Here is a 72,089-nt window from a genome sequence, read left to right on the forward strand (position 1 = left end):
TGCATGTGGGAGGGGTTGCCGAGTGAGTGACGTCTCTCCAGAAGTGAAGAGGTGCCCGGTGCGTGTCCAGCTCTGAATGTGCGCTTCTGTGCAGTTTGGCTGTGACAAAGTCATAAACCAAGTCACGCTCTGTCCCAGACTCGCCTCATCGCTGTCCCAGCTCCAGCCCACAACAGGACATCAAACCCTGGAGTGAGCACTCCAGCACCTCCCTGTGACACTCTACCACGGTCCAGTGCGGAGACAGGAAAGGTTTTACACCTCAATATGAAGAAAAAACAGTCAGTAAATGTAACGGGACACGTCCGCATACAGAGGCTGCGTTATACACAATAACAAAGCCCGTCGCGGGTCAGCTGATCGCCCCGCACACGTGTTTTTTCCGGCTTTTTTCGGGGGCGTTCGAGTTCTGGATTTTCGAAATCCGAAGCAAAACAATCTCGAAATTTTCATTCGAATTCCGATTTGTTAGAATTCCAGGACATTCGAAAACTTGGGTAACACTGTATTTGACTTCAAACATTTTTTTTTCTTTCTCTAAATCAGTCAAATATAGTTCAACACATTTTTACAGAAATGTTTGTGAAGTGTAATTTTAAATGCTATAAATGTGGACCATGCTAGCAGTAGCTATCAAAAGCCTTGTCGATGCCTGTGACACTTTTTATGGGGCGTCTTCCTTTGGTAACTGGAACGGGCTGAACTCAGCTCTGATGTCATTCCCAGCTCTGAGGTAACTGGAACGAATTGTTCAACAGAATCCAAAGTAAATGACTCTTCTACAGTTGTATGGTTTCAATTAAGTCATAGTGAATCAGATTAGTCTTAAGTCTTTTCACTTAAGTTGAAGATTTGTTTATATTTTCTCAGCATTTCTTTACTCAGGCATTATTTGAAGGGCGTTAATATTTCATACAAATAATTCTGTCTTACAATTGCATCGTGAAAAAATGCCTGTCCTGAAGACGTTTTTTTCTTCATTTGAATCACCGTGCTCCGACTTGTTTCACATAGTAGTTCACTTTTCATTTTCAATTTTCTATCTGGCTATGAATATACTGTGGGATTGCTGTCCATCTCCTTCTCCACCAGCCTGTTATCAGTGGACTTTCTCTGTGATAACCAGGTTTCTGCTGCAGCTGATAGCCTGCTGCACCTTCATCAGGCCAGACAGAGAGTTGGAGGCGGGGGACGGGCGGCGGCGGTGATTAACAATCTTCTCTGCGGCTGAAATGGGGGAGACATCTCCCAATCACGGCCGCTGTTTCAGCCCGAGAATCAGAGCGAGGGTGTCTTAGAATCCAGCGAAAGTGGTCGGTTCTTGAGATTAGCATGTTTGTGCTTGTATTTAGAGCTGTGTGTCGGCGAGCAGGTCAAAGATCAGCTATCAGGTGGAGGCAGCAGCGCGGCCGGAGGACCCGGATAAGAAGCAATTGAGTGGTCAAGTAGGTGCAGTCCCTCTGTCTTCATTTGGGAACAGGCCACCCGCCGGCGACCTTTGGCCCGGAGGTGAGATTAGTCTGGTGGGGCTGATAAAGCTGCACGTTCTCCCAACAATCACAAGGATTACCCTCCTGGAGAGAACGGCTTCCACTCAAAGCAGGTGGAGCGGTGTTCAAAGTACTGGTGTTGGCCTGGAGCTAAAGAAAGAAAGAAAGAAATCTGACAAACAATTTTAGGATTTTGGAGAAACAGCTGCCTTGCCACTCTTCACTCACCACCTCCCCACCCTCGCAGATGTTCCACCTTGTGACATCTCTGATCGTGTTTTATGAGGTGCCGAATGGAGAGTTCGTAAACACAGAGAATGTCTGCCTCTTCACCCAGATCTCACCCTGTAACCTTTGGTCTTGGTTCATCAACCTGCTCCTCACCAACACTTTTTAATAAGGACTTCATCTTCGGCCCTGTCAGAGCTGGCTTTTATGGTCAAGATCCCTGACTGCAGAATAAAAGTATCACATGTTAAAAGCCAACATGGCCCTCTAAGCCTTAGAGCTACATCATGGCTTCAGAGTAACACAAAGCAAATACAGCTTATATAACAACCTGACGCCAGGCTCGATCCCATTGCTCCTCCTGCAATGATGCCACTCCTCTTCAATGATGTCACTTCCTCTTCCTCTCCAGGGCGACCTTTAAATCTCAAGCAACACTCTTAACTACACAGCCAACTACACAAATTGTAGCTTCGACTTCTCAACATTCCAATGAGCAGTTTCACTTTTGTGTTTTACAACTGTGGCCTTGGTTTAGGGGATAGTTTCTTTGCACACATCACAAATCTCACATCATTCCAGACTGGTTTCCTGAAGTTAGTTGGGTCTATTCTTGTTACACTGTATTGGTTTTCAGCCCTGCTACCTTTACTCAGGACTATAGTGTTTTTATAATCCGTTTGTTAAGAATGAATGACTGGCGTTAGAGTCTGATGTCACATGACTTCCGGACAGTAGCTCTTGACTTGTTCTTCATAAATGTCTTCTATCATTTTGTTCCCCTTTCTACCACTGTGGGAGATCCACATTTCTTTCTCACTGTCTTCCAGCTTTATACAGTACATTCACCTGCAACACTTGTGTCAATCAGAATCCTTAAGGAGGTTGTAAAGCAATACAAATAGAAGATGTCAAACTTCAACTTAGCATTTCTGGTTCATTGTTGACATCTAAAAAGATCAGTGAAGAATTGACCTCATTTTCAAAGTGTGTTTTTTACACGGAGAAGGCATGTTTTTGTCTGTCAAAATCATCAACACGATGGCGGACTAATCACCCGCCACAGCAACAAAGAGAAACCCTTGACTCGACATGGCTGCAGGCAGTTGGGGATTAGCCACGAATGTTGGGATTTTGGATGATATTATTGTATGGTCTAAGGACGGCACTTAGACATGAGAGCACAAAGGAAAGAGCAATCGTGGTGTCAGTGTGAAGGGTGGCACCCCATTGTGGTTGGCTTACAGCAGGGACAAGAAGTGAGTTTATCTCCGAATCAGGAAATTGAATTATGAAGCCAAGTGGCCCAATGAAAGGGCTGCAGTGACAGTTTGAAGCTGCTGGGATTCAGCCAGCACTTCACCTAAAGGGTTTTTAATGAGATTGGCCAACAGGAGCGGTGAGGCGTTCTTTGTGTGTCTGCTTCTGTGTGTGCGTGTGTGTTAAGAGAGACAATCTTGAGTGACAGGCTGGGCTCACGATGCTGTTCTATGTGTTGTGCAAATTCAACTAAAGGTGGATTGTGCTCTTTCTTGTCTGGATGATGAACCCAGGGTTGGTCAAACCGTGTTATGCACGGCTTCAACTTCAGCCTCTATGAGAGCAAACACATGCGGGCCATCTAGGAGAGTGGAGAAATCACGCCTGTTTGTCATGTCATACCTGAACTAACAACGAGGAGAAGCAGCATCGTAAATAAAATGACTTCAGTATCAGCACCAAACTGTCACAGAGGTGCTGACGCACATTTCTCTACACCTCCAGGGGGCGAAACCTTATGCTGCACGCAATGGTCCTGGATTCACCGCATTCTCTTTACTTGCAAATTACGCCATACACCATGATCAGCGCCACATTTGTTGGGATACAGAAGATGCTTTCACAGTCTTCAATTGTGATAATCAAAACCTGACCTCCTCACACATAATGTACAGCATCAAAAAGAAAACTGCAGCTCTGTCATGTCCTGCTTTTTATTTTGGTTGTGTACTGTGACGTCTCTTCTTCATTCCAGAGAGTTTCACTCATGACACACACCTGGAGCTCATCAGCAGATCAACACACCAGCACTGTGAGTTCCTGTGCCAGGTCACCTTTGCTCCCTTGCTGCTCAACTGGCTTCCCTTCTGAACTCTGGGTTTCCTTGTGATTCGTATTCTGGTGCCTGACTTTCGTATCAGAGTGTCCGTGAGCTGGTTCTGACGGCTTCCTTTGTTCACTCTGTTCAGCCGTGGGTGTGTAGGTTTTATCTAGAATGAGTGTGTGTATTGTGTGCTTGTTTAGGACGAACATGACTGACCACAAAAACTAATATTTTTAATACAGTCCAAGAGCAATACATTTTCCATGAAATAGGCAATTTTATTTCCACTATATATTTTTATTTATTGCTAGTATTGTATTTACTGTTATATATTTACTATATAGATATATACAGTATATATATATATATATATATATATATATATATATATATATATATATATATATATAGCGTGCGATTAGAAAAGCACTGTGGCAGCGCATACCTCCACCAAAAAGCTCAGGACGCAAGACTTGTGTAAAATGGGCCAGGCTTTACGAGACGCTGTCAAAACTGTATCGATATCATTCAGCAACTTCAGCGTCTTTTTTGCTAGTCCTAAATGGAACCTGCACCATCAGTCAGAAGCCATACAATCCAAGCTCCAGATGGAGCCCCAAAACACCTCCAAAATATCATGATCTGTTCACTGTCCCGTTAGCAACATTTCCTGCAAATTTCATTTGAATGCATTCAGAACTTGTGGAGTTACTTCGTTTGTATCAGTTCATACAACAGTGTGGATATTAGCCGCACCTTGTGATCCTCATATTTACGAGGGTTATAAGGGTTACACTTCCCTTTCATCGCTGATAAACATCTCCACAAATTGCAGCGCTTTTATGTCCGCCTGCCTTGTGCTGGCAATTTCTCAGGAAATGTGTAAATCACCATTTGGCTTGAGGTCCGCTTTCAAAATTGTCCTTTCACCCTCAACCCCTCCCTCCCCTCTCTCACTCACCCCTCTCTTTCCCTCATTCGCCAGGGCTCTTATCAAAGACTCCGGACAATCAGCGCTTTATCGCTGCTGGATACGAGTGCGGGAAGCAGATGTTATTCTGATTAAACACACACACTTTGCCAAGTAAGAGGTGCTTGCTGCTGCCCCGAGGCCCGGGAGAAGTTAAGGGGCCAAGTCTCAAGTCCAGAGTCATGATATCTACTAAACATGTGCAGCCGAAGCGATGTGTTGCCAAGTGAGTTGCCTTGCTTTATAACACTCAGGGCACTTGTTTAACTTACACTGAGCATAGTAGACTTCAACATATTTGAACACTTTGTTCAACACTTTTTTCTCTGGTCACAATGCACCGCCATTTTACTTAGGAAAGAGAAATCGTTTTGATCACATGGCCTCTGTTCTCAAGCCTCTCTGTCCCAGATAACAGTTATGACTCACGAGAGAATGGACTCCTCTTGGCCTTTGAAGGTGCCCAGTCTCTAAAGGTGTTAGCAGCAGATCCTTTAAGACTTGTTTGATCGGTGGCTGAGTAAGGGGACAGTATGGTTAGTAGAAGGGACGACCTTTAAGTGTGGGCTATAAAGCCTACTGTCTTATTTAACCCACACATACTCTCATGGTGTCATATACTGACATTGGGAAAGTGGAATTTTGTGTACTAGGCTGATGCCGAAGGCAGCCTTCAGCGTGCCGAACAGAAGGATGGAGGTTGGCTTTAGGTAAGGCATGTGATGGGATGGATTGCTATTTAAAGCCCCTCTAATGGCCATATGTTTTATCAGTAAGGAGGAGAGCCACATAAGGCATTACAAATAGACCATTGTATCCAGTGTAATTCAGTGAAGAGAGCTCCGAACGTACAGGTGTTTCACAATAAACCCCACACACACATGGTTCGTAGATAGTTATCTTTCAACGTCCACAACATGGCAACAAAAACCTTTCTAATAAATAGTAAGAATATAGTGTTTGTGTGTTGAACAACTGGATTTAAAGGACAAATAATCTTTGGAATACAAACAAATTACACAGTTGAAGTAGCTGAGATTTAAGGAGAATCATTAATGTCGTATTATTTTTAAATTTGAGGTGAGAAAAAAATGGGGCATGATGAACAAATTAAAATAAAACAGACCTGAAACACTATGAATTCACTGTGCTCTTCTTCAGGAGCTCTAGGTGCACCCAAATTTGGGGGACCAAAAGTCTCAATAAATTCTACTCAGGCATTCATTTATTGCTCCAGGGAGTCTCTAGTGAAAGACTAGATTCCCATCCTGACTGATAGCCTGGATCCATTTTGGCTAACAAAGTTGAGGGCAATTTTCGGTTAGTGCTCAACATTTTAACACTGAGTGTTGAGCCTCTAAGGGTCTTACTTATTCAGTCATCGTGTGCTGGTTGACAGCCGGCGTAAGATATTCTTGACAAGCTTTTTCAAGCTACTACAACCAACTGAGCTACGATTTGGTTCCATCATCCAAATCACTTTGACATTCCCTATGACGTTTTTGCCTGTAGCTTGAAGGCTGAGTTTGAGAATCAAAACATCTTAATAACTTGGTCTTTATAACTGGGTTTAAGGTTCAGAGTCCTGGTTAAGGTTAGCCATTTGCTTTGGATGGTTCTGTGAGAGGGGAAAGCATTATGGCAACGAGAGGTCCTCACAAAGACAGTGTAATAAACCTGCGTATGAAGTGAACGGAGGCGACACATGGTTTCTACTTTAATAGGAATGCCTTCAGCACCCCTTTTATTTTCTTCACTTTAGGCTATTATTTTACAAACTAGATATAAAAGGACATAAATAAATGACATAAGTTACATGTACCTATAGCTCCTTGACAAAAACACAAATCATGAACAATTGAAAACAAACTTCAGAGAATGTTAGATCTACATGACTAGATCGTATGGCATCAGAAGGCATACAATGACAAACATTGCCTTTTGTTAAACTCTTTTTTTTCCCCCCCTTCAGTTTCCATTTTCATCCAACATTTAAGCAAAGAAGAAGTATTTTACAGTACATTCTGGTTTCCTTCCACACAACATCTTGCATATTTCCAAACAGGTCCTTTTTCATATTTCATCTCTTCTGGAAAAACTTGATAAAAACCCAAAAGGTGATTTCAAAGGAGTTGAGCTGTGATATTAAGGACGGAGGTGTATTTGATTTGTCTGGAGTTGAAGACATTCGCATGTTGAGTTCTTGCAGAGATACATTAAAAAAACAAATAGTCCATATAGGGAGGATGACGTTGCTCTGGAATGAAAAACAATTTAAAAAATGATTCCCTTTCCATGATCTTCCTTTTCCTCATTTCGGTTCTTTAGAATGTCCAGATGTTTTGTTGTTCACCTCCTTCTGTATACAAACCAAAATGCTTATGGAGCCCAAACCATCCAAACAACAGAAGCAAAGTCGGCTTTTTTGTTTGTTTTATCACCATAAAAGCAAAAACACAACTCTCCTCCACAGTGGCGTGTGGATGGGCACAGCTACTGATAATACTTCATTCATCTTCACACGCACTCGCTCAATTGATTGCATGCAAACGTAACTCTTTTTCAAAAACAAACAAAAACATTGGTGGAAGTAAGAATTCTGGATTATGTTACATTCGTCTTAATGTTTCAGCGCAACTCCAAAGGAGCACGTGGCGGCTAGGTTTGTCAAGCCGACGTGTGGTGACGGGGGGCGACGTCTCGGACGCTCAGGGACGGATTCGTCATCTCCGAGGAAATCAGGAGGAGGAAGACACGGATGAGGAAATTGTTGTGGAGCCGAGCGAGGTCAGGACATTGTTTGTTATGGGCGGCAGCAGCTGCGGAGAATAAAGAGGGAAACAAGAGACGCTGCATCAGTCACGGTGGTTTTGAATCTGTACAGTCGCTGCTCGGTATCCAGTCGGGCCCAACAATGGAGATTCATGGAACATTCAACTCATCTGCTTAAACAAAGTGCAGAGCATCCAGGGAAGCGTGAGCGGTTACCCCCCCCCACCAGAGGAGAAAATGTGGATTCTGTTGCAGTGAGGTATTAACTTGTGTTGACCACATGCTGTTGTGAATGTAATGTCAGAAATGTGGCGAGACTAGACGCTGGCACCGGTCAGGAAAACAGCAGTAGACGATACAAAGACGTGTGAGGACACACATATTGATCGCATTTCTGCATTTGTTAATCTCCAATTTTAAACTTGACGTCTCGAGATTAATGCATTCCAGACAGCGGGCGACCAAACACTTCGCTTGGAGACCACAAACAACTATTATTCAAACTTTTTATTTTTTTATTGAATCATAAAATTGCTATTGTTCATTGTCTTTGTTTATGGATGTGTTTGGTAAATGTTTAATCATTCTCAGTCCGCTCTTATGACAGAGAGTGCCTGATGTAAATGAGCTGGAACATCAACATCACATACACATATACAAGTATCACTCTTAAAATATATACCTGTATCTTGCCTCCAGTGATCTGAACTAAAGTAATTCAAGATCAAAATGGCAGTTAACCCACCAGGGTTATGGTTGCATTTAATAGACACTGACCAGCACTGAACAAGATCACCACTTGTTTTGTCAGAATTAAATTAAATGTATATTAAAATGTCTTTTTATTGTTTTCAGATGAAGTCTCAATTGACTGAACTTGTACAGAATTTTCATAAGTCATTCACACGTAGATATGTTGCGATTAAGACTTGCACATTTCACTGACTTCCAATCCTAAACATGCTGGTAAACAGGTCGCCACTCTCCATCAGGCTTTGAATTAAATTTACAGTGACGCAAAGTGTTGTTTCCTTCAGGCTATTCTTAGCAGACTAAGGTCCCTCTTGCTGGAGTCACCCTTTTATTTGGACCTAATTTACTGGGCTCCACTTCCACTTGTATTCTCAAACAGTCCTTGTCTTTTACAGGACACCAAAGACGAGTAAAACTTTGTTAGAGTTCTTGTCCTTGTGAATTTAACTTCCCACTAATGCATTTCACAGTCTCCCTGCAAGCTATTAAATGGTTTAAACAGACCCCAGTCAATGTATGTCCACTAATAGGATCAGCAGCATTGAGCCATGTTGGTTTGAATTTATCGTCCTGCGTTCAGATAGACTTAACCAGACTCTAGAGTCCAGGGTGGAGACAGATTCCTCCGCAGATGATTGTGGATTTGTTCTGAACATAGGTTACTTTTTTAAATCGCCAATATCACAAGTAAATGCACTGATCATACCTGTGACACATATATGTATAATCTACTGTAATATCCACTTTTTTTAATGCTGACTTAATGACAACTGTACTTCTATTTTTCCTGTCGGCTTCTCCCTTCAGGAGTTGCCACAGCGGATCATCCTCCTCCATCTCACCCTGTCCTCTGCTTCCTCTTCTCTCAAACCTACAAACCTCATGTCCTCCTTCACCACCTCCATCAATCTCCTCTTTGGCCTTCCTCTCCACCTTCTGCCTGGCAGTTCCAACCTCAACATCTTCCTACCAATGTACTGGCTCTCTCTCCTCTGCACATGTCCAGACCATCTCCATCTCGCCTCTCTGACTTTGTCTATGACAACTGTACTTAGGGTGACTATATTTAATTTCCATTGCCGCTGGGAGATTAAATAAGCAGCTGATTTTATACCACTCCATGTGTCAAACTCAACCCTGCCAAGTCACTTGAGCCAGTCCACAAGAGCTTCAAAAAGACAGAAAATTCAAAGCTCACCAATAAGGAACACTGTTGGCATAGCAACATATTAAGGTGTGTTTGACAGGTGCTTTTCTCACAACCTTAAACTGATCTGAAAATCTATTTTTGAAAAAAAGACGCACCTGGAAGAGTATTGGATGAAAATTGGAAGTATGATCCAGCAGTGGTGAAGGAGGACAACTCGTGTATTTTGACATGGAAAACACTGTTATCCTAAAATGAGCCTCCAAATGACTGATATCGTGTTCAGTTCCGACTTGAGGAGAGCCAATAAACACAGCTTCTTGTGTAGCCCATGATTTGGACTTCAGGATTTTGGCTCCCCGGGTGAGTGAGTGTGACCCCCTTGCTCTAGACCTAATAGCCTGTACTTTATGTGATCGCATATTACAAGAAGCAAATAAGATCGGCCTTCTGATGAGTTCGGATAGACTTCCCCAGACAGGATAGAAACTGAAGGGTAAAAATTCAGTGGCCATTTTCCACTAACAGCATGCAGCTCTCTTTGCAGAGTTACAGCAGGCTGGAGGCTGTTCAGAGGTCTGCGGCTGATTAATTCCTCTCAGGCTCGCAGACTGATCAGAGACCAGCGGCTATTGATCGGCTCTGGCTGCCTGAGACGGCGCGACCTGCTTGTTAATTAACACTGCTTCTGGTGCCGAGGGGCCCCCAGATAAGAGCGCGTGCGAGGCGGCGCTAGACGCAACACTGCAATTATCATCAAATCCTTTCACTTGTTTTGTTGGGATTCACTGCGCATGATGCATCATTCCGATTCTCACCTTGATTTCAGTCTCCCCGCATCGATCATTCATCCATCCGGCGTTTCTTTTCCGTGCAATCCCACCAGTACATTCTTTCATCTGTGTGTCCGTCAGACTGGTCCAAACTGTTGTTGTCTTTCTCGAAAAGGAAATGTGTAGAAGAGGTCGGAGGTCCGAGGGCCAGGAGATGACAGCAAGATAATGGGGAAGATCCAAATGTTTATGGAAGGTGTGTGGGAAGACGGGGGAGTGAAACAGATCCTCTGGAAGATCAAAAACATTCTGAGCCATGTCCTGAGGGCAAAAAAAAAAATACAGCATTCTGGGAGGAAAACAAGGCCAGAACAAAGCTCCTCAAAATAAGCTCTCCCTGCTCCGGTGTCTCCCAGCAGAATCCAACCATCGACATCTCAATGTTTATGTCATGGCGATCAGGAATCCTCCATTTTGTCTGTGAGATATCAAACAAGATCCAGCCGCGGGAGCGAGAGAGCGATGGCGGCCAAGGCCGGCGTGCGAGTCCAACAGAAAAAAAGTCATGTACAATAAAGTCAGTCACAGGAAATCAAAAAAGGATTCTGCTCTGCGGATTATTCCAGATAGAAAGTTGTCCAGAAACAACACTCTGCCCGAGAGGAAGAAGAAGAAGAAGAAGAAAGTTTCCCGCTCCGTTTCCTTCCAAACCGTAAAAGGCACTCCAGATTGGTCTCTCGGAAGCACTTTTCCAGTCGTTCCCGCGTCTGTCTAAAAATGCTGCAGACAGTAGAGTCCGAATCTCCAAAATAACGGAAAAGTTCGAGATAAAGTTCTAGATTCTTTTTTTCCTTTTTTTTTTCGAAAAAGTGCCATTTTCACCACTTTTTTTTGTTTTCTTCTTCATTTTTACATCCAATTTAAAGTGCACGGATGAGGTAAACTATCAGTCAGTTTGTCTCTTCTTTTATAGTGAATCTTTTTTTTGTTACGGATTGAATTATTTGTAAGAAACGTCTGCTCTCCATTGCGGTTGAAATCTCTCAGACGGGAACCATTCTTCCTTGCATCTGTTGCATTTGGGTGAGCATTCCCTGGACGCTGGTCAGGATCTTGTTCTGGTGTGTTGCCGAGGAGATGCCGATGCGGGCCATGTCCCTGGCAAGACAGAGGAGGAGAAGCAGACATTTAGGAACAAGGACAATAATAACAAACATCCCAGCCACATGATGAGTTTAACAACTGTTAAACTGGCAGTTTTACTGCCCTACGAGGACGTCGCCTGCCAAGAGCGTGTCATTTTAGCAAGTAAAACATGAGAAAGAATTGCTTTTTTTCGGAAACTTTGACATTGAGGTGAACTATTTAGTTTGACTTCCTTTTTTACATGCTCAAAATATCTAAAAAAAAAGATAGTAATGTGCTGAAGAATCAGCTGTAAAAGTGATCTGAGAGGCATTTTTAAAGGCTCATGTTTCTCAAGAAAGAATCTGAAATTCATGAACCAAACTAACCACAGACCAAAATAATATTTGTTTCACCTTGGTAATGCCATCAAAGAAAGGGTTTAGTTGATTGATCCATATATTTTCGGACTCACTCTTGTGTCATGTGGACGACTGCCTCTGGTGTGGTGTAGCCCGCCGCAGTGAAGTTATCACAGTATCTCTCCATGCCGATGGCCTGCAGCCAGTCCTCCACCGTGCCCACAGATGTGGTCGCCTCTGGGCTCCCTGGTTCCAGCAGGGTGGTGTTGGGTCTGCTGGGTGTGAGACAGAGAGGAAGGGTGAATAAATGCAAAGCTGCCTGCGCAAATAGAAAATAAAACTTTAACAGTGCGATAAAGTGCTCTCAACTCTAAAGGCAATGATGTGTGTTATTACGCCGATGAGTGCGCCGCTGATTCATGGCGGCTGTAATGTACGCTGTGGGAATTAGCAGCGGCGACAGTATGAAAATACGCAAGGACACAAAACCACCTGCAAGAGACACCAGGAAACACCAAGTCTGCCTGCTCAGAAGTTCAGACCCCCAGAAGTCAAACAAAGTTTCATTATGGCTGGTGAACATCCTGTGGCATTCATCTGACAGTTGCTTCTCTGCTGAGACTCTGTCAGCCATGAAACATTTACACGAGGTCTGAGTTCTTGTCCTCCTCCGCCACAGCGCTCGCTCGCAAGCGCTCCATCTTTTGAATAAAGATGTCGAGTCCAAGTGTGAGAACAAGACTCTTTAATCATCCATCCCGCTCGTACCTTCAAAGCCACATTTACAGGACTCAGTAATTACACGAAAAAAGCCTCCCTTTAGCGCTCACCCTGTCCCATTAGGTAGGTGTGAAAGCGCACATGTCGCGGGACGTGCGCTCTCACACTTGTTAAAAACTCAAACAGACTCCCAGCGGCCTGCGTCGAGTCTGTAAACACATGTAGGTCATTCTTAACACGTTTAGCTGCGCAAGAGTAATGGTGTCACGGCTGTGGAGTCATGTTTGTTTTTTAACTCAGCATTACATCGTAACTCTCACAGCGCGGCCCCGGCGCCCCTCGCTTAACTTTATGTGCATTAGAAGTGCCTCGTGTTTAAATAGAATTCAGGTCATTGTAAACAAGGGGCTTAAAGAGAATGCCCCCCATCGTCTTTATGGATTGGCTATTAACAGTCTGAACTCACACCAGTGATGTTGCTATTTTTATTATGCCTCATTATTATTTATATATCTTTATTATTTCTTAAGAGCTGGAATGAAAGACGCAGCCAGGCTGCATCATCTTCACATTAAAGGGCCTTTTCCGCCAACGACAACAAACCCTCATTAGTCACTGCTTATCATTTGAAAGTGTTTTCAACGGAAAAGAACCAATGGTTGTTAACTGGATGACGCAGAATAAGTGGGTGCCTTTATTTTTTTTTTTTCCAACAGAAAATTTTAGTCAGTTCCCCGCCAAAATATTGTCCGATCCTCAAAAAAAAGGTTGTGTTTAGCTCAAACCCGATGACGGTGAGACTGTGATATGAGATTTTTGTCAATAAAAGATAACACCAAAAGTGCTAATACTAGAATTACTAGCATACGACAAATCTCTCTTGACCATTTCCACGATGTTTATGGACGTTTTAAGATCATCATGATATTGAAATTAAAATATTTATAATCCAGTATGCTGCGACCGCCCAAATGTCTCACCTGATAGTGGTCTCGCCTCCTGTCCTCTTTAGAGTGTTGGGGTTACGAATCAGCTTGTCCAACATGTTGACTATCTGCCCGAACTTTGGTCGGTCGGCCCTCTCCCTCTGCCAGCAGTCCAGCATGAGCTGGTGGAGGGCCACGGGGCAGTCCATGGGCGGCGGCAGCCGATAGCCCTCATCGATGGCTTTGATGACCTGTGAAGACCAGAAAGAGATGAGCTCCTGCTCTGCTCTTATGGACTTCTTCCATTGCATTTTTGTCCTCATTTATATTGATTTATGTCACTTCCAGCCCACAACTAAACTCATCAATTGAGTTTTTTATCATCTTCAGTGGCCCTTGAAATGTGTCTAATGAGAGCTACACAGCTGATATTCATCAACTTGAAGGATTGCAAATGGAACATGATATACGCTCGGTCCAAACTCCCTGACACCTCACTGACAAATTTGGATCATCATTGGAGCCGCTAATTTGATTTCCTGACACTTACGTCTTGGTTACTCATGTCCCAGTAGGGGCGCTCGCCGTACGACATCACCTCCCACATCACGATTCCGTAGCTCCACACGTCACTGGCGGAGGTGAATTTTCTGTAAGCGATGGCCTCGGGGGCCGTCCAGCGGATGGGAATCTTCCCCCCCTGTATTTGAAACATTGTCTGGTTAATGAGATCTGACAGTGACGACAAGAAAGGTGATGCATCGGACGCCAGCACTCACCCTGGTGGTGTACGCGGCTTCGGGGTCGTCCTCCAGCACGCGGGACATGCCAAAGTCAGACACCTTGCACACCAGGTTGCTGTTGACCAGGATGTTGCGGGCCGCCAGGTCACGGTGGACGTAGCTCATGTCGGAGAGATATTTCATTCCGGACGCAATTCCTCGCAAGATCCCGACCAGCTGGATGACTGTGAAGCGACCGTCGTTCTTCTGCAGGGGACAACCACGGTATTGTCAGGTCATCGCCGAAAAAACTTGTCACAAGAAATATATGCGATTTATATTTATATACCCGAAAATACATGTATAACATCGCTCCATTTCCCCTCTCACGGGGTCAAAGAAGAGGATGGCGATAAGAGGAAATGTTTGCAGGGAAACACTTGTAGTTTTGAGTAGTGACACGAACGCGATAAGATAGAATCAGCCTCCTGAAGTCGTATCACGCACACACAACATGCACACCGACGAACGCATGACTGACCCTCAGGAATGCATCCAGCGATCCGTTCTCCATGTACTCGGTGATAATCATCACTGGCTTACCTAGAAAGAAAGAGAGGGAGAGTGAATGAGAGGCACATGATTATGGCGGTAAATGATGCACATCACAGCCTCGCACAGCAGGAGGGATGTTCTCCAGGGAGTGTGTGTGTGCATGTGTGTGAGTCCATCCATCTCTGTCCCGCGGTGATTTAATTAGCACAGTGTAACGGTTGCCCTGACATCGCCTTCTTTCGCTGCTCGTGCAAAGGCATCTCCAGCGAAACAAAACATCACACGCCATCGTGCATTTATGCAAATATGAAGCGACGTTGGACACGTTATCCAAAGTCTCATCACAGCCCAGTGGATTCCCTCTGACTCACTATTTATGTCAGTCACAGCCTCTTCGCCCTCTTTAGTCCTTCGCCAACTTGTGTCACATCCGCCACTCGCCTGCTCGCTCCTCTCTCTGCTTTGTTTCATCCTCTCCCGCTCACTCTATCCCTCCTTGATCCCTGACATCCCTCCGTGGCCTCTTTCACCCCTTTCCTTCTGTCTCTCCTAGGGGAAGCGTCTGTGTCTTTATCTGGTTTTGGACAGGCGGTGGGATGGGTGGACGTCCCCTGGTGGGCTTGTCTGTCTTTGCTTCCCCCCGAGGATGAGGGAAGAAAAGCATGAAGCGAGAAGAAGACCAAAATAGAAGATAGAATCGAGGGTGGCTTGTTTTTATCCCTAAACTCCGGCAAGCTGGTGTCTAACCAGCCGTGGCAGCGACATATGCCGAGAAGCGCTGCCACCAATCCTCAGAGTGCACTGCCTTTTTATTTCACATGGTACTTCAAGGTGGAATTTGAAGCTCACAGCTTGAAAGAAGAATTGTTGGTTTGAGATTCCTTTGCAAGACACCTAATAAACAGTGCTTTTTAGACCCATTTTAAAACCCATTTTCAGTAGTAGTGTGAGAGCGTGAGGCTCTCAAGGACGTGCAGCTTGTTGGGCGCTAGCCTCACAATCCCGCTTCCAGTGTCGCCTGCTTCCAACAAAGCAATACCAAAATAAGTCCAGATGGTTATCAGGCAGGATGTTTCTCTATTGTACATTCCATTTAGAATTTGTCCGTAGGGTGTTTTCTATTTCCACGCAATTTTCTGAGCAAAAATATTTTCTCGTCTTTCAAGGATCCATAAATCATACCATGGGAAACATGTACAAGGCCCAGCATGTCTGTGGCCTTGACGACAATCTTGCTGCTGAGGGTCTGAAGCGGTTGGCAGCTGAGGTCTTGAAGGTGAAGTTCCTCCACTCCACAGCAGGCTGCTGGCTCGGCCAAGAGGCCGTCAGTCAGAGCCTCGCCCGCCGTTTGATTGGCACGCCATTAATCACGGGGCACTCCAGCGACGGCCCAAAAGGAGGAAGTGGGCTTAAAGTTGGGGGAGCGCGGGGGGCCCTCTTTGTCCGCCATCTTTGTTCTCTTTGTTGTGCATGTCTGCCCTCAGGCCAGCTATTGATTGACAGCTCCCCAATCAAGCCGGAGGAGCGCCTGACCTGCGACCTTAAACTCTCGCCTCCCCAGTCCCGCCCTCTTCCTCCCTGCTTATTTGCATGCTAATTCCTTGTTTACTGAATGCATCCCGCCGCCTTTGGCAATGAACTCTGGGCATTGGCCCCGCCAGTGGGCCGATTATCACCTGCCAACTGAACAAGGACCCAGCAGGAGGACAATATTGGAGACGGTTGGCCAAACGCTCTTCAGGGGCCCCTTCTCAAGCTCTTCATATCAGATCTATTGCGCAGTAGCACCTTTCCCTCCATGTCCGGCAAAAGCATACCTTCCAAAAGTTGGACTTCATTCACACGTGACATCAGCGGAGACTTCCACTTGGCAGGAATTAGACAGCATTTCACATCATGATGCCAGTTTGGCTTGAATTCATAATTAATAAGGTTTAATTGGCTCTGCTGGACATGCCAGCAAGCTGGAGCCAGATTTCACGTGATTGTTCAGATGATGGATTTTTAATAGACTCCACTGACAGGTGTGAAGGACTTGTTCGCCCGGACCTTGCGTCAGCCTCTCCAAAGAGGAAGAAGTTATCAGATGCCCTTCTCGCTTTGGCTCACAGTCCTTCCACGTCGAGTCCTGTCAGCGCGGCGACGCTCTTCTGCTTCACCTTCATCTCGCTGTTTTCCAGCTTCCTGTTCAGGAGCTCTGCCACCCATCGCTGTCGCTCCCACTGCTGCTCTGCGTCTTTCCTCTAATCCATCAGCCCTAACCGCCTCCCTGTCTGTCCTTTGGCGTCTCTATTTTCGCCTTCCTTGGATGCCGCTTGTCTCACATTTCTCCGACCCTTCCTCCTGTCCATCTGTCTGCCTGCTCCCTGTCTTTCTATCAGTGCAAGGTCCGCCATTCTCTGTGATGAAGGGTGTTTTGGAACCGTCCTGCATTTCTCGGCTTGTCTCTTGAACTGACATGACTTTTGTCATCACTCCTAACAATACTTCATATCACAGGGTGCTTTCATTCTCAGGGAAAAAAAACAAAAAACTTGCGGCATTGCTGTCACACACATGCTTACGATAAGGATTGCAAACACACACAGGCACATGTGTTGACAACACACACTCGGGCCACCGTCCTGTCAAACGTTATCAGAAGGTGTAAAAGGTAGAAAAGGAACACAGCAGAGGTTGCCAAGGGCGTCGGGAAGCAGATTCGGCTGGCGTTTTGTGTCAATGCAGCAGCAGATAGAGGAGGGATAGGGTATCACTCCCTAACCCCAAACACATTTAGAGCTGACACCATGATTAATGAGTCTGGTGCTGTGCTACAGGGCCTGTTCCTGGACCCATTAGAGCCCCCCCCACCCGACCCTTTACTGCCCACCTTGCTCTCAACCGACTACTTCATCCCACAGATGCGGGACCCCCTTCCATCTGGACAGAATCCCACATGGGGACAGCGTGACTGCGACAACCAGACAAACCTTATATGTGAGGACAGGACGTGAGGGGTGGGGTTAACTTCAGATTTTAAGACCAATGTTTATGGAAGTATCACCGATTAAAATCTCCAACCTACAGTAAAAAATCTAATAATGAAGCCTCTAATATGCCTTTTTAAATCAAGTCAGTGGCAAGGTATTTCATGTATGTCTGGAAGGAGGCCCGGCTCTATTATGTCTCTCAGTTGGCATGGAAACACCTCTGTATCCCCTGAAAAAAAAAAGTTTCAGGAGGGAGGGAAGCGGGGGCCTATTTGCTCTGGGTGCTGCCTCCACAACCTCACACTGAATGATAAATAATCTGACCTTAAACTCTTATTTCCTCTTTCTGTTTCCTCTGTTTCCCACTGAACACTTTCAATTTAACCAAGGGACTGAGAAACACTGACTTTATTTCAGGACGGTTAATGTCCACTTACATTTCGTAACCACGCCTTCCAGATGAATGATATTTGGGTGGTCAAACTGGCCCATGATGCTGGCCTCAGATAGGAAGTCCCGCCTCTGCTTGTCAGTGTAGCCGGCTTTCAGGGTCTTGATGGCCACACAGATCTCCCTCTTGCCCGGCATTTTCAGTCGACCGCTGCAGACCTCGCCAAACTCCCCTGAAACACACGGCTCCAGTTAAAAATGTGTTATGATACACGAGCACTGCAGCGCTACAGGGCTATAAATCGGATCAAGATGGGAGTTTCCACGCATGTGTAGATTAGGAGGGGTCCACTTTAAACATTGATCAGGGTCTCTAATCCCTCACACTCCCCTCCCGCTTGTCTGCTGAAGCAGAGAGAGACGGGAAATGGATATTGATTCTTTCTCTTTATTATTTTGTCATTGGATGACTTTTCTTGGCCACAGCCAAGCTCAGACAACATATTTAGCCCGTTAAAGTCGCTTTTTTTTCTTGCCGTTGACCTTTTGGACAGGAAGAAGTGGATGATTTAAACGTCCTAATGGCATCACGTCGACTATAAAAAAATTGCTGCTGGATTTCACTCCCTGCTCTGGAGGATAGGCTACAAAAACTCTGTTAAAGTTGCTTACCAATCCCAATCACTTTCTCGATCTTGATGCAGGAAGCGTCGATCTCTTTGGCAAACTCACGGACGGCTTGGTTGGGGTCCTCATAGGTGAAGGGGTCCACGTAGATGCGAACGCCTGCGGAACCAAAGTTCAGACATGAAGTCAGGAAGTAACAAAGGACGAGTGAGGAGAGTGAAAAATGAAGGTTAATTCATTTTGGCAAGTTTTCTACATCTGGTCTTTATTTCTATCATGCTGCTGGCCACAGCGCGCCCCCTCCTCAGCATCCCTGTCGCCCATTACTCTGTTCGCACTCTGTCTCCACCGTGTTTCATGTGACTCAGATGAAGGTGGAGCTCATTAAGGTGAATTTCTTGTGGGAGCTAATACCAATTCTCATGTCTTGATAATGAGGCACAGCCGTTCAGGACTGAAATGCTCTGGCATTTTCATTACTTTTTCTTAACTTTCCTTTGCAGCTCACCCACAGCAATAGAACTATCACTTTATTTCTGCATGAGTCCGCATGTGTGTTACCTTGATGCAGGTGCTTTTCTTCATCCGAGTCCTGCTTGGCTTTGCTGTATTTACTCCTTCTAGGGACAAAGACAGGGAAATGGTCAGCAGGTGCCAAGAAGAAATGTCTTCTTAAGACAAAGGCAGCGCATCGTTTTTTGGAATTACAAGCACGACCTGGCCACAACTTCACAAGTACAGCCTGAGGACTGCAAATCAGACACCATGGTACTGGCACCTGTTCTTATATTGATGTCTGAGGTCACCCGTGGAAATGACCACATCTGCCAGACATTGTCTTTCTCTACAGCGCTGTAACGACGGCAAACAGCTACGTGATGACCATTCCTCCCCTCAATCAGAGGACAGGCACAGCAGCACAATGACATCGAACGTCACATGAATATGAAAAAAAGGCCCAACACCGCCACCTGCTTTGCATCAACACTGGCCACCATCTAAACATCAACTTACACACTAAAGAATGAATAGATTCCACGTGAAAAGAAGCACACAGAAGAGGCAGATGCTGTGATAAACACTAACAACTTCCTCCCCTCCCCCATCTTCACCAATACTTTTTCTTCACAAGCAGGCGGCGTGGTTAGCACCCTGAGGTGATGCAGACCCATCTGCATGTAATCCCATCTGTGTGGCGGCGCTTTGTCGCGAAGGCTGGTTAACACCCCGAGATTGGGTCACCGCAAATCCACCTGATGCCTCTCTGTCTCGCTTCGCCCCTGAATTCTATCACCTGCTTCTGGTTGCTCACTTATCTCATTGTCCACCTCCCCATCCGCTCCCCCTGCAACCTTTCCTCTCTTTCTTCCATTGTCTTCGCCATGGGAGGAAATATTTGGCCGGAGAGATTGTTGGTATCTGGGATAAATGTTGGAGGGATATAGAGGACAGGGTCCGAAAGGGGTCGCAGATTGCATCTCTTCCGCTGTCTGAGCTGTCGATCACGGCGCGGGGGGTGGCAAGTCATCACTCATCCGAGGCTGTTGGTGTGTGTCTGGATGTGTTTGTGAGTGACGTCCAATCTTCCAACAGCCACTTTTCCCGCCACTGAGAAAGACGTCTCACATCTTGGCGGAAAGGAGAAGTGACAGAAAGCAGACACCAAGGAGAGATGAAGCGCTCACCTTCGGCTGATGACGAAGGCGCTGATGAGGATGAGGAGGAGGACGACGCTGCCCACCACGGAGACCAGCAGCACAGTGGAGTTGGCCCCATCACCGATAATGGGCGCTGGCACTGCGAAGACGGCGGGAAAAGGGAGCCGAGTAAACACCATTGCAAATGGAAACGCAAGCGTACACTGTGTGTTTGTCATTCATTGACCTCCGCTGCACTTTCTTCAGCGCTCAAACACACTCAGTGTTTGCTCTCGCTTCTTTCCTTGCAGTTTACGATTCCTGCTGTAAAATCGACTGTTGCCTGGCTCATTGAAACACAATGACAGCCCATTAGGTTGTCCGCTTGACCGTGTCATTATCATGCGAAACTGTCCATCTGCATTACAAAGAGACACCTGGTCTTCAAGTGTGCTTGTGTAACCTTCAATTTTGCTCACAAAACATGGTCCATTTTAATCCAAGTGTATACACTCATAATTAAAAATATTTTTATTAGCAATTTTCTGTTACTTGTTTTTGTTTTTAAAAAAAGTTTAAAGAAAATCAAATAGGATGTGAGAGGACAGAGAGGAAGAGACTAATCCGCCACCAAAAAATGAGGACATCAACAAATTAAGAGCATAAGTAAAAATATTTTTCAATTCATTGTTCAATAGTAGCTGTCTAATGATTCTGTCATGGAAAAAATTGTTCTTTAAACTAAGTTGTATATCATTCATCACTCCACAAACTCCGATCCACTGACATCAGCACTTCAACAGTTTTTCATCCCAGCTCTGAGATTTTTCAGGTCAGTTGGAAGACTCCGTTTTTGGCGGCAGAATAATCGCATGAAAGTCAGATCACGGAAACACAGCAATCAGCATCTTCTAACTGTGAATAAAAATGACATCATTCTTCAAAAAGCCATAAAATATGACTCCAAAGCCAGCACATCCGCTGAGACCCATTCCAACTTGAATAATGGAGGTTCCTTAAATTGCCATTCAGGTACCGCAGCACCATTATCATTTATCGTTTACGGACGACAGCTATTTTGATGAATGTCTCCACAATCGGGAGGACCAACTGGGAAGACGGAATTTTCATCGCTGGATTTGTGAGAAATGGAGCAGAGCTGCAGTGGGAAATGTCGTCAGGCGGGCAGACGTGATGGGGCTTCACTCACCGGAGTTGGTCATGAACTCGAACTGGCCGCTGAACTCCCCGTAGCCAGCTGCCGTCCGAGCTCGCACGTGAAACACGTACGATGTCAGAGGAGTGAGGCCCTTGATGTCGGCGTTCCTGGACGAGGTCTTGATGATTCTGTAGCTCCTTTCATTTTGGTCCTGAATGACAAAAACACAGATTTATAAAGGGTGTTTAAACAGCCTCACTTAAAAGGGATGCGTTTATGTTGCAGTAGAGGCACTTGCCTTTTCATAGTACTTGACCTCATACTCCAAAATGACCCCATTGGCTCGATCTGGAGGCTGCCAGGCGAGGGAGATGGTGTGTCTTGTTATATCCTTGGCTTGGATGGATGTCACAGGAGACGGAGCTGCGTAGAGGAGGGTAACAACTTAAGGGATGATGGACTTAGCACATATTGATAATAAACCTTATATTATAATGTAATTATCACATGACACACGATTGTGATGGACACGTCAAGGTAGTCTTTCCTACGCAAGAACAAGCCGATAAAAGTTTTTTATTTTAAAAACATTCTCTGCCATGCATTTGTACAGTCGTTTCAATGTTGGCTTCAGGTGAATGAGTTAGCCAGTGAGCCCACAGCTGAATTAGCTCAAGTATATTCAGCAAAAACAACAATAGCCCAGAATAATAGTCGGCAGCCGTTATGCTGATTGCGCTGCCTTACAAGTAACACGTTCCCAGCGAGCGCTACAATCCTATCAAACTACATTTTCAGCAGATTTCCAGGTCACCCTGGGAAACGCGACACTTCAAACATGTCTGCGTCTGAAATCACAAAATGAGCCCAACGCAGCAGCTTTTTTTTTTTTGTCTTCAGAGCGCAAATCAATTGGTTTTCATTAAAGCCCCAGTGAGCGATCTTATCGCAAGCCCTCGCTGCTACTGCTGATAATGAGGCCATATTTCAAGCAGCCTCACTATCTGCGTCGCGCCGCCTTTAACATGTGAAGGTTAAAGTACAGATAATGGCTTACACCCGTCTCCTCCCACGAGGGTGTCGCCGTGGCACAAATCAAACTTCTATCTTCGGGGAGAGTGCCACCGCACAAATTGGGTCATACACACTCTTGACAGCAGAGAAAACACTCACCAAGGACGCGGTGTTGAAGGAAATGAAATACAAGTCGAGTAAAAAAGTGAAATTCGTGTGTTCAACTTCCCACAGCCGTCAAACAAAAACATTCTGCACGAACCAACAGGCAAAACTGCTTCCCTGCCTACATATGATTAAGTTGTCGACTCTCACGCAAAGTATGCGACCTCCGCTCCTCAGCGATACAGTAAACCTCTTGGTTTCAGACCATCTGCCCTTTAAAAAAACTACAGTGGGATGATGAATGAGGGCTGCTGGCTCACCAATTACTATTAGATTATCTCGGACATTACGGACATCTCTACTCGGGCTCCAGGGAGACTAGCGCTCTTGCTAGCACTAACAAAACCCAGCTTTTAGCCGAGGATTGAGTTCAAACAGGCCGGCAATCTGAAGCACCCTGCTCTGGGTTGGGTTTCAGCGGGGTGACGGGACAGCAGGCGGGGTGGGCAACTGGTCATGGTCGAGCTGGCGATGAAGAGGGATGGGATTGCAGTCATCTCTTGGTAAATGGATTAACCCGAGCTTGGGTCGTCCTGTTGGCCTAATGTGTTGCATCTCTGTTAAACAATTAGACGGCGGCCATTTGTACGGCTCGATCAATCTTACCCAGCAGTGAGAGCCAATTTGAAGGCCCCCCTGGGACAAACTGAGGATGTTCCATATGAAAACCCATAAGGGTCACAGGCTTTCACTCCCTCTAGGAAATCCAGCCATCCATCACTCCTCCAAAGATGACAGATATGGCAATTTAATCGGGTTCTGCTTCTCTTGTTGCGTTTTTATGTCTCCCGTTGCTAATGCGGGGATAAAGATGAGTGATTCTTTGAGTAGTGTCTTCTAAAGTTCCGCTGGAATCATTAGAGACGGCAAACAAGTGATCCATCAAGGACCGGGATCCACTATGTGTTAAAGATGAATTAGACAAATGAATGCCTAGAACTGACTGGTGTGGAATATTGGTAACGCAGCGGAGGTTGATGTAAGACTAAACCAGGCGTCTATTGTGAATGGAGGAAATCTTCACCTGAGGCAGCGGTTTGTGTCGGCCATGCGAGACTCGCTGGCACCTATGTGAATGAATGCGATGTGTAATTTCTTGCTGCCTCCACAGTGTGTGGGCTCGAGACGCTGGTGAAATAATAAGCCTGGGGGTTATGAATATTCAAGCCCCATTTCATAACTGCTCTCGGATAAAAAAAAACATTTGCAAGACAGGAACAGGAACATGAACACCTCATTACACAAAAGTGATAGCTACCACCACTTTAGACAAAAAAATGGTATCATGTTAAACTGTTAAATATCCCATCGCACGAACTACAAATATGAACTTTGTTATTCTGAATTGTAGATTGAAAGGAGCGGACAACACTACGTGTTCAACACTAGTTTTCCATTGCTTTACTCTTCCACATGTGGCCACCAGACTGAAGCCAGGTTGCCAGATCTGAAGCAGAAAAAAACTAGGGGTGTGAGTTTTAGGGTGTCAAAATCCCAGCATAAAAAAAAACGCCATCTCTCCTGACACGTTTCAAAATGTTTTACTGCTTAGTTTGTCACAGGGATGGAAACGTGCACCCCAAAAAGGAAGTGTGGACACATGTGTTGCCCACACACATCTTCCTCTCACGGACTAATTCACTTACGGTCGCCCCAGCCTGCCAAGTACTTTGTATTGGGACATAAACGCCTCGGTCTCCAATTCTGTCATCCACTTTTTCTCACACATACACACATGTTGTAAAGGGGCATCCATTTACAGCCAGGGGTCAGTTCAAAGCTTAGACTGCCCCCCTAAGATCCTCCTCCCTCTCCTTATAGACCTCTGTTGAAAGGGCTACACCCCGCTTGATTTATGGCATTGGAATTGTTCATGTTAAGACTCGGGAATATGACCTCTCGGTAGAGACACACAAATGCACGACTGCTTGTAGATATACAAGCACATATTGTCCTGTCGATTTCATCAGTTCAACTCTGACACCTCCTCCAACCTGCCCATACCTCCGTCCCACTTTAGCCGAAATTTGAACTTTTATGGGGCGACGGCTGCAGAGGCGGCGTCTTTTCCACAGCGTTTATAAATCCTAATAAATCTATCATAATAAAAGTGTAATCCCCTGTGTCTGGATGAGGGGAGGCGATACAGCGGGAGGGACAGCCACAGATGACTGGCGGAATTACCGGGGGCTGAAACCGGAGATTCAAAAGACCCTACTGAGCATTAGCAAGTAGAAATCCAATCAGTCTGGAGCTATTCTCTTTTAGACGCGCACACACTTATTCCATGAGACACATAGAGGACATTGTTAAAGAGACAAATGTAGATGGTCTGTATCGAAAGCGTTTAAACGTTGAGTGAGGCCTACTTATGTGCAAAGACACACATGGTGTTTCCCGCTACAGCTAATCCCAGGGAGCAGTTGGGAAACATGCACCAGCGAGAGGCCAAAAGCAACATCATCTGTATCTAACAACGCGGAGTCCACACATTAGCCGGCAGCAACCTCAGGGGGGACATAGCTGCATGTGTGCTACAGTGTCTCCGGGTCTTTTGGAGCGGTCATCCTGACATGCTATTAGAAGGCCTCAGTCGGGACTCAAGGGTGTGCTCCATTACAGCTCCCACACATGCCTGTCCAGCAGCACTTGCCGCTCTCCCACAGGCAGCACATCCATTCATCTCTATCTTCCTGACCTCAGCTGATAAATCAAGCCACTGTGTCCTCAAGTTGCCAGCGCCGGCCCTATTCACCATATTCGCTTTTCCCAGGGATAGAAATTAGCAATGAAAAAGACACAAAAGAGCACTTAGCTTGCCACCCAAGAGTAAGCGCAATAAAGAAGAGGATAGCAATGATCGGCCATAAGCGTAAGACCTCTGAGAGGGTTGGAGAGAAAGGGCCGGGGTCATAAAAATACATTTGCACAACAACCAGTTGCAAAATGGCTCAATGACAAACAACGGAAGGCCCCTCCCAGCTTAGAAGGGCCCTTCTTCTGCCGCATCCTAGTGTATTCTACTTAAATAATTACGGACACATACACACACGATCCAGTAGGATTTGTAATGAAGCCTCGGCGGATCAATACAGCTCGTCTAATTCATTAGCCCGAGAGCTAAATTTAGAAGGTAAACCCTTATTTTCCTAGCCTGGGATTTTCATGGCGAATTATGTTAAAACTCATGAGGGACTGCAGGAAGCCAATTCCCTCATGCACAGAATCCATCATCATTCTTTGCAGTATACAGACAGCCTTCCTCTCAATTATTTTCCACAAAAACATATTTTGGTGAGCAGAGTTCACCCGCGCAGCAGACTCACAAACATGACACTGCTTCTCTGGGAGACGTCGAAATATTTGTTTTCTGTGTTTTCCAGTGCAATGTGCATTTCACTGTATCTTGTAAACCCTGGATTTACTTAGTAAGCTTGAGAGTGTTGTTGTCGACCCAAAAACATTTTGTCAACTTTTTCTAATTTACTTCTGAATATGAATTGCTTTTTTTTGTTTTGTTCTCCCATATCACACTCATCTTTTCTACTTATTTCCGTCTTTGTTTTACCAACTATTTTCTTCTTTGTCTCATTTGCATCTGCTTTGTTATGTGGAGAAGACTGAATAACCACCCAGAAGTTGCTGCACCTGACCCTAACATTACTCAACATTAGCACCCACTCTGTGTTCTTCTTACCAGCCTGGTTGGTAGTGACAGTCACGGACACGGCCTGTTCCGGTCCAGGGCTTTGAGGCGAAACCCCATTCACAGCCCAAACCTCGAAGGTGTAGTTGGTGTGGGCCTGCAGCTCATTGATGGACACTCTGGTTCCCTTCAGACTGAGCTGCTGGGGGCTGAAATGGATTCCGTTACCGCAGGCTTGACAGCGGCGGCCGTCCGGCCCGCAGCGCTTGCACACAACATTGTAGGTCAGATCCTGACGTCCGCCGGAGCTTCGTGGCGGGCTCCACTCCAGGTTCACCGATGTCTCATTCACATTTGAGATGAGATGAAGGGGTGCAGTTGGGGGACCTGTACAGGACAAGAACACAGAATTTATACATGGAACATAAGGAGTCCAGACACGCTAATTTGTCACCAATTTCTTTCTTTTTATAGCTGCTTCTGAAGGATGAGCATATCTGCATAGCGTTTCCATGTGCATCATCAGCCTTCACACACCTAGACATCTCACACTTGTTCCGATAAGAACCAGGAAGGTCACTTGTCAGAACAAATGGATGAATAAAAACGGATAATATCTGACTTAAGTGTGAAAGGAAATTTTGTTTCATTGAGCTGTGAGCAGGTTTTGTCAGTGTAAAACATTTCAGATTGAGGGAGAACACTGAAGTTTATTTTTAATGGAGTTTGCCTTTTAAAAGCTTTTTTTCAACGTTGCTTTAATAGGATGTTCTATCGCCTTTAGCGCCTCCAGTTGCCAACGGGAGATAAATAAACTGACAAAAGCGCAGTGGGTAACTTTATACAAAGTTAAGTGCACATCTACTCAGGCTTGCAGTGGCAGTTTATTCTACAAACGCATTATTCCAGCCACATGGTATTAAATTGTGAGTTCAACGCTCCTACTTTTGGTGAAGACTCCAGCGACTGGGTGGGTTGCATAAATACATAAAAGATAAAAACGGTGTTTTCCCTCATTAACTATTAAAGCGTCTTAAATTTCCTTTTAATGTCCAGCCTATTACCAAGAGAAGATCATGTTCCGCCTCCGTTACTTCTGCACGATGACGGAAATCCAACCTGGCAGATTTCTTTGCCATTCACGTACGGTGTGGAGGTGGCAGAGCGCCCGGGCCGGCTGCTAACTGTAGGCCTGTATGGCACCCACTCAATAACCTTAGACAGTTTGCTTTGGGGCCTGTTATTAAGTTGCAGCTTTGATCTGAGTCCTGCCCACTGTGGATTTATACGACGGCAACGCCGCAGACATGTGACACATCAATCCCAATTTCCATTGTCAGCTCGATTGTAATGAATGTGTTTTCTTGAGTTGCTTTCCAACATCACATGCAGAGTAATTGACTCTCCCTCTCGCTGCCTCTGTTGTCTCTCGCCCTGACTAATGAAGCGCACGCGAGTGGGCTAGAGGGGATCGATGCATGGTGAAATATGAAAGCTCGTCGGGCCCGCAGACGAATCATTTCACAACGGAAATTAATTATCAGTGTTATTTTTGGAGGAGCCGAGTGGCAATGAGTGATTTCACAGAGAGGCGGCAGAAGGGTGTAGGAGTGTGAGCGCCCCCCTTAGGGAGGGAAAAGGGGGCGAATGAAGTGCGGTTCTCCCCACGATGCGCACACATGTGGCTTGGCGGACCGGACTTGTTGGTGTCAGCACTTGTTTCACAGACAGAAGTGAGATGATTCAGAGTGAGGAGACGAATAGATGCGAGTAGGCACAGAGAAAGGGTGTTCAAACCGGTCCTTACAGGACTGGGGAGGTGCGGGGTTTTGTCCCAACTGCCAGCTGAAACAAGCAGCGCTAAACTGACAATCAGCAGGTTACGCTCTTAAGACACCTGACTAGTGAAGAGCCTCCTGAGTTAAGTTAGACCTGTGTGAGATATGGGCTTAAAGTTCAAAACATTAAACATTACAGCATAGTGGCAGCATCACGACATCGGACAGTAGTAATAAACAGTTATGAAAGTAGAAGTAAAAAATATTTGGAAAGATTTCCATTGACGTGCGATTTATGTATTTATTTATTATCAATTGTTTAACAAACAAATATAACAAATTTTCCTTGTTTTACTGACCTTCAGATAACTGCCGTCTTGCTTCACCTCAGGTATGATATGCAGTATCATTACTCTAGTATCTGGACTTTCAAGTCACTTTAAGTCATAAAGGATAGATAACCGAGACAATATTTTTGTTTGAGGTGGCTGTTAGAGGTATATACATAGCAACTTTATTGTCTGCTGCTTACAGTCAGGGCGGGACGGGTGTGCTTTGTTTTGTTGCTATGACGATCGCCACTCCGGTTCAATATAACTTTATGTCTATATGGACACTAAAACACATTCCAGTGAGGGCCTGTGTTCCGCGCACACAGAAATTACCTTCGGCTGTACCTGTCGCGCTCCCAGAATGCACCGCTGGGAGCAAGGGAGCGTGGGAGAGCTGTCGGCTGTGACTGACACCAGGTAATTAATCCTGAGAGAGTGAGCAGCAGAAGGAAATGGGAGCATGGCGCTCACAGCCTTGGTGCCGCTTTAGCGCAACATTCACATTCGTCACTGCGAGCGTACAGCTGCAAAGTTTCTCTGTTTCAATTTTAGGACTACTTTTGTTTTTTTCTTCATAGCTTTCACCTTCTTGTTTTACGTCAACCCATTCTTCTGTTTTTGTCAATGCTAGATCCGCCTTTTTTTCCCTCACTCTGTCTGGTGGAGAGGAGGCAAAAATGGCCCCTGTATCGACGCCACTATTGCTATCCAGCTGGGATTTATTCACTGTCCACTCCACTCCACACTCATGCTTGAATCAACCTCCTTCTTCCGTCTTCCATACCAGACACAAGCTTAGAAAAATCGGAGAAAATGACTAATGCACACCAACTTACAATACATTCTATTGTGATGTTTTCTTGGCCATACTAAAGTTAATAGTGGGTCTTGTTCGCATAAAAAAAGAGATTGAAAATTAAAGATGTGGAGCAGCATGAGTGACAGACATAATTAAAGAGGTCTGACACACAGATAAAAAAAAACAGCAGACAAGGAACCGCACAAGAGTTCAAAGATCAAATGCAGGCCGGCTGCCGAAGAGAGGGCAAAGGTCATTGAGACGGTCCCACCAATGCCCGGTTCGTTACGATGCAGTGAGGAATGCAGCAGAGAGTGCAACGTGGGATCCAATAAAAACCAGCCCAGTAATGAGCTTTGGCAGCTGTTGCTAGCAGCCGCCGTAGTTAAATGCCACACTGACTAACAAGATAATAGGACACTTGAAATTTACATGGTGCCAGGAGATACAAGTGTAGCCCATCATTTTTGTGGGACAACATGTGTATTGATCCCATCGAAATGTGATATTTTCAGGCTGGCGGTGGAAGGACACATTTGCATGTTTTTCATCATCTGTTTCAGTGTTTATCGCGACTGTCTGAACAGTTTAACTGGTGAAAACAAGATGAGACTGCCGTACATCTCAAGTAGATATGGTTTACACCTCAAAAATTCAGATTATTTTTAACCTAAATTTGAAAATGTTAATTCCTCAATATCAGATTTCTGAATGGCAAAGTGTATTTCAGGTTGTGCTCTGAAACAAGTTCCTGGCATTTTTGGCACCAGCATTGTATCTAGGTTAGAACCAAAGTGGTCATAGCCAACGCACCCTTTCTACCACTCCTGTCCGAGGAATGATCTAGTGCCTGCTTTATACTGATGGATTCTAGAATTTCAAATAACACCACAGACATATATTTTTGTAAGTGACAGCAGAACACCCACAACTGCGGACTATTTTTTTTCTTCATCTTGGATGATCCTGGACGGATACAATCTATCAAGTTGATAATTAGAGGCTGCTCTGTTTTGTCACCGCTCGACGGCGGAATCTGCGCAGATTTGTCCGATTCAATAAACAATTTTGCTGAGTGATGAATCCACGGCAATTTGACAGATCATTTGGGCCTCATCGGCAGCCAACTATGAGCTAAGCAGCTTAACAGATGTTTTAGTTGTCCAGATTTGCATTCTGACACACACTCGCTCACGCGTAAATGGTTTTATGAATACGTGATGTTATTTCCTGAGGAAAGCATGTGTCGTTTTTGCGTGCTATGTGGGTTAGTTCTCTGTCTTTCTCTATTTATTTTTTCCTATGAACATATATCTGAACGTCATGAGTTTGAGTGGAAATGAAGTCTCAACGCAGAAGAGACTTTTTAATGCAGTCATTCCATTGTTTTCTATTATTTTACTTCACTGAGTTGACCTGCTTATTTGGAAATACCAAGCTAAAACACGTGCTTACTGGGTGCATTAGTTTGAAGCTTATACAGATAAAATATATTTCGCTTAGAAGTGGGCAGCGTGGATGCGGTTATTTATACCCGCAAACTATTTACTTTTCTCAGATTCCATTGTGCGCTTTGTGTACTCACGGGTGCACGGCATGGACGCCGGATCCGTTTCCGAACGGAAATATCCCTTATCACAGGCGCAGGAGGTCGACCCCTCTCGGACCGAGTAACTGTGAGGTGGACACTTGGAGCAGGCGCCATCTGTGGCCAGAGCGCGGTAGTAACCAATCTTGCAGGCTGGAAGAGGCAAACAGAGAGAAGCAGGTTTTAATCAGATGGATATAATTGATGTTTGCATGAGAGCACATGTTTTTAAAAATGAATACAGAAGCGGATTTTTCGGCTCGTGCCAAGGCTTGATGTCAAGCCGAGTAAATTCTGACCCGCTGATGAAACATCAAGGGATCAGGTAAATCAGGATTATTTATCATTCTGAAGCCAACTGACAAATCCTCGCGGGCTGCTCTGCCAACCCTCCGTAGAATCACAAATTGTGTTTACAAGATTGGTCATCTTTAGGTTTACCAATAGCGAGATGTAACCATGGCAACGTAAAAGCAAGTAAATACTCTTTTTCATTGTTGCCTGACAAGAGATGTTGTTGTTTTTCCATGTTTCGTACTTATTTATCTGACTAACCATCCGCACTTTCCCACCTAGCCAAACCTGCACTTTATTACTGAAGGCAGAAGCTGAGGGAGAGCATCATGCTGCTCACATAAAGTGGAAGATCGTGTAACTACCTCTTAACTTCACAAAATGCAAGCTATCCCCTGATGGCGAGATGTGAATCTAAATGAAATCAGATCTGCTGGCATTCTGGACCATTTCACCGACAACTGCCAGCACAATTGGCAGACCAGGCGATGTGTCACTCACGCGATCCCGTTTTTACTCTCTGTGCCGAGGTAACGCAAACCCATGTGCAGTGATCACAAATTAAAACAGTTACCCAAGTGACACTTTTCTTACTTTTGGCTGCGCCTTTCCCTTTCCTAGTGAGTGACAGTTTGATTGGACGTCTCGTCTTTCAAGGAGTTTCTCATTCGTCTTTCTGCTTCTATTATAGCCAGGAGAATCTGGCGGAGTTAAATTTCAACCAGTGAGCGCTGAACCAGGAGAAAGGGACAATAGAACAATTCTTAAAGAAGCGCAGCGTAGACAGTTGCAACACGGATTGGGCCAAATAACCCGTCAGTCAATGGCTGTGACGTATGCAGTGGGCGGTCAAAGACGATGAGGTGAGTTTTTGGAGGCTAAAACAAGTGAGCGCATCCACTTTGTTGCAATTTTATCTCATATATATCAAAACTTCAAGAGAGGTAACTGGATTCCTGTACAGTACACACACTGGTTTCATTTGCTGTACACACGGCACATACACTTCAATATGAAAGTGCAGCTGAAAGTCATGTACTTATATGGTACTGATATAAATAAAGCTGGGGATCTTACATACACTAGGAAATGCACATAAACAAACTCCCACATGTGTACACCACACGAAAAACCAAATCAGTGCCTTGCCAGATGCATCGCAGCGAGAGGGAAGTCCATCCCTCAACAACAAAAACACACATTCCACCAACCATTCAAACATGCTTTTCAATTCAAGAAGCCGAGGGACTCCACAAGGCCTGAAATACCATGAGTTCCCGCTCTTGGGGGCATAATGAAGTCAGGCTTTTTGCCCCACAGTCTCCTCTCTCCCGCCGTTGGATTATCATAGCATAGCGTTAGCTGGACTAGGATAGCTGCTACCTGCTGAGCTATTCTTTGCCCTATCCCACTCAATTGAGGCAAAATCCCTGCCGCTTCACTCGCTAACGCTAAGCCATGGATGTGTTTGGATGTAACCACAGGGATCCGTGGTTCTTTTCTTCGCATTTGCAGGAAAAGAATAGAGGCGAGCTGGGAGTTGTTTTGTCTCGACTCTACATTTTTAATTTCTGGTCTCCCCGTTTGAGACTGATGGACGCTGGGATCAGTCTGTATTGTTTTGAAGGTTGCGACCGCTTGACATGGCAAGCTGCTAGTAGGGTCTGTACATGTGCGCTGACCAGGAAAGTGGCCGGAGTTGAGATTGGGGTCAACCAGCTGTTAAAGAGGATGCCCCTTATCTGAAGGCTGGAGGGAGAGTTAATTGAGTCCCATGCTTCACAGCATTCGCGTCTGAGCCTCTTTAGAGAGACACAGTTTAAGATGAGGGCACCTCAAACTGTGTGCAGTTGATGAGTTTTTTAACTTGGCAATTATTAAACCATCCCAGGCAGAGTCCCCACGGGATTTCCTTTAAGTCTTGGTAAAACTTTGAATCTCTCTCAGCCATCTCATGAGCGCCTTCATTCGCGGTTCCCAAACCTGCATCACAGGCGGAATTAGTGTATAAAAATGGGATGTCAACACTTGAGCAACTGTTTATAGCTGCGACTACCCTGCGGAAAGGAAAGAGCAGAATCCAAGGAAGGCGGAGAAATTGCTTTGTATTAGGAGTGGGAGCTTGTGTGAGGCAACAGACCACAGTAGTGGGTGGTCCAAGAGTCCACGGTTCTTGGGAGGAATCTCACTTAAGACCTGCTGGATTTATCACTGGCCGGGCCAGCTGTGGTAAACCCGCAGATGCAAATACAGAGACACACTGACACACGTGTATTTCGTTTTTATGGGATCAGAGTTGAGAGCCCTCATCATATCCTGTCAAACAGTTCTCTGAAGTTGATCCTCGTTTTTTCCAGACTGACTTTTTTTTTCCACCGTGTCTCCAATTTACGCAGTCATCCTAACACTGGCAGTATTTTTTTTTAGCTCTCTGTGTCTCCCACTTGCCCGGGCTTTCACTCGTCAGGTTTCTTTCAGACAGAGAGGAGTCTGTCAGGTGCCAAATCCTGGAACTGAGAGATCAAAGACGGACAAAAGACTAGTGACTTACTGTTCCATTTTGAAAGGGCTAGGAAAATAGAATCCCTCATAGAGAGGGACACATTCCTCACTTCTTCTACCTTGTGGCTCTTCCCCTCATTCAATCGTTCTCTCCGGCTTAAGTCTTTTCTTTTTACCTCTTTTGTCGGAATCTCCTCCACCCCGCGCCCATCCCTGTTGTCTCATCGCGAAATCACACCATGAGGAATGGTAGCAATGCAGGGGGAGGCAGAGGTCGGTGGGAGTTAATGAGTAGTTTTGCCCATGTCCTGCGGATTTTGCTGGCCAAGTGGCTTGTACCACGAATGGAAAAGCAAAGCAGGAGTTGCGGTGAATGACATCACCTGGTCATCTATAGGAAGCGTGCAACAGGGTCATTTATAATAATGGTGGACAATTAAATCGCCCAAAAGGTGGTGTATCATTTGAGCAGGATTCCATTCTCTTTTCCCCTCATTCGCTGAAGTTTTTAATGTGGCTGTTTTTTGTGAAGCATCCTTACATGAAGACTCAGAAAAGCTATCCACCATTGTTCCTGAGAAAGACCGACACTCCTGCTTATGAGGTCCTAGTTGCACGCAGCTAGTGGAGAGCTATTTTGCAACACAGTGCTCAAATACACCAGGGACTGAAAGCATGAGAGTGAACTTACAAAAGCCTTCCAAAATCCCCAGGAAAATAACACCAGCGCACGGTGCACAATAACTGGGCCTTCCCAGGCGGAACAATTGCCTCTCTTATAAAAAAAAAATTAAGCTCAAACTGCCTCTTTTCATGGCGGCACTTTATCTTCTTTGGTTGATGAAAACTTTTTTAGTCATAACAGACACTGAGCGCTCCTCAGACGAGCAGTGAAAGGCGTCTCAACAAAGGCCCGCTGACAAGAAACCAAGCGATCACATTTCAGGACCTGAGGGTACGCAGTTCCTCCCTCCTCTTCACCTCAAGGAGCCTGAACTGAAGATGCTTTACCGCTTCATCCTTCCGCCCCGTGTGTCTCTTACCATTTCTCCCCCTTTGGAAAAATGCTTTTCTGGTCCAGTAAGGTTACTGTTACACTTGTGCTGTGTCTGCCTTCTGGCTGACTGAATTGTGTTGAAAAACAGACACGCTAAGCCACGGAAACACAACTAGCTGACAATTTGTGTCTGCCACTTGAACAGCAGGACAGTGGGGCAGGTTAACTCATTAATCCTGTCACCGAGGAATATTAATCACCCACGGACCCGATGGCGACACGCAGCCACGCTGAAAGCCAAACCCATCAGCATGATGGATGAGAAACACACGGCCACCGAAGATGATCACTGTGATTGATGACGTACACTCCACACATCTTGACCTTGACCCGACAGGGTAAAGGTCCGACACACTGGTGGCACCATCCTTTAAGATGCAAAACCGGCCGAGTCAGGTAGTAGCATCTGGTCCGACATCCTTGTTAGCACTAATGAACGCGGAGGAACAAAAAGGGAACTGAGTTATTGACAATCATTGCTTATGTCAGCAGTTTTTTTTTTTTTTAACACAACGAGTGAATAATGTTAAAAAGATATTCGGGATTAAAATGGCGGCAACTGATGCTTAAAAGCGTCACCTTGCCCTCTATTGTTCAATCATCAATGCTGTTGCAAGCCACCTTTTCTCTCGCACTAAAATCCACCCCGGAGCAGCTCCATTCCCATTGTTAGCTTAAGGACTTATTCCCATGTAACTTTGGGAAGGAAATTATTTGGCATCCAATGACTGAAGCCACCAACATCTGCATGGGCTTTCTTCAGATACCCATCAGTTTCTCTGACGTACAATGGAGGTTCTGCCCAACAAATGAGCCAGTTTCGGAAAGGAGTTGCTCAGTGCCTCCACCTATATTGTTAAGGCTTCATATTGAATAACCGCAAATTTGTACTGAGGACTTCCTGTGCCGCACCGGGTCCACGTTCATACTGACACGTAGACTTCAAGCTTCCCGTCCATTCCTCTCTTCACACAATGGTTATATAACAAAAATCTCAAGCCTTCCGCCCAGGCAAGGCGAGGCCAAATGGGCATAGGGGATAAAGAAGGTACAGCGTGGTGATATGCCAAATAGTCAAGAGAATGTAAATAGGCAGTGAAGGAGAATGGCAGATAAGAGGCTGCACAGATCCATCTTTGTTTGGTGAATCACTGTTTAACTTGGCCCGGCAGGTGGGGGCGACTCAGGTTCCACATTTGCACCCATGCCAGCTCCCAGAGGGTGGTGCAGCTGAAAGCCAGGCAAGGCGCCAAGCCACCAAGGACCTTTTGTGACCCCAAATCCACACAGCAGGTGGGTAATGGACTCATACAATGCATAGATATACACACAAAATGTGACGTACACCTGCACAGCATCAGGTGGGCACGGAAAGCCCTTCAAAGGCCCTCTGGAGGACAGGAATGATAGACGGTAAACAAACTCTTTCCACTTGTTGTTTAAGTCCACTCCTCTTGTGGGGATTTTGAAAGCCTTGCGACGCACATGTGTTTGAGCAGGGAGTGAACTTGGCACTTTCCTGGCTTTGTTTACACGGAAAAGAGCTTCATTTCAATTCAATTATGAAGAAAAAGACGCGGGTGAGTATGCTAATGTTGCTGTGCGAGGGGGACACTCGCATCAGGGACACACCACAAAACAATGGGGAGCGTTAAACTATTCTACTCACAGCAGTCAAGGAGAAAGGGGCAGGAAAGGAAGGGATGTGTGAGGGGAACACACACAAGCCCCAAGAATAGGGCAGAGGAAGAGGAAGTGATAGGGAGGCAGTCTCAACAGAGCCTCATATCCAATTCTGTAAACAAATGTAAAGCACGTGTTGGTCTGTCGCACAGAAGCATAACAAACAACTGCAACACCCACCTGGCAGAATACAACTAGGCTTGTTATGGTGCTGAAACCTACCATCTACCGCAATGTGATCTGTCATACATACGCAAAATATAAATGTGCATTTGTGATATTCACCATTCAGGTTTGGGCAAAGAACAAAATATGTAAATGTGTGGTGAGAAATGAAGTGAATTATGTTTGTTAAAATAAAACACACAAACTTTCACTTTCAAAACTGCCAATTTTTGACTGGAAGAAACACCATTATTTCAAGGTGGAAATGTGTTCAAACTCAAGAATAAAAGTCTACCAGCAAGATATTTACTATATATTTTTGAAAAACACATTTTTTTGTTTGAAGCAGTGGAACTAAATTTTCTTTGGTGCCACATTGCATGCTCAAAGTGTCCTGAGGGACCGTAGATAGTCGTAAAAGTGAAAAATAATGAAGGACTTATTCAGATTTACTATGAATGAGATAATAACTGAGAAGATTTCATCATGAGAATTGAAAAAATTAAAAACATAATACAGAAATTAACAAAAATAAATAAAGTCAATTGTGGAATTTGGATGGAAGTAAATACAAGTGAGGGAAAAAAAAACAAAATAGCAACAGAAACCAAAAAGTTACGTGTCAGTTTCAACAGGAAAGTGAAGACTTATCATTTCAACGCTGCATTTCCCAAGCAACAGACCTTGCTATGAAATAATAACTGCAGAAAAGACGGACTGATATATGCTTCAGCCCATGTGTTGCCATTTGCATGTTGGCTCAATTAATTGGAGTAATGACTCTGTTAATGATACCAGGCCATCTGGAATCACTGTAATGTGAGTCAATCCAGCCAATTCATATTTTTTAAAAATGAAGCCACAGTTTGATGCTTTCATTTTCTGACCAGTTTTCCCCCCAACGAATCCTGCTTATATATATATATATATATATATATATATATATATATATATATATATATATATATATATATATATATATATATATATATATATATATATATAATTATGAGCTCATACCCCTCAAAGCATATCATAAATCCTTCACCCTGGTGCACATAATAGCTGATACGGTGTAATTATGTGTTCATTATCAGATATGATGCGGTAATTATAAAGTCACCACCAAAATATTTGTATCAAGTTTAGCTTCATTTGCTCCCTGAGGTGGATTAAATAAATGAGGGAAACTTCCAGACACACCTGACAATGAAGCACGCACACATCTGTCAGCACTTCAGAATACACACACACACTTTCCAAACTTTCATGACTCCATCGTCTGTGGTCTCAGGGGCAAATCCAACATCAGCCTTGTTGATTTCTCAGAGGCGGCTCGCTGGGCAAAGAAAGAGTGACTGCAGGGTTAAAAAGCCGAGGTATTTTTAGGTTGTTTGTTTAGGTAATCTAGTTGCAGCGCAGAGACGACAGCCTGTCTGGGGCCTGCGAACACCTATTGTGCGTGTGCGCGTGCACGTCCGGGGTGTGTGCCCCGGAGAACACTGTGCACACCATTGTGTCCCGACAATGTGGTCTTCCAAGTCAGAAGCGGCCTCCGTCAGCAAGTCAGCGTACAGCAAATCCGTCTCGGGTCATCGGCTTCTCCACTGTTTGTGTCAACCCAATGACAGTTTTCCGGTCACCACCGAGGCTGTCAATGCTCTGACCTCTGACCTCTGCCGGTGTGTTTCAGACCTCACTCACCAGGCCACTTTCCCTTCGCCTCGCTTTAAAAAAGGGTTGAGGTCACCACTGCGGTGAAGACGGTGTTGGCTCCTGTTTTCATCGACTGGTTTTACATTATCAGTGTGAATTCCAAGTGTGTGTTTCCCTAAACTTTGTGAGCTTCTCTTGCTAACCTCAGGCGAGTTGAACCTGCTCTTGTTGTGAAGAGAGGTTAAAGGCTGTCGCGAGGATCAGGGGAGTCTGCTATTGAGTTACATTTCAGCCTGAAGCTTTATGTACAGACTGAGAAGAAAACCCAGTGTTATTTTTAGTTTTGCTGTTGCCATATAGAACTTTATTTATCTATTTAATAAAAACAATGCTGAAATCCCTGTTATCCCTGCAGCCAACACAGAGAGGTTTCAACTCTAGGGTTTTTTAAAAGTTAAATTAAAGTTCCACGTCTCAAACATTAATATAAAACTGAGTGTCCAGGTTGTAGCCACTGCTTTTTGTATTTTACTCCTTTTCTTCATGGGTTAATGGGAGCTAGAGGTGCGACCAAGAAAACATGAGTTATTAATAGTTGAGAACTGGACTGACACATGTTTGTTTACTTACAACGCAATATATCACTTTCTTCTTGAGTCAGAAATACTGTCCACATAAGTGACCAATATCTGGCATTAATAAATTCCTGGTATGTTATTTCACATTGCTGCAATATTTGCAGAATATAATAAAAAGTTAAGGGGAGAAAATGTTTTCATATTAAAGGAAAAAAGAATGTGGTGTCAAGAGGCTTTGCTGGCATTATTTCTTCAGCGGAGAGACGTTCCAACACTAACAGTGGGATGATTTGAAGCTGATGTGCGACACACACACAGGCGCTGATATTGACAGTAATATGAACCGCAGCTGCTGGAGGTCGAGGCAAGACCACACTGGGCTTGTTCCAAGAGTGATCGCCGTCTGCTCCCGTAACCCCCTCACATCACCTTCCACATCACCGGCCGTTTATCAGACTCTCACGGCAGGAGAGTCATTCATCTGTCTCCCTCCACGCACATTCTGTGTCACACGCAAGACCAGGGATAAATCGACGTGACCCCGTTTCGATCACTTCCCACTCTCTAAATTTCAAATCCTCAATCTGATTTTCTTCTGTCTTCCTCCCCCCACTTCCCTCCATCTCTCTTCATCCCTCACATTCATCCGTGGTAAGAGTCTGTGAGCGATCGTGTCTTTCTCGTCACTCCCCCTTCCAGTAGTATTTGACAGCTCACTGCGGATCAGCGGGGATCAAGGTTTCTAATCCCAGAGACGTGCCCTTGCATGGACACACCTCTGCCTTCGGCCAAAGATCTGCTGCTCCTGGTTGACTGGTGTGCTGAGATCTGTGCAAATCACATTTTCGGCTCCCCTGCAGAGAGGCGGCACGTCCCCCGTGCCCCTGAGATGTGTTTGATTCACATGTGCTTTGCATAATCTTATGTTTGCACATGTACTCCCAGCAAGAGGCCAGCTACCTGAGCTCCGGCTCCTTCATTTCCACCCAGAGTTCATGAAACATAGCAAAGGCGAATGCAAGGGACACATCCATTCTGTGGCGACCACAAATCAGCTATGGACTTTTGCAGCTTTCTAGCAGAGCGTTTCTCGGGAAGATCACTGCTGCTTTAGAGCGTTGGATCCTGAATGCTAAATGAGAAGTGACAGCCGGCAGCTGGTCTTCTTATTTTAGTATAAAAACCGGGAGAAGCTCTCAAGCCTTGAGCGACCAGAGTAATTGGCACCATGATGATGGACATCTTTTATAGGGACGCGGTTTCAGTGTAAAACAAAATCAAGCAGAAACGTATCCGCGACAAGTTGAATTCGGGAGGTCGCTCTTTCCCCATGAAGAGAGAAACGTGTTTATTTTTACAATATGTTTTACTAAAATTGAGATAAAACAAAACAAAAATAAAACGGTAATTTGTTTAAAAAAAAGTGTGATTCTAAATGAACGATGCCTGTTGCATGAAACAGTCAACAGTTCTTTTCTTTTCTTATCTTTCCCAATATTTCAGCAAATATGCCATTTAAATAGCCCCATAATGTCTTGTGCTCAGCATGTTATATCACTTGAAATTTTTTTTATTATTTATTTGAATCAATTATGTGCGGAACACATGGCGGCATAATCTACCTAAACTAAAAGATTAAAAAAACCCTTTAGAGTAGTGATCCTAAAATGATAGATACCTCATGAACGTTCTATACTGGACATTTGTTGAGCATTAGTTGACTTGTCGCTGTTAAAGCTCAACATGTTGCAGCATATTTTGGTACTTTTAGTATGAAGGGTGAACCACAGACAAGATCACATCATGTCTGGACAAGAAACACAGCTACCTGTTGCTCATAACAACAACAACAACAAAATCTTAAGTTGTCACTTTTTCATCGTGCAAAAGAAATGCATGGACTCCATGAATGCTGCAACAGTCATAGCTGTAGAAACTGTGTGACCCTTTTCCTGGCTCTGTGATATAGGTGGCATTTGTGTCATATTCTCAGGTTTCCATGCCGCCACAGTCCCACGTACGATTCACATTTGCGAGCAGAATGAACGGGCGTTTCATTTCCTCCACCAGCCGTGATTATAAAAGGGGGGATCTGAGCTCATTAAGATGGGCACCGCGTCCTGTCACTGGGCCCATCTGATACAGAGCAGCCCTTTATTCCGAGGGCTTTTTGTCATAACCCCGAACTGATTGCCACGGAGCAGCCTTTGATACGGCCACTGAACTCTGCACCCTGAGAAAGAGGACGGTGGCCACGATGCGGAGGAGACCACCTACTCTCTCCCCGGGTGCCAGCTAAAGATACATATCAACTGGAGGAAGAGAGAGAGAGAGAGGGAGCCAGGAAATATCTCCAAGGTGTTTGCAATCAGCCTCCCATTGTCAGACACTGGCCCGTCCATCTGGAGGGCCGCCGTGTCCCCGGGCTCAGATCGCACCGCCAGATTGGAACTTTAATAGAAGTTTATGATACAGTGTGTGATTGCGGGTGCGGACGCACAGGATAAATGCGGGAGCGATAATGGCTCGGACACACACACTCACTGCCTGTGGACGCACACACTCTCGATAAGTAACACATTGCTCCAGATCAAAGGGATTTTGTTGCAATGGTGAACCATCAGATGAAGTGCCGAAAAAACACGGTTGCCAGACTGGAACTAAATCTCTTTACACTTCACTTCCCCTTGTGTTTTTGTTTCCTTCTTGCCTCCCCATCTCCACCTCGTCCTCTTCTCTTGGCGAGAAGGGTCTGTTATGCCTCTCCTGCTGCACAAAGACTGCAGCAGTGGCCAGCGTTCTTTTTTTTTTTTTTTTAAACACCCCCCCCCTCGCTTTCTGAAAAACTATGCCCACTTGATCGCTGCTCTTCTTCCTCGCTGAGTCCGTCTTTCTCTGCCTATACATCTGTCCATCTCTCTTTGCAGCTCTGTTAGCTGTAGGGGGGAAATAGGATGTTCGGAGGATGAGGGGGAAGAAAATTTAATGTGAGCTAAATAGAAGGAAGGGGGCAAGAGAGCAAGAGGGGGAGTGTGCAGGAGAAAATGGAGGGATAAGAAGGGAAACAGCCGGAGGAATGGGAGAACGGCGGGGAAGGATAGATGGAGGGAGGCGGAGTGAAAGGAGTGCAGGGTTGTGTTGGTAGAGCCGGGTATTGATTCAGGGCCTTTTGACATGCTAATTTGCTTGCTGACTGCTTTAATCGCTCGCTCTTCCCTTCACAGGCTTCAAAGAGAGGATGCATCTTAAAAAGAGAAGAGGAGCAAAGAAGAACTCTTCAAAAAACGTCACTCAACTGCATTTATGTCACTTAGAGAGAAGAGCATCTTCCGGCTGGTAATAACTATGTAACTGAGCAGGGTTTATCAGTGACTTGTGTGAGACTATGACTGTCGGCGACTACCTTCTGTTTTTTGGGGGGGGGTTTTTTGGCCAAACAGACATGACTGTACTGATGGTCATGGTCAGATTCCTTATATGGTGAAACTCTGAAATGTTTTCAATGCTGCAGAAACTAAGATTTCCAAAGACACTTGTTGCTTCTCAGGGAAAACAGGAAGTTAAAACATCTATATGAGTTAGTATCCATCAACCTCTTAGTTCTGAACAGCTTGATCAGTCTCACGTCCGATAAGCATTTCTTAGCCAGCCAGGTTAAGGATTTAAAGCACTTAACAAGGAAAGGCCAGCTCACTCCAGCACATCCCACCCAGCTAAACCTCTAAACAAGGCTAAAGCCAGCTTAAACCACCATACTTAACTTTACTTCGGTGACACTTCCTCCACTTCAATATCGCAACCAGTATATGCATAAAATAAAGTTTGGGGCAAATTAATTCATAAGCAGGGTTGCCACCAGGAATTTTTTTTTTTACTTTGTCGGAAAAAAACACAGAGAGAAGCAAGACGAGCTAGAGAAACAAGGGATTGCTGATAAAAAACGCCAGTTTGAATTAAATCTCTCTCCAATCTGCAGCCGTCCTCTCGCTGCCCTTCTCTTAAATAGTCCAACAAGACTGGACAACTTGAGTTCTGTGAGGAACGAACTTCAGTCATTATGATGTTTCTGAATTTTTATGTGAAAAACACGCCAAACACCGACCTGTTCATGTCCACCTCCATGATGTGTTATGTGTTTTCCACGTTCTAATGTTTCCTCTTTGCTAAATACATTTGATCACGTTATTTTTATGATGGTGTGGCGGTTCTCATTAAAGTTGTGGCCGTACACAATCATCGCTTACATGTAGCGGAAGCCCCCAAATGAGGTTACATGTGAAGTTACAGTGAAAATATTGGAAAAACTTTTGAAATTCAGTTTTTCCATAAATTCATCCAGATTTAGCCAGTAAGTTATTAACATGAAAGTACTTTAAAAAAGACTAATATGTACTTATATTAATATTTCAGAAGGAATAAAGACATTTTATGGCATAATTTGATATATTCAAAACACAATATGCTTCTATTTTCTGTGGCAGAAAACTGCCATCACTTTATTTCATCCTGCCTTCAATAAGAACTCGAAGATAAGAGCGCTCTGGTTGGTGGTGGACACCAAAGCTGAAAAGCGCTGCAAGTTGAAATTGAGATTTCATTATTTTCAAGTAAAGAATCGAGTAACTTCTCCTCAGGATTATATAACAATTAGTAAGTTTTGTATTGCAAGGTCAGCAATAGTGGTCTCTCAGTCATCTCAGAAAGATAAGGTCATTCCAATTATTTGGTTGGAGCCTCTGGCTTTCTTTGAAACCAGTGTCCTTGGAATGATTCACTAAAGAGAAATTAAAAAAAAGAAGAAGTAACTCGGGAAGAAAGATAGCTGTTCATGCTTGTTCCACACACACACACACTCAGAGAGCAGTGCGAGCAACGCTGTGGGAGCACTCTAGCCATCCGCCGGGGTCATGCTCAATCACCAATGGCTTCCTGTCCCGAACAGGGCATCGAGAGGAAACACAGAAAAGGGCGATGAGTGTCAAGAGCTGCCGAGGGAACAAACAGTGAGGCACGACGGCAGCCCGAGCAGGAAAAGCATTTCAGCACCTCAGCTAATGGCGAGTGAATTACCAGCCCCTTCTCTCCTGACTTCATCCTTTCACCAGCGCGGGTAAAATTAGAGCGCGCGGGGAGATCCAGACATTTACTCGATTGTCAGGCTGATCAGGATCAGTTGACTACTTGTAGAAATTGCAGCAGGAGAAAAGCAAGACTGGATGGCTTGAGAGACATTTTGTACCACTTTCCTAAATCTGTTGTTCTTTTCTGCTCGATTCCTCGTCGCTATTCAGCAGCACAAAATGAGCCTCTCTGGCAGCAGAGACGGTGCTGAGAACATCCACCTCCACTCCGCTGCAAACTAAGTTCTGTCAATGGAGAGCCATTTTTAAATAGATTAAAATGCAAAACTAAAAGTAATAAATACATAGATGAACATTCGGGATTGAAGTTGAGTTCGCAGGAATATGTTACAATATTGCATATAGATTGTCGAGTAATTTGTTGACAAACATTGTTTTAAACTTCGAAGGAGAGATTTTTTTCCGGCTGAGGACAGGAGGGCTGTGTGGCGTCTGCACTGCCCAGGTATGAAGCTGGAGCAATGAACTGAAATCAAATGAACTTGATGACATGTCCCGTGCATGACAGAAGGAGGACACGTTGAAGCTCGAAGGAATAAGTCCGTGTATCTGAAGTCACCTGGGATTGGCGAGCCAAGAAGAATTACCTGATGAATTTAGGATGTGGCTCCCAGGTGCACGTTTGACACTGTCAACAGGAGGAGTGAGAAAGACCCAGATATAGAGCAGATCACTGGGAAGCAGCTTTATCCCTATGACCTCCTAATGTTGCTCTCAGGTGAGCAGACACTTTCATCGCACGGAAGAAGGTGGTGAGTTACTTGCACTGTTTTATGAAAAATACATTACAGTTCAAGTTAGAATAGTTCCAGCCTCTAAACAGTTTGTGAGAGAGATCTTTTGGAACTTCTATACAGTAGGTTTGATTTCCCCAAAAATAGGGCTTGATAGTGTGTAGGGAGGGACATGCTTTGTAGGGTGCAGTTAGCGGCTTATTTCTGCAGTGTCAAGCGCATCTGCCACCTTCACACTTCATCAAAGTGTAACCCGAGACCACTTTTAGCCAAAAACACTCTGGACAAGCAAATGTTTCTAATGGCAGCCAGAGCTTCTCTCACTTCGTGCTTGCTTCATTGTAATTATTGTTACCCCACAATGACGTTCTTACAAATCTCCCCCACCAGCTTATCAACACCCTCAACTCAGCAGGGGATCCCCTCACCAGATGAGGAGCGAGAGACACCCTGACCCCCGCCCTGCCCCAGCAGAGCACGTTAACGGGGAAAGGGATCCCATATGCAAACAAACAGAGTCCCTTCGTCGTCGATCGTGGGGCCCTGGGACCTCAGCGCCCCTCTTTCCTTGGCCCCGGGTGAGCACCCTTGGCCCACCTCGTGCACTCACACACACACACACACACCGTCTCAGCAGCTGTCAAAACCCTGACGTCTTCATCAATCCTAGAGCCACAGCCTTGTCAGGCACGGCACTAAGATGGATGCATGCCCTGTGACCTCTGCCAGGGGTGGAGAATGCAACGGTCTAGGTACCCCCAAGCCCCCACTGCTTCGCACCTCTTTTACCCCAAATACTGCGCCACGCTCATTCGACTCTGCGGCTGTCCCAAACAATGATGGAGGAGAAGCCATTCATCCTGCGCTGGGAACCAGGGGCCAAGGTGCCCTTGTAACCTCAGAGAGATTCAAAAAACCAAACGCAGACACACAAGTTTATGCACACACACACAGTTATACAGACCGATTGAGCACTGCAACTAGCACTGTGAAGACAATATCCAAAATACTCAGTGTTTTATTGGTAACAGCACCTCTCTTTCCATCTGGCTTTTGTGGAGGCGCTTGGCTTAACGTTGAGAAGTGGAGCTCCCCCCATCCCACTGGAGAATATTAACCAGCTTCTTGTTGCACTTGAAGAGAGACAGTGGCGAGCACCTTTGAACTCTTGAGCCACAGGAGCTGACTCACTGTGACGCCTCAGGCAGTCTCCCAGCTTTGACCATCAAGCCCCTATTTTCCAGCTCAAACACAGGGTGAGAAGTTCTGGGATTATTTCAAACAGATGATCTGAGGCCCAAACTGGCGCTGCTCTCTTAAACAAACTACAGCAGATGCAGCGATATGTGAGCTAAATGGATACATTGGCTTCAAAGACCAAACTGTCAGTTGAAACGCTGGCAGACTTTTTTTTTTGTCGACTGCATTAGTCATTTAAAATTAAGGTTTCCAAAAGCCTTTATTGCTCTGCTGGAAGACGCTGGCCATATTCTTAGCTGTACTTAAAGAGGCAAGATAAGCTGTATACTTCAATGTTTGGATATGAGCTCAGACTCCGATTTGAAATACGATAGAAAGCGTCTAACAACTTTCTGGTCTCTCTCTGTCAAGCCTCACTGTAGCCCTCCAGGAAGACAGAAACCTGGCGCTAACCATCTGAGCCCCGTGTCAAAGGAGGCAGACAGCATTCTTGGAGAATTTTTACGACTGAAATGTTGCGTCTTGCAGGCGAGCACAACTAAAAACACAAAGCCATCTGCGCTCACTAGTACCCCATTTGCCTCGGCTCACCCAAGCAGCCAGCAGCACCCCTAAATCTCTGGCCCTGTTTGTCAGGCAATTAGTCGTCGGAGATAAAGGCTTCCTCGTAAATTAGGAGAGGTGTAGCTGTCTGTCCTTGTGTTAATCACCCATGCCCAGCCTTTGACCCCTTCACCGCTGCAGCCCTATGCTTTTTACTGCGTGTTGGTGGGTGGCGGGTGGGCGGAGACGGGGTATCACTAGACTGGATTGGCATCTCATGGCCTGGCCAGCTGACAACACTACCTTGGCGCGGCTGAGTCGCTCTCCCCAGACGAGACAACTTAAAGAGCTTCCCTCTGTTCAGCCCAAATAAAAAAACTCCTGCCTAAAGTAAAAGTCTATTTCAAAACTGCAGTGCAATGGCACTTCCATCACACTCCGGACTGAGCCTAAATTGGGAAGGCGGCTTTCTGCGCTGACCTTAAACACCCACCAAACAGCCTGCTATATGATCCGCCAGTTGAAACTAGAATAATGGCCTCGGAAGAGCGACCCCTCTCTGTCACACACCAATTTCAATTCAATCTCACAGCGGCACATTTTCTCGCCTCTCGCACCTTCTATGAATGATAAATCCTCCTGTTCCTTGGCCTGATACTTTGGGACAAAGGAGGCAGACATGACGGTTGTTTGCACTTTTACTGATGTCCTCTATTCTCATGGGATCCATACCATTGAGAAACACCTCCCACTGGGCTAACTAATTACTTCATTTACAACCATCATTGGTGCTATCACCCAACCACACACCAGAGACACAAAGCAGGCAAGCAAGGAGAAAACCACTGGGCAGTCATCCGAAGCACTGAGAACAATTGAAGATAAAGAGCAGAAGATGGAAGGCTCGGTGAAGGAGCATAGAATCCTCTAAATAGGAGAGCAATTTCTTACCTTGGCATTCGGAATTGCGCTCCTCATATCCAGTGTTGCACAGGCAGTTCCCGATGGGAACCAGCCACTCGCCATCAGCTCCACAGTACATCTTTGGAACCTCTTTTTCCTCAGAATTATCCACGCACGAGCCACGAACTTCCACAAGCGACGAGGTATCAGCTCCAGTGATGGTGTCAGGAAACTGGGCCAAGTTTCGCACCGCCAGCGGACACTTCTTATAAAACACCCTCACGGACACCAGAGCAATACACGCTCCGACGTCCTGGAAGGCCAAATAGAAACCCTTCCTGGTTAAGGCGCCGACATCCCGCACCTCAGTGTTGAGCTTCATGATGCGATCCCCGATGTCCACCTGGGTGAAGCTCTCGTCGGCCGCGATGGTGTCGATCTTACCGAACTGATTTTCGCGTATGTAACGCTCTTTGTCGTTGTTGGATTCATAGTAGTAAAGGTTGAAGGTTTCCTTGCAGGTTCCCATGACCCCCGGGAGGCTGTTGCAGTCTCTGAGCGTGAACTTGATCTCGATGTAGACGCGCTGAGCACCTCCACGGGGAATCCAGTCAGTGCGGAGCCAGTTGTTTTGGTTGGGCTCCATGACGTTACACACTTGGTACGTCCGGATGGGGATGTTCTTCTCATCCATGATGCTCACTTCCTCCCACTAGAGGAAAACACAAACGCATCAATGTAGACTTCACCATCACGACATGAATTTAAGAAGAGCCTGGGAGGAGAATCAATATTTGAGTCTATTAATTGATGCCTCAAGCAGCCCTGTTAGAGCTTAACCTAAAGACTCAGAGAGAGGTGAATATTCATGTTTTCACACATGACCACAAGAGGTGAAATTGATTTAATAGCTGAGTAATAACTGTCGCCCGACGAGTGTGGGAGAAACACCCACTAGATCTGGCTATTCTCCAAGAAGAGGGGAAAACAAAAAGAACTAGAACATGTAGAAGGTAAGTCCCTGAATGGAAGTTGGTGATCTAACAAGAGTCTGCTTTATGTCCATGTTGGCGAGCAAGACACACACATATATGGCCGCTAACGTAAAGGGGAGACGCGGTCGCATGGGTCACAATGTTATTATTTTTTCTAACTCAGAAGGAATGTTTGTTTAACTCGCCCCTTTACCCGTGCGCTGCTTAGCTTTATCTTTTGAAACCACAAAACAAAAGACACTTCTTTAATTTCTTAACACAGTATTTTCTGCACAGAAGCAGTTTAATGCTTAACATAGTGGCGTGCTTGGACAAATGCAGTCCATTCTGCATCATCCTTCCTCTTTTGTTGTCTGATCAAGCAGCGGTGAGATAAGGCTGCACCTCTCCTTCATTGCAGGACAGAGTGAGAATAAGACCAATTGGTGGTAATGAGAGGGTGAATGCAGGCTCGCAGGGGCTGCCAGGACCCTGTCAATCACTTGTCTGCAACAAAATGGCCGAGGGGAGGACCCAAGCAAAACGACAAGCCAAGTTCAGTAAGGCTCACCGGCACACACTGCGACAGATGCACAATATGTCGCTCCGATCCCACGAGTGCTTATTCATTACATGATGTGATGGTTGCTAATTTGAATTGATTTTCTTTAAACATGAGGCGGCTGGTCGGGTGCGTTATCACATTTCTACAAGTGTGACGGATGAAGAAATGGCCTGTGATGGATTGTCTGTGGCAGCGTCCAGCAGGATTTAATCAAGATTTGCTCGACGATCAAACACAAGCGCCACCTTTCAGTGTCTGGAGCCACGTATTCGTGTGGCCTCCGGTTTGTGTTTTGCCTCTCCAGAGCCACTGAGGCAGCCCTCCGGGGGCAGCTCATTTCTCCTTCACAGCCCGATGGGGTCGTCGAGCGGCATGAGCTCTGCTGCACTTTCCAGTTTCATTCACCCATTCCAGAAGACCCTCTCTCAGCTGCCAGGATCACCCCCATACCAGCAACTCTCACCCTCCTCTCGCGCTCTTCCACTCAATGGTGGAAAGGGATATAAAGTTTCCCCACAAAGACCGATTCAACCCACCGTCTATTCAGGAAACCTGACGCCCGCTGCAGTATCTGCCCCTGCATCTGACCATTACAGAGTAGTTAGAGGGACGGGGAGTGAGGAGGAGGAGGGGGGGGTATGTGAGGGTGGACGGTGGGATGCCTGTTGACTGGTGGTTCTTGAGGTGGATTTTGCAGACCCCATGGAGATTTAAAGAGTTCTCAAAATCCCAAAATGCATTTTTTATTGTTTCATATTCGACTGTAAGATGGTGGAGATCTGAGTTGATCTGCGCAGGAAGGCTTGGATTTTGCTACAGACGGCTCACTAGGACGAGGGCCTACCAGAACGAGACAGCCCAGACTAGTCTGTTTTGTTGTGACTTTGATATGCCATCCAAAATTATATGCTGCTTTTCAGAAGAAATTATTTTAGCACACTTGTCCCAATCACATACAAAGCCAAACAGCACGTAACAAGTACCTAATTTCAAGCACAAATATATATATATATATATATATATATATATATATATATATATATATATATATATATATATATATATATATATATATAATATTTAATAGTTTTAATCCACCTCAGACACACAGACATTACATATTTCCCTTTTCATTGACTTAACATTAAATATTAAATTGCTGAGTTACATTGACAACACAAAAAGAACTGCAGAAACGCCTCAAATAAGAGACCTGATCATGACAAGCCACGATCCTGTTAATGCTGAGTATTTAAAACTGTCCGCCTCCATTACAGATTTGTTTGAACACCCTCACATACGAGTCATTTTCAGAATATCTTGACGGCACTATTCCTCTTTCAGACTGAGACAGAAATCATTTTTAAACCATCCCAGTAAGGGCATCCAGAAATCCAGCTAAAGTCGGATTATATCTGTCCACTTTCGCTCAACGGATCGTCATGTGCGTGAACAAGGGGACACTTCTTTGTCGTACTCACCCCTCCTTCTGTCGGGTTGGCGACCCATCCGAGCTCCCCCTGCACAGATCTGGAGTCCAGTAACGTGACTGGAAAACAAAAAAGCGAGGAGGTGAGGACGCCGTCTGCGCACAACAGCACTGTCACCAAGAAACATCGAATTCTTATTTAAAAAAAAAGGAAAAACATCAACCAATTTAAACGTCAAGGGGACCGTGGAATGAGGGTTAAAAGATAAATTACAAGTGTTGCGCCGTGCGTAATTCCCCGCTGAGCTTTACGCGAGTCTCTTTGATTGATTTTCGTAACCAAAAAAAAAAAAGATTTGTTTTCTGACAAACGTTCCCCCCACTGTGCCTTTAAAATAATGATTTCTCGGGTAAGTCATCATGAGCTGTGAGCATGTTTGATGTGGTTACAATCAATTACGGCGCCGTCGGTGCGAAGCAGAAGTGCAAACACATTTGTTCAAAATGCTGCGGTGACTGATCGACTTCACTGATCCCTCGCTAAAAACGCTACCTATCTGTCAGGTGGTACACGAAATATGTAAAGAAAATTTGAATATAGGGATTTAGTCTTGCGTCGTAGAATGATTCTAATGCGCAGCGACGCTGAAAAGAAGTCGCAAAACAGAAACCTCTTTGGTTTAAAGAGTATGTGCCAGGTATATTTAATTCGAGTGTGCATAAAGTTGTTTAAAGTTTATAAACAGCGCCTGACATTGTAGCATAGAACTGCGCTCCCCGAACATTGACCCCGACTCCTGCAAAATATGAGATCTTCGCTGGCAACCGATCTCTTTTCTTTTTTGAAAAAACATGATCTGCCTTCCTTTTAATATGCGTCGATCTGTCATTCCTGCCTTTTCCTGGCCATGAAATGTAAGCAAACTGCTCGCGACAACTATTCTCTCCCGATGGCTCCGACAGCTCCAAGTCCGTCAGAGCGCAAACAACAGAACCGCTCGAGTCCAGCTTTCATTCCACCAAGTGCGATCAAGTCAAGCACTTTGGTCTGCGTCCGTCCAAACTTCATTTTCGGGGTGCATCGAAGTGAATCCCCGCGGCGAAAGCGCACGCACCACGACCGAGTCCACGATCCGTCCTGCAGCCTTACCTTCATTCGGAGGGTATATCCGCGCCGTGGAAACAATCGTAGAAATCCCCAAAACAAGAAAGACGGCCGTGAACAAAATCCCTGCCATGAGTGCCATTCTTGTGCCGCTGCGCCGTTTCTCCTCTCTCCTGGTCTCCTTTCGTCGCTCTTCTCCCAGGTCCTGCTCGCGCTCTCTCTCCCTCACACACACACACTCACACACACCCGCGCTCCCTCTCTCTCCACTATCCCAGTGGACTGTGGGACTGAAGCGGACCAGAAAGAGAGGCACGAACGATGCGCACCAGAGTCAGGAGGCGTGTCTTGCGAGTGGTCTTTGACGCGTCAGTCCATATGGGAAACGCGGTGGGCTAAAGGGGGTGGAGGGGCGTGGGGGGGGCAACCATTACCCTCTTCAACACTTCAAATACACATAGGCAACCAACAACTCAGCAAACTTCCGTAAATCCAAGCGTCCTGCGTGCGCACCTGCAAACACAGCGCGACGCTGACTTGCCTTCGTTTGAGTCGTTTTTAAGCGACTCTGATCTAGTTGGTGGCTGGAACGTACTCAAAAATGCACGCGGACACTTCGCACCAAAATGCAAAGCATCACTTTCTGCCCTGTTCCCTACTGGAGCGCTGCGCTGCTCCGTGTCAGCCACACCGGATCAAGGTCGCCACCTAGCGGTGAGCAGCGACTCCTGTTCTGCCTCCGAGATTGGATTAAGAGAACAACTATGAGCGTGACCCCGTCACCATTACATGGTCCTGCACTTTGTGAAATTGACAAGGCCCATTTAGTGATCGGTGTGGAGTCTGTATTAGATTATTGTCACCCGCCATTATTTTAATGTTACCAGGGATTTATGAGGGAAGGTGAACGGGACCATATGTCAGAGCCAAAGAGCGGGGGATAAGGTGAATGACACGAGGGTGTTGATGGTATGGGCCTTGAAGTCAAGTCTATTTCTTTATTTGCTCGCTCCCCCAGATGATTTTGATTTGTATTATTTGTAATTAAATTCCTGTCTATTGGGTCGCATGAGCACATGCATGTGATTCTATTATTATGGTTTTTTTTGGGGGGGGGGCAAGAAAAAGAAAAACAATATTGCTGTTGTTAGGTTGGTTCATTTGGATTCACAAACATTTTTAAATGTGACAGAATAATGCACAAAATGCAAGCAAATCACTGAAATAATCCACTTTACGGAGTCTATTGTGACAAAAAATATGTTGTGCATGTCTATTCAAAATGACTTTTAAGACCAAATATATATGTAATTTCACAGTGGCATAGTGATCAGAGCATACAAGGCTCTAGGTTTGCCTCCAGCAATAGTCTTTTAAATTCATTGCATTTTACCATGAGGTAATTAGAAATATGAAACCAAATATATCTATTGTGCATTTACAATACTCTAGTTGAAGAGGGTTGCACCAACACAGTGTTTACCTGTCTGATGATGCAGGTCAAAGGAGATATAGGAAGACAACTATTTTTTCAAGAGTTTAAGAATCCCTTTACAGGGTTATCAATATTTCTGTTGACTTTTTGAAGAGTTTCTCCTCTTTTCTGGACAATTTACCATGAAGAATAAATGCTTATGCTGATAATAATATTGGTCTCTATGAACTTAACTTGAACCGAACTCAAATGTAGCATAGTAACCTTCATTTTCAGACAGTTAGTGGGTGTGTTGGTGACTTTTTTCATTCAATGCAGACTTAATTTTTCATTTACAAGCAAATACTTGGCAACATGTGGACCATTTTTCCCCCATTCCATGGTCAACTGATAGCTCTAGACAGAGGTCTCTTTACTCTCCCATAAATATCAATGAGCATTTCCACAACGGCACAGCCACAACCAAACAGAAAGAATGGCTGACTCCAACAACAACAGGTCTCGGTCCTGTATCAGCTATCATTCTCTCATAGCTGGACCTGCCTCAGTTTCAACACTGGAAATTTCATTTGGATAGGACAAACGGATTTGTTAGCTAAAATCAGCACTTGTGAACAGCTGAAACAGAAACAAGATAGTGTTACATGCTCGGAGTGATGGCGTTGATCAGTAGGAATGTCCAGAAATAATGATATTCCAGGTGAATTTCTCTTTTCTCATGGTTGTCATGTCCAATGATATCTGCTCTTTGGTCTGCTGGTTGCACGTGTTTTCAATTGAAAGACGCCAAGAACACACCACAATACTATAAACTGGAAATTTAGGTGAAGATTTTAGGTGAGATCTTGTCTAGAAGTAATGATTTTAAACAGTCTTTTGTCATGCACCCAGCACATGACTGAGGTGAAGCTCCCCCTAGTGGGGGGGTTGTTGTTGGATCGGTGGGTTGTCTGTCCTCAAACAAAAGGCTCCTTTGTTCTTAAGAAGCGCCAGCTGTGTCCAGGTTTGGGGTTTTAGCCGCTGTGCTATCTCTATTATGTCCTCCTACACAGGTCGTGCACGGCTCCCGCGAGATGTGCCCGCTGCAGCAGGAGGCAGGGCACCTCTCAATGATCCACAGGGGCGATTGTCACCACTGTGTGGGCAGGTTAGTGAGGTTCTGCAACACTGCACAAAGCACACCGACACTCCAGCCACGTTTTCACCACCATTTATAATCCTGAGCTGCTTCTCATTCAGACTACACGGCGTCATTAAAGACCCCGTAGATAGTTGTTCCGCTGCGGAGCAGTCACCTTGCTGCTGCCCTTGAGAAAGCCATCAAACTGTCCTGATCATTAAGAGAAAAAAAAAAGAATTTACAATCATATCACGTCATTTGTGTTGCTGATACGGTGCAGACAGAAATCGTAATGGTTAACTGCCTTCCACAGGTGAATGTCTTCCCGCTCGCATGCCTTCAGCATCCACCTCTGGCAGCTCCTGAGCGGTAATGTGGCTGTCGCAGCACCTTCAGCCCACCAGCACTTGGCCTCCATATATCCTTTTCTCCCCATACAAGGAAGCAGGCAGGAGTTCTAAACACATGAGTGGACTCGGAGCAAATAAACCTCCCTTTGTTTCAGCTGCTGGTTCGTGGGAGTCCAGTTGCTTTTGGCACCTACAAAAATGAAGACACAAGGAGGACTTTTAATGAGAGAGCACAGAGGAGACTGGTGCTCATTGTGGATTGGACCAGTGTTGCACATCCACAGATGGAGTCAGTGGAGGAGTTTGTTGAAGTAATGTTGCCCAGAGTTTCCCCCACAGTGTTATACGGAACAGAATACGGGGTGAACATGTGGAATTATGCGTAAAAAACATAGTACAATTGAACTATGATGACTAAGCACATTATGTGAAACACTTGGAAAATACTACACTGGAGGAAAAGGTAGGCTGAATGGTCAGCTGACAGCTTTTTCATTGATCTGTTTTTCTTGTTTTCTGAATTTAGATCATGAGGATTCAACATGAGATTACTCAATAAGAGAAACATCAGATGTAACAGACTATTTCAGGAGCTTTCCAAAACATCAGAATATATTTCAAGGGATCAAAACCATGAGGTGACATAAGGCATGGTCGACCTTTACAGTCAGATCCTGTATAAAGAGTCTACTACTCAAAATTGAAACTGCCAAGGTTTTACCAAGAGCTCAGGGAGGTGTGAGATTGTTTCCAGCTCCTCATTCATATTTGTCTCATTTGTGTTTCTTGTGCACAAATATTCCACAGACTTCCTGGGCGACCAAAGTCAAGTAATAGCATTTAGCTCATTTCTTTCCTGATGTCGAAGATTGGAAATCACCTGGAGCTCTACCCAGTTCTAAAAGTGGAAGGGATACTATTTTCTATCAAAAATGAGAGTGAATAAAGTAAACATTGAGGACAGAAAGATTTTTACGTGCCATCTCTTCATTTCAAGGAGTCGAGATCACATGTACCTGTTATGTACCAGATGAGGTGAGTTCAGTGTTGAAGTTGAGGTGGGATTACAGAGTATATTTGAAGAATAAGCACTATCTCTGTGCAAATGTCTACATTGTAGTAGTTACAATAAACACATTTTTGAAACGCATCCTGTGAATTGCATGAGGCATGTTTCAATGTCATCATTTTTGCCAAAGGCATGGTCTATGTATCCATGCCCATATCGTGTTTATTTATCATATTAACCTGCCACCCTGCAACAGATAATGAAAAGACTGCTTCATCCATCTAACTGCAATGTAAAGTGAAGGTCATTTCTCATATCAAACAGATGACATTTTTAGTTTTTTTGTTCAGTTAATTTATTTATTTAGTTTTTCCAGGTCACATACATAATGTCAATGTCTAAAAAAAAGATTTTTCTTTTGCTAATATTCTTTATTGCATTATTGCATTATCTGTTCCATTGTGCTTCATCTGATGTGACCACGATATCACCATGAAGCGGATCATGTTTTAGACTGATGTGTACAGCTGGACACCCGAATAAAACACGACTGATATAGTCATAGCAGGGAGATCTGCGCTGCATCTTCGGCTCTGGTCTGTCAGACAGAGCCATCCAGACCAGCATAATGATGCAGAACAAGCATATGGTGCTGCAACAAAATTGGCCAATTTACTCCTAAACATGATTTGCCCCAAAACTACATCCTCAGATGAAAGGCTCTTTGCCCCCTGACAACATGCCTGGCAACCTTAAAAACCCAGAGGGGGACCCAGCAATGGGGCTTTTGATCTCCCCTAATCTTCTAATAGTTTTTGTGAAGCCACCATGGTGGAGGTCTGTCTGCGCACAGCTGCAGCGGTGGTCGGGATGAGGCAGGAGTGGGCAGCGTTCTGTCGCTTCCCTCCCTTCGTATGTGTCGCTGTGTTTTTGATTGATTACATTTCCATAGTTTCCTTTATCTTGCTGTCATCCCAGAGGCTTTTTTTATTCAGGAGGGAGAGCGTAGCGCTGGAGCACACCCTTTTCTTTCCCTCCCCGCACGAGCCCACTCCGCTTTCTCCAGATGGCATCTGCTGCCCACACATCTGCATTGTGTGCCAATCATGCACACTGAGTCTAAATCCTTTTATTTTGATAGAGGACACACACAAAAACACTCCACGCTCTAAGAAGACTTGCACCAACTTGGGATGATGGTGGAATATAAATGCAGCGTATTGACAACACCTTCCATTCGGAATCCAAATATACCATGCACATTTCAACAGGTATTTTGCAGGCTTTAACCTTTGCCTGACATGCTTTGTTCCTCTGTGAATATCTTATTTTGAAACATCACCAATGAGAATATCAACTAGTCCACAGGCATGATGCTGCAATGAACATCATTCCGCAGAATCATTGTCTGAGGGCAAATCTTGTGTCTATCAGTCGATCATTCGTGTAACTGTATTTGCTTTATAACTCAAAAAGAAAAAAAATGGCATCTTTATAAACATGGTCATTGGTCATGCAGAATCTTTTTAAAATTTAAATTAAATTAAAATTAAATTAAATTTTTTTTTTTAAATATCAGAAAAGTGTAGAACGTCTCCACCAAATAGTCTGAAGTCTTTTATTTTCTGAAGACAAAAAAATACACAAATTATTCTGTCAATTTTGCCAATTTTAAATGCTATGAAAAGGATACATAGGAGGATATATATATATATATATATATATATATATATATATATATATATATATATATATATATATATATAGTTTATTATTCTAAACAAAACTACATTTTTTAGATAACAGAGTCTGACTGCTGAATACTTCTACTATTCAGGGTTGTTGGTCTGAATCCCCAGCTTTAATCAGGAAGTGCCAGTCTCCCAGATGACAGCAGATCCATCAATCGAACAGGAACACTTCGCAATCAATCAATCACTGGGCACCAAGCATTTATTGTCGAGTCAGCCAAATCCTCCGACGGCCCTCCTCCTCATCTTCATACACTTTGCTCCATTGTTTCAAGCAAGGCCTCCTGCTGGCCGGTGACCGCCCCCGAGGCGGGCGGCTCTGCCCACCGCCTTCGGATCCACAGCACCATGCAGTGCTCCTCCGGCGGCAGTCACAGAGTCTCTGGAGGTCAGAGCGAGTGGGAGTCTAAGCAGAAAGGGAGGAGGAGTGAAACTCAGAGGTGGGATCGCTCTTCTTGGATGGGCTCACAAGGCGCTTTAGGATGGTCTGAGAGCTTTGAAACAGTACCTCATCTGTGAGAGAGACAGGAGGCGAAAGCTCTTTTGCTGGTGACTTGTCTCATGTTTATTCAATATGCCATTTTTTTCTTAAAAACTGTAGTGTTTAAGAGTCATAAACCAGTTTTTCACTTAAGTCAGAGAATGACTTATGTGATGTCATCTTCAAACACTCTCTGGGGAAATTGAGTGTCTCAGAAGGGATTTTATTTTTATTTTTTTATTGAGTGCTTAAAAGTTTTTTGCTTGTTTTGTTAAAGTGATGCAACAAGCCATATTCAGAAATAAGATGAAAAACACTGTTGAATGCCAGAATAATTATTGGTGAGTATCAGAGTGCTTGAAGTGATTTACACCACAAATTGCAGCCCTTGGGTTTAAACAAATTAATAGCGGCTCTTCCTGTAAACACAATAGCATGAAGCACAATTGAAAACTTTCATTCTGCTTTAACATCTTGAGCGATGTGTGAAGGACTCACTGGCATTCACTGGCAAAGTGCGGCCCTTGTGAGGTTAGAGGAAGACATTTCATAAGAAAACTTTTTCTCATCATTCATTACCTTTTAAATTTTAAATGCAACTCATCCTTCATATCTTTTCCAAATGTAATACTTTAACAAGAAATGGTCATTTTAATAAAAGTGCCGTAATGCCAGGTATTGTAAGATTAGAGTCTATCTATCCCGCAGTATAAGTGTCATGACAGGAATTAAATATGTCATCCAAAATGATGTTTTAGGCATATAATGTCTTGATGGAACGACCCTCTCCCTGGTTGCATAATATTTAATGAACAAAAATGAAGTTCCACTTGAGATGATTTTTTTGTTGGACCCTCTCCTCAGTCACTGTATTGTAATGTGGTGACTTGCAGTGTAAAAAACATCTTCAACGGTCTCACACTGAGCCCCTGCTGCGGGTTAGTCTCGGCCATAGAACCCACCACACTTGGACTTGGTCCATCAGGACCTAGGACCCCCCATAAAAATGAAAACCAACAGTACGGAGCCCTGATACACAATGTCATTTTTCAAGGACAGTGGCAGTTAACCTCTTCTATGGTCCATCTTGAGCTCTCAGAAAATGGTTTGGCTTGGTTGTAGTTATTCATAGAGAGACTATGGGAGCTCCCGGTGTGAGAGGCAGGGACTACACTGAACCCATCTTCAGTCCATTACAGAGCAGATTAAAAGTCAACTATTATACTTTTTGACTGCTGGAGTGCTTAAGGTTAGGGGTACCTGAAAGAAACCCACACTAGCATAGGAGAACACTAGCATCAGAGAGCACAGGCACAGGTAGCTGAAGCCGTCGGTCAAATTCCCATTCTAATATATAAATATATGAAGAGAATCTCACATCATTTTGAGACATTGAAGAGTCTGCTTTACCCCATGCCTGGTTACGAGCTGTTACCTGACCTATTCCTGGCATGGCCACCCACTTTTATCCCACTGATGGCAGTGTGTTAGTCGATAAATTTCCCAGCAGGTCGGACAGTCGGAGCCTTGCGGGAGCAGAACGCTCCATGTGGTTCGCGGAAAAGCAACGGAGCAGCGAGAGACCCTTTGTGTCTCTTAAGAATCGCGAGGAGGTTTGCACAGCCGTCTCCTATTGTGTCCACCTTGTTATTTACCGCCGTTCACAGTCCAGCGTTGTTGTTCTAGGAAATGCCACATGTTTGAGACGCAGCAGCAGGAGGTCTGAGCTCCAGCTGAGGGCTTCTCTAATGCCAAGGTTTTATATAACCTCGCCAATCACGATACATGAAGGTTACATCTCTCCTCTGTCTGGTGACAGGAACGAGGAAAGAACAGGAACAAAAGAACTCTTCGTAAAGGTACGTTTTTCTTCCACCCTACGGCGCTTCCATCCTATTTTAAATTCTCTTTGCCGATAAGGATTACGTGTTTAAGATCATCTCCACGTTCCACGATGAGTTTGGAATCCAAATCATCCTGTACAACGTGCACTTCATCGCCTGGCTCTGGTGTGGCAGAGAAACAATGAATTCGCCTGCACTGTTAAAAAAAACAATCCATTGACGATTTGGTTTTATTTGACACTACATTATAACCTACATTATATCCTAACCCTAACCCACCAACCACTTTTCGTGTTTGTTGCGGCTTTGCATGATGCGCCGTGGGGCTGCTGCAAAGGGCAACTGCTTTTTGGTGTGAGTCTGTTGTTAGGCGACATCCACAAGGAAACGCACAAGTTCTTATCCATTCATTTTCTGTGCCGCTTTCAAGCCTATTTCAAGCATTTTGCAGCTCTTTGGTCACCAGCTTTCAATGGCAGTAATCCATTTCTTAAGTTCTTGTTTTATTATTTTCATTAGAAAATAAATGTTCCCCTGAAATACTACGCTTGTGACTTGCTTCTCTGTCAACTTTCCATGTCCATATCTGTGTTTACAAGGATTTCATAAAGCATCTGTGACTGGAAACGCTGGATCCATGATCCGATGCAGAACTTGTCTAGATGCAACCTTTATAGTCCTATTTAAGGTTGATGTCATTCATATTTTGGCTGCAGAAGTAACACAGATCTCTATTTAGATAGACATGTAAGTAAATGTTTGTATGGAAAACAAACATCCATGAGATTATTCAGATAAAAATGAAGTGTGTAAAAGTGTGTAGGTGGTCCTTTCACATAGCTTTAGACTATTAACTGTACTGTACTCTGTTGCCTAAATGCATCCGCCCATTCATACGTCATCACTGTGAACAGACTCAGAACTGGTCTCTACCTCCATTTCTTTGAGGCGTGCAGGACAGATTTTTTTACTGATCCCCTTTTTGTTCCTCCACAAATCATTCTATCTACGACTCAAATATCAGTAAAATTCTAGTTCAGCATGGAGGTTACTGTCCTCACATGCCTTACAAGGAGACTTGTGAGAATGATTTAAACGTTGAATCGAAGTCACACGTCAGTCTTTTTGACCCCGATGAAAACCCACGGTTGCATCATTTTTGGGTTGTGAAGAGGCTGGGTGACGATCCAGCAATGTCTCATCTGGCTGCCAGATTACGCTTCTGCCATTAGATGCTTTTAAAGTCTGCGGCAGTGCAGTCACTCAACGCTTAAAGCATCAACAGCAGCTACAAATCAGCGCTATCTCTAGGCAGCGTTGGAACTTTTATGTAAAACACAGCTCACTGGAGACATTTGGCAGCCGCAAGAGGGAATAAGCACCGCAGGGGAGGGACATTCAAGGTGTCTCTTATTTATTTTATGGCATTTCAGGAACACCAGAGAATCATTGTAACCATTCAAAAGTGGAGTTTTCATTACAGCAACTATTTAGTCGGATCTAGACAGATAATATTTAAATGTGTTGACCATTTTCTTGTTGTGCTGTATGCTTTAATTCTCATTATTATCATTACATTAACAAGCAATATCATCTCCTACGATGCTAACAGATGCGGCACAATCGGACCTTTCTGGTGTGAACTGAAGTTATTCGTTCCAACTGATGTCCTTTTGTGAAATAAGTGAGAAGCAAGGAAAAGCACAGAAGGATGTGGGAGTCTCAAAGAACGCGATGAGTCCTTCAGCTGCTCTGTGGAGTCGAAGTTGGAGAAATAAAAATAAAAACGTGGGATGTGAAAACAGTGATGTTTTATTCGTAAAACTCAGGGTCAGTGTGTGTCACGTTGATGCTCTCACACATAAGGTCGTAGGCACTCACGCGCTATTGGCTCGACGCTTGCAAAAGCACTCACATTTACTGCATGAAAATCTGGTCCAACCTTGTAGGGAAGTGCAGGTGTGAAGGAAGCCAGTAAAAGGAAATGAACATAATTCCAGTTTTTGTCTTTCTACTCATGTCCAGTTTCAATATGTTCATATTTTTCTAAGCACTCTCAGAGTTAGATTCACTGATCCAGAGTTAAATGTAATAATGGGACAGGGCTGTTTGCTAAGCGACATCTGCTCAAAGGTAAAAAGGACACGCCGACTTGTTGACTGAGATAGCAAGAGTAGTTCCACCAGATAGGGCCCAGTTTTTAGCTGGACGGCTTGTCACCAAGAATCCTTGCTGATAATTTTGGCACCTTGGTTACTCGACATGGTGATGAGCGAATGAGGCTTCATGAAACAGTTACTTCATTTTGAGGGCTCAGGAGGTGGCACTTTTATAATGATGTGAAGTTTCATTGAATTGGTTGTTGGATTTCAAAGATTTTTTTGAGCAGAGAATGCCACCCAGCAAGCTCTGAAACTTGGGACACTGTTTCGCGAAGCCTCATAAGCCCAACATAAGCCCAGCCATCCCATCCTACTCAAAGTAGTGCTTCAAACAATTCATCACAATGCAATATACGTCTGCTCTTAAATTCTTCCTGGCCAAATATATCAGCTTTATCTTCGTGTTTCGAGTCAAAAAACATAAACTGGCCTTCTGCATCAACCAGTGAATCAAAACACCTGACAAACCATCTTTTTTTCTCCTGTAAGATCCATCAATCACCTGTCCTATCACTCTTCAAATTCCCTTCCTTCTGCATCAGTATTGTTTTCAGAAATTTATTACTTCATTGTTGACTGTGAAGCTAGTGTTCATCTATGTTTAAACAGTGCAGACTTCGTGGATTGTAACATTGACATTCCTCGGTGGTCTAGTTTTTGGTGAGGTTCGATATGGTTGTGAATTCCTGCAGGCCACTTCATGTGACTTGGCAGGTCAGACTTGGCCCCCCAGACCTTGAGTTTGGCATATGTGATGTAAGACTGTACTGTTCATGATGACCAAAATCAACCGTCCTGTAGACTCTACTGCCTGTGTCACCAGACAGTTCGAGGAAGACTGCTTCTGTCAGAGGATGATAGTCGTATAGTGAAGCTATGAAGTTGAAATTGAACACCAATATTCATGAATGGCCCACACAAACAAAAGGAGAGTTTACTCTTGCCTGCATGAATATAAACATACTGTATATATTAATATGATTACTGAGATCTACTTCTGATAAAGTTATATAAATAACCAAATGAAAACTATGGCGTATTACAGTGAAGCCCAACCATTAAATTGATGCAGCTTCATCCACTATATATATTTATATATTTTATACAAACTGTTGATTCCAAATCTCACTATTAATTTTCCGTTTGTTGCGGTCATTTTAAATCTATAAATCAAGACCAAGCATTTGAGAGTTCATTGCACCCCCTCAAGACGCATCCTGCAGGAGAGACCAGCTAACTGCTGACAGACATCGAGTCAGTGTAGCGCGCAAACAACAAACACCAAATAAGCTGAGTCATATCACCTGTGCAATGCTCATCTCTGCAGGAGTTACGGATGTCAGCTTTAATGTGCTTTCACACATCTTCTGCTGATATTGGCAGCAGGGAAAGTGCATCTGACAGATTCAAACATCCTCATCATGCACTGCAGCCTGTGAGTATTGGCTCATAATATTATGGACTCATGTTGAGGCACCTGATGCCGCCTTGTACTGATGACCATGGGCAGGTGTCAAAGTCAAGGCCCGGGGGCCAACTCCAGCCTGCTAGATCATTTTACGTGGCCCTCAGGAGCTACTAATGCATATTGTTGATGTAAATTTCAAAACTACTTTAAAAAATATAGATTGATAATAAAGCATATCAGTTTCAGAATGTTGCTGAAGACTTACTCTTCGACAGGTGAGAATTTGCAGCTTAGAAATGTTCTAATCCTGGTGGGAAGAGTTGTGTTTGAGTTGTGAGTTTTCAGTTAAAGAGGGCAATTTATGCAAGAGGCACATGCACAGAACAACCCCAAGTGATACTTGAGATTCAACTCCTTTTCCCGGCATGAGAAAAGTGCCTTTTTTCCTCTTTTTTACTCTGTCAATTTTGCCAAAATGTGTGAGAACATCTTTGCAACGGGTGCCTTTTTTTCTAGCTTGAGCCCTTGCCAGTGTAAAAGCCATGGAATACATGGAAGATATACCCTTAAATTAGCCTCCAATAATTAATACTCACTCAGATTTTGTTTTTCATACCAAAGAAGGCCATTTGCATCTCCAATTAACGTGAATTTAGTTTCTTTATTTATGTATATTTACTTAATCCTTTGACTGTATTTGAAATGTTGGACCTATGCGTGTCGTTCTTCTGGGATGATGTAACTAGGGCTGACACGAAGATCACACTATTCGATTCACTATTGAAATGTTGGCCTCTTGTGGGAATTTAGTCCGATTCCTGGGGTTTGCGATCACTTGGTTTTTAGCCATAAGTTAGCATAGCTAACTTAACTTAGCACATACATACATGGCTACTATCCACTTGGCATTGTCTGAACAGGTGTGAAACTTTCACCCTTGGAGCAGAAACACACCTGATATGACTGAGCTTAAACACTTTGTTTCAGCAACTCTTCTTTCCCTCTCCTTGTCACTAGCACACCACCTCCCCCGTTCCTGTCCTGTCCTGGCAGGGGTGGGCTGCAATTGCACGGCGGGTGTTGATGCGGGGGGGGGAGTGCGAGGTTGGGCTGAGCATGGTAATCACCTCAAGGTGGGCTGGTTGCTATGGCGTCCCACCGCTGTAGCGACAGCAGCGAGAGCTTATTGAGTTGCACAAGAGGAGGAGAGAGCTGTCGAGCTGTCGAGAGCACTGAGTGTTAAACACACATGTACGCACACACACAACTCAGTTTGACTTCTACCACGTTTGAAGACCTGCTGTTATCAGTATTCATCCTCTCAGATGAGTTTTAAATCCCATCAACAGTAATGCAAGAAGAAATTCACATCATCCTTCATCTTCTGAATCTGATATTACATTTTTGTTACATCAGTGTCTCCGTTAAACAACCAAGGGAATGTAGCAGATCTAATGAAAGCTGTGAACAAAAAATTAATCTGTGAAAAATCAAACTACAGAGAATAAACAGTGTGAAGCAACCACAGTGTGCAAAGGTAATGGGAGGGGGACAGGATTTGGCAGTTTGAATGCAAATTTAAATAAAAAAAATGTCTTTATTGACCAGCTATTGCTTTGTTGTGATCATTTTGAAACAAAAAAGCATGCTGTTCTGCAGCGTGAGCAGAACGTGTTGGCTGTTATAAGATCTTCAACTGTTGCAGTGCATTTTGGAACTTGTACAATGCACGTGATGAGGGTGTTTTACTCTAAGCCTTAGTGTCAAAACCATTAAGAAACAGCCCATGTTTAATAATGTGGTTTTTGTCTTTGACATCGGGTATGTCGGCGCATCTCCTGGATGATCTGTGAGAGCTTGCCAGTGATGTTGTGAAGGGCTGAGCCAAGGTGATGATGAAGCAGATACTCTTATAGGTGCTACTGTAGTGGTAGATGGCTGTGTGAGAGTGAGATGCTGCGACACTGTGCTGCCGTAACTGTCGTACGCGATGGCGGGCTGCTACGTGCTGCGGTGCCAGACGTTGAATAAAAAAATTTAAAAAAGCATCTGCTGGCCATGGTTTTAAATACAGGTGGACATAAGTCGAGCAGGTCGTAAGGATGTTACTTGTATATTATCAGCATGATTTCCACATGCACTGCACTATGATGGTTAGTATGGTTTTAGGAACCAGCTTATATTTCCAGATCAGGTACCATATCGTTTTTACGATACCCATAAAGACAGCTTATGAAGCAGGTCTCAGCAAATGCTTGTTTAAAGATCTGTGTTTTCAAAGTCATCCATCCGAGTTTCTTTAAGCCCCCCTATGAAACTGCCCACGTCCGTTTCAAGCAATGCTACTGTCACAGATCACATACCTGCATGCGTTCTTTGCATTGGTATTGCTGTTCACTAATATATCTACCAGAGGGAGCAGCCCAAGGTCAAACGTTTATAACAACGACAGACTCCAAAACAAACATGGCAACTGTGGAAGAAGTACTGATAATGTACCTCTCACACATGGAGGCAGCGCTGTCGGAGGCGGTGGTCGGTGAGGTTGTTCAATATATCGCGACTGTATTACGGAGAATTTTCGGCATTGTTGTGTCTTCTTCGGGTCTTAGTGCTACGTAGTAACAGCAACACTGCCCCTACGGTTTCTGGTGGTGGTAAGTAATAATTACGATCATCATTAGAATAATAATTGATAAATATCAAGCACACTGCATCTGGTTGTTTTTCACTCAGTGTTTTCATCTTCTTCAAATTTGCATGACCAAACTGTTGCTAAACTTCAGAGTCAGTTGCCCTGGGAGCCAGCTGGGAGCAGGCTCTGTCGATCTCATCACCCCGCATTACCACAATGCATTGCACACCGCTACGCCATTCAAATAATCGCTACACATGCTCTTATTGCATCCAAGAATACAAGAATAATCTGAAATGAACAGTCTAGTCAAGGGAAATGCATTTTAAAAAGGGGGCTGGTTATAGGATTGATTCTTCTCCCAGATCCTTATTGATCCCTCAATGGAAGAGTTGTGGTCTGTTCTTCACTAAAAGAAACCTCAGTTGAAAAGTCATCGTAACAGAGGATACCAATGATGCGTGTCATGTATAATATATTCTGATCTGCTCCTGATAGTTAAGTGCCTTCAGATCTGGCTGCAATCATACTGACAACGCTGGGTTTTTTTTGGACTTACAGAACCTGGATCAGACGCTGGAGACACATACATACATACATACATAGAAGGGGAAAAAAACAAGCTATTCTCCGCAGGTCGTCCACAACGACTGACATCTGCCCACACTTTTGCTTTAAATAGATATATTCAAGCAGGAGCGGAGGATAAAGGCGGAATTGAAATCCAGTCATGCTTACCTTCCCAAACACACTGCGGCACAAGTTCAGCCAGGGAGTGTGTGTGCTGATAACACACCGTGGCACCTGATATCAGATTGTGTGCTGCAGATTCAGTCGGCTCTCTCTCCCACTGGACCCAAACGAATACAAACAGTCCTCCAGACATGTGCGGTAAACATTGTTCTGTCTCCAACAGCACACATGCTGCGCTGAATGCATTTCTTTCTGCCTATTTAGAAGAAGGTGCTCTAATGTTAATCTGCAACTGGAGAAGCCCTTAGACTAGACGTTTAAAAACATTTAGTGGCAGATTTACTGAGATATGACGTTCACCTGGAGGGGAGAACGGCAGTGTGCATCCGAGTCACTAAGCCTGCGTGAAAAATCCAAAAAAAGGAGCAAAGAATTTGAGACATTTAAATTAGAGATGAGATGTTCCAAGGGAGGCAGCAGAGTGAGCTGCGGGAGATACAGTTGAAGGAAACACAACACAGGACAATGGGCAGCACTCCAACTGGAGTACTTACAGGTGCTAGAGTCACGAAAGCAATGTGTTTAATAAGAAACTAAACACACAAAAGTCATTTATTTGAAGCCTTCAGCAGCTCCCTGATTCTTTACCATGTATTTCATATGTACTGTCTACAATCTAGAAATTACAGGGTCGTCTACATATATTATGTCAAGGTTGATACAAATTCTGAGTGGTTGTCATTATCAGAATATGTTCCCACAAAATGTGGTCCAATCGAGTGTTAACATCAAGTGTACTCAAACATGAGGTCAACACTGACAAGCAGTGTGAGGCAGTTATGAGGGAGATCCAAATGACTGTTCATATATGGCCCTTGTTAGGTCAGAGTTCGAATACAAAACTGACCATGTCAAAATGTATAACACGTCTTAAGTCTTGTTTTGCGACTTAATTTTCTCTATTTTTTTCTTTGTATTCCTTATAAAATCAATTTCTTATGAAATGAAGTGAAAGTAAATATAAAAGTCCCTTCACATGTTATTTTGCTATGGTTTTGTCCACTTCTTTTATAATTTATATTTAAATAAAATTGAGTTTTATTTCACAATATTTAAATATATCAAATTAAATTTTAAACATTTTCCCCCATTTCCCCCATTTGTTACTTATGTATGCATGGTTTTTTGTTGTTTTTTTTGTATTTCTTTCTTTTGGTTGTGACAGCCACTGTATAATGTGGTCATAAATTCAGTTGTACCTGCAGTGAGGTGCATGTGCAATATGCCTGTATGGAATTCACAAACCACTGTGTGCTGTCTTGATTCTAGCATAAGTAAATGAATATATTAGTGCCAGATCTGTTGGAATATTTGCCTCACGGTCTATTTTTGAAGGCATGATATTTTCCAGGCGGTGACTGTTGCACGGCGTCCAGAGAATTCCTTAGACAATGGGTCAGGAATGAAGTCTTCTCTTCTACAATCATTCATTGAACACAAGTCAATTGAAAAACATGTTGAACTTAAAAGACAAGCTAAATGCATCAACAATGGCAGGAATCACCTTTCGAAATGTAACAGGGAACATGACATACAACTTGTCTTGGGCGTATGGATGTGATCATAATACTGATCTTATGGTTGCCTTCGATATGCCTGTGATGTTGTTCCGCTCAAGTACTGATAGTAGTTTACAGCAAATATCGGTTGTGTGTTCTCTTTTTCAGGACATTGATGTTGATAATCCCACTTAAAACTTTCTTCCCAGAGCCTTCTCCAACAATACAATACAATACATTACATGAAATGAAATTTAAACCTGACTGAAATAGCAGCCAGTAAATATAGAGTTCAGGGGAAATGGTTATAAAGGAACTGAACAGAGGCTGCATCCACACACAGGTAGCACCTCTGAGCTAAAATAACAATTACCTGTCCTGTGCAGTGAGATAGAAGCATCCTGCCTTGAAGCAGCTGTCTGTTATTACTTATGTAAATATCACATGGCAGTGTCTCTATCCAATTTGGAAGAGAATGACAGTTGGTGTGTGCTTGCGAGGGAGCTTCATCTGCATGAGGATAAAGGTAAGACGAGCGTGTGTGTGTGTGTGTGAGCAGACTGGGGATACGTCGAGTCATTTCATTCTCGGGGAATTGGCAGCAGAGAGCGAAAAGACGGGATGAAGGAGATCATGCTTGAGAGAGATGGAGGGGAGATTCATGTATTTAGAGTAGAAATAGGTTCGAGTCATTGGAAAAGAGAAACGTGCCGCGTGAAAATGGGATTCTTGCCTTTGACAGGTGGGACTGAGGGAAAATCAGTACAAAATCAAATCCCTCTTGTACCAAAAAACCCAGAAAGCAATTTATTTAAAAAACAGTGTCAGATGCCATTTTTACGTGGAATATATTAGGGATATAGATTTGTAGGGAACAAAAGGAGTGCAGGACCTGATGCTGCCTTGCCTGAGAGGAAAGAGTGAAGCTGGTCAATAATTGCCTGGCTACTGTTTGTCTCAACTCAAACATGCGGATGATCCTGCTGTGACCTCTGGCCTTTATCATGTGACCCCACCATGTTTTCCATTAAAGACGCCAAACAAATCATTATGTTAACTGTGACCTGTTCATGGACACGAAATGACCCATGTTCTCTACACTGACTGGAACGGCAGTTCATCCGGGGCTTTTGCATCACAGTATTATACAGTATGAATTCTGGATTTTTGTTTGTTAAATTTAAGAGTTTTCCAAGTGTTCATTTTCTTACTGTACCGAAAACTAACGGAAAAACTAAATCTAAATTCTAAGTAAGAATTGTAAATATTTTTTGTAACTTACGTAGACATAGATTACAAAAACGAAAGTTTATTTTTATAAAACGATAACTAAGTGAAACATCACTGTCTGTTTACTAAACTAATCAAAACAAACTACAATTATAGAGAAACTGTCCTTCGCTTTCGTACATATTTACTTCATAAAGAAGCATTTTGAGATGATATGAAATCTGTTTAGTGTGGCTCGGCTGGTTTTACGACAGCTGTCAGCCAGGTGCGGCATGTCAAGTCGGTGACGTCACTTGTGTTGACGTTCTGACCCGACAACTATGACAACTAGCGCGATAATGGTAGTTGCGCACAAGCGTCATCTTTCCAAATTTAATGAATTTTTTTTTACATGGAGTTTTTGTTATGACTATTTTTGTGACCTTTTCCCCACTTCAACCTTGTACCCCATTTTGAAGGGAAAAAAAACAAAAGCAAATAACTAAAACCATCACTCAAACTAAAAACCAAAGTAAGCATTTTCAAAAACTGAAACTTTCTAAAACTAGCCAACCCACTGTAAAAACTAATTCAAACTTACTGAATTTGAAAGACAAAAATCCCAAACTAAATAGGAAAAAATGATATCCTTGCCTATGACCCGTGTGGGCTGAGATTATGACCAAGGCCCAGACCTTGAAAATGCAGTTGAGAACGTTCTTGAGTTCTTGGTCACAACTCAGTCTCGGGCACTCAAAATCTTGATTTGGACTGGGTCTCATCTTGGTCTTGAGTTTGTTGGTTTCGACTACAACCCTGGATGTAATGGCTTGAGACTCATATGTCCATTGAGAAAAAAAAAAGTCAATTCATTACTATCTTCTTGACACAAAAGTTCCACGATGAAGTTCCATCTATTTCTGGCACTCTTCTAGCTACACAGTCCTCACAGAGTGGAACCTGCATTAAACCACTTCTGTTCCTCTTGGAGCTAAAAGCAGGTGGGCTCCATCCACACACCCGCCTCCATACATACAGACTGGAGTGGAATCCCATCGGCCCAAACCCCCAGCTACCTCCCTTCCTTTAAACAGGCCCCTGCACTCCTCTCCAGTTCCCCCTTAAAGGTTGCAGGTAAATGGGGTAATCTCCCAGCCCATCGATCCCTCTCTCTGGATGGATGAAACTCAAGCACCCCCATCGTAGCATTTTGGACCCCATCCTGCCTGCCACTATCATGGCCCACCTCTCTCACGCACACTCTCTCTCTCTCTTCCTATCTAATCACAGTCCATTAGCCGCCCCATTAAAATTCTTTTGTCCAATTTGGAAGGAATGCTACCCTCGTGGAAAAACAGAATGAAGCCACAATAGGGCCTTTTCAGATGGCGCTCGACTTTTATTACAGAGAGTCACTGAGGAGTGCCACCCACCACCAGGCACCGTCCTCCAGTTCCCTCCTGCCTGCTCCAGTGTGACGGCTCCACGCCAGTCTGAAACAAAATATGCAGCTGATTTATCAACAATGAAATTCTCAATGAATCCAAGGGTCCAGGATTCATCAGTTTCACACCTGGCAGTGGCTTCTTCGGTTATCTTAGCGGCTGAAGTGTGCGCGCATGAAAGAGCAGGTGTAAATGCCCTCTGGACCCATGCATGACTGACCGGCATCTGATTACAGGCACTCACATTAAGTAAAGTGGATCGTGCATGGCACCTCAGCGCTCGCCCACCAGCTCACGCTACCTCTACTTCAAAGTTAATTCATCAGATACATCATGCAAGTTAAAATATATACATGTGTGTGTACATACATATATATATATATATATATATATATATATATATATATATGGTTTGGAGACAGTGGCACTGAGGAAAAGACAGGAGACAGAGATGGAGGTAGTAGAGATGAAGATGCTGAGCTTCTCTCTTGGAGTGAGCAGGATGGATAGGATCAGGAAGCAGTAGATCAGGGGGACAGCACATGTGGTCAGGTGTTTAGGAGACAAAGTCAGAGAGGCTAGACTGAGATGGTCTGGACATGTACAGAGGAGAGAGAGCCAGTACATTGGTAGGAAGGTGTTGAGGTTGGAACTGCCAGGCAGAAGGTGGAGAGGAAGGCCAAAGAGGAGATTGATGGAGGTGGTGAAGGAGGACATGAGGTTTGTAGGTTTGAGAGCAGAGGAAGCAGAGGACAGGGTGAGATGGAGGAGGGTGATCCGCTGTGGCCACCCCTGAAGGGAGAACAAGGATGGAACATGTAACATGGGAAGGGATTTGAGCGCCCAAAGCCAGAGACTCTACAAAACTGGCTGAACATGTCCATTTCTCCTTAATGTAATAGATACTATGGCCTTGTCCACATGGAGACAGAATGTTTGCTGCAAAGGGTTCTTTTTCTCAAACCAAGACTTTTTGATTTTTTTTTTCACAGATGTGCTCAACTGTTTCTCTTCTGCATACAGCGCTTTAACTTGTTTGTGAGCCATGCCTACTTCCTTGTGTGTTGCCAGAGCATCACAATGCCACACACAGGCCTGTCATGAGTGCTACATAGTGCCCTTGTTGTTTTCATTGTTTTTGTGTGGACGCGTCCTGATATGGCTCAATTTAAAGTTGTGTTTTTCAGATTGGAAAATGCATTTTCATGTGTACAAGAGTTGCATTTTTAATTTAAAAAGAAAAAAAGAGTGTGTTTGTTCACACAACTATCCTCAGTAGATTATATTGATGGGGTCTTCTCAGGTCGTATTAATCCAGGCAGCTGTAAAATGTCATCACCACACTGACTCTCAAAGATGTCAATGATTTCATTTTCCCCTGACAGCATCCAGGTCATCCTGCTTTCTGCCACCTGATGCAACATATTCGCACTTCCAAGGTGTTAAATAGCGACTATTTTTAAGTCGGCGTCTGCATCCCACATTGATAGTTGCATGTCAATGCAGAGGTGTTTCAAAAGAGTGCAATGTTTCCTCTAAGGATGTGTTGCCGAGGTGCCTCTCCAAGTCGGCGTCACTCTGGTAAGCAACAGTTCACTTGCAAATAGTTGAGGCCTGGGAGTGAGGATGTGTCAGCTGATGTGCTTCCAAAACAATCAACTTCAATCTTTGCTAGATGAAAGTCTTGTTCGCTAAAATCTCCCACGAAATCCGGACCATTCCCTCG

General features: G+C 44.3%; 1 protein-coding gene across 3 annotated transcripts; it reads right to left on the reverse strand.

Moving 5' to 3' along the window:
- Nucleotides 1-5,819: 5,819 nt before the first annotated feature.
- On the reverse strand, nt 5,820-51,565 carry epha4l (eph receptor A4, like). 3 transcript variants are annotated; one of them, XM_053872188.1, is made up of 18 exons: nt 51,308-51,565; nt 50,210-50,277; nt 47,238-47,901; nt 30,731-30,886; nt 26,288-26,623; nt 21,710-21,834; nt 21,463-21,622; nt 20,301-20,412; nt 19,177-19,232; nt 18,661-18,774; nt 18,036-18,221; nt 14,613-14,674; nt 14,129-14,338; nt 13,900-14,049; nt 13,404-13,600; nt 11,817-11,978; nt 10,262-11,374; nt 5,820-7,590 (listed from the first exon to the last, which is right to left on the reverse strand). In XM_053872188.1, exons 1-17 carry the CDS (start codon nt 51,402-51,404, stop codon nt 11,260-11,262), a joined length of 2,970 nt encoding a protein of 989 aa, XP_053728163.1. In that variant the 5' UTR covers nt 51,405-51,565; the 3' UTR covers nt 5,820-7,590; nt 10,262-11,259. The 3 variants fall into 3 exon arrangements, with proteins under 3 accessions (XP_053728163.1, XP_053728161.1, XP_053728162.1); XM_053872186.1 differs by having other exon boundaries at nt 5,821-7,590; nt 19,177-19,235; nt 51,308-51,564; XM_053872187.1 differs by having other exon boundaries at nt 5,822-7,590; nt 11,817-11,975; nt 19,177-19,235; nt 51,308-51,564.
- Nucleotides 51,566-72,089: the final 20,524 nt, after the last annotated feature.

Source organism: Synchiropus splendidus, chromosome 8 (genome assembly GCF_027744825.2).
Source record: "Synchiropus splendidus isolate RoL2022-P1 chromosome 8, RoL_Sspl_1.0, whole genome shotgun sequence".
Classification (NCBI taxonomy): Eukaryota; Metazoa; Chordata; class Actinopteri; order Syngnathiformes; family Callionymidae; genus Synchiropus; species Synchiropus splendidus.

Excerpts from the sequence above, each read along its gene's own strand:
- epha4l (XM_053872186.1), bottom strand. The coding sequence starts at position 51,404 with ATGGCACTCATGGCAGGGATTTTGTTCACGGCCGTCTTTCTTGTTTTG. Across the intron at positions 47,902-50,209 it reads CCAACCCGACAGAAGGAGGG|TGGGAGGAAGTGAGCATCAT; the intron begins GTGAGTACGACA and ends GTTTTCCTCTAG. Across the intron at positions 11,979-13,403 it reads GGAGGCGAGACCACTATCAG|CAGACCCAACACCACCCTGC; the intron begins GTGAGACATTTG and ends TCTCACACCCAG.